General features: G+C 48.4%; 2 protein-coding genes across 6 annotated transcripts; both read right to left on the bottom strand.

The window, feature by feature from the left end:
* Window positions 1–16,304: 16,304 nt before the first annotated feature.
* Window positions 16,305–37,714, bottom strand: RFX5 (regulatory factor X5). 5 transcript variants are annotated; one of them, XM_077919971.1, is made up of 12 exons: window positions 37,384–37,714; window positions 36,646–36,861; window positions 35,872–35,934; window positions 31,000–31,137; window positions 29,806–29,839; window positions 26,814–26,896; window positions 24,527–24,646; window positions 23,529–23,645; window positions 22,962–23,043; window positions 21,751–21,949; window positions 19,599–19,693; window positions 16,305–18,567 (listed from the first exon to the last, which is right to left on the bottom strand). In XM_077919971.1, the coding sequence occupies exons 4-12, from the start codon at window positions 31,122–31,124 to the stop codon at window positions 17,311–17,313; spliced, it is 2,112 nt and encodes a 703-aa protein (XP_077776097.1). In that variant the 5' UTR covers window positions 31,125–31,137; window positions 35,872–35,934; window positions 36,646–36,861; window positions 37,384–37,714; the 3' UTR covers window positions 16,305–17,310. The 5 variants fall into 5 exon arrangements, with proteins under 5 accessions (XP_077776097.1, XP_077776094.1, XP_077776096.1 ...); XM_077919968.1 differs by lacking the exon at window positions 35,872–35,934 and adding an exon at window positions 35,739–35,806 and having other exon boundaries at window positions 37,384–37,713; XM_077919970.1 differs by lacking the exon at window positions 35,872–35,934 and adding an exon at window positions 35,739–35,806 and having other exon boundaries at window positions 36,646–36,830; window positions 37,384–37,713.
* Window positions 37,715–43,857: 6,143 nt separating this feature from the next.
* On the bottom strand, window positions 43,858–69,051 carry LOC114587104 (methanethiol oxidase-like). The gene is made up of 12 exons (XM_028711030.2): window positions 68,908–69,051; window positions 67,408–67,461; window positions 64,588–64,700; window positions 60,943–61,128; window positions 57,622–57,742; window positions 54,063–54,245; window positions 52,473–52,651; window positions 50,177–50,255; window positions 48,610–48,731; window positions 47,455–47,547; window positions 47,248–47,366; window positions 43,858–44,366 (listed from the first exon to the last, which is right to left on the bottom strand). Exons 1-12 carry the CDS (start codon window positions 68,957–68,959, stop codon window positions 44,204–44,206), a joined length of 1,464 nt encoding a protein of 487 aa, XP_028566863.1. The 5' UTR covers window positions 68,960–69,051; the 3' UTR covers window positions 43,858–44,203.
* Window positions 69,052–70,389: the final 1,338 nt, after the last annotated feature.

The following is a 70,389-nucleotide window of genomic DNA, read 5'->3' as shown; positions in this document are numbered from 1 at the left end:
CTTGTGAGCACAGCAACTCGTGTCCGGCAGTTCTTGCCCCCATGAAGCAGTTGCAGAGACTGAAGGTGCCCGCCTCCCCACAGCTGCCCATATCCCCTCCTCTCCAGGGCTTTTCCCAAGCAATCTGAGACTGTGCCTCTGCGAAGCTACCGTGTTTTTCGCTCCGTAAGACGCACCAGACCATAAGGCGCACCCAGTTTTGGGAGGAGGAAAACAAGAAAAAATTATTCTGAATCCCAGAAGCCAGGACAGCAAGAGGGATCTGGCTTCTGGGATACCGTGTGGCTGTCCTGGCTTTTGGGATAGCTGCGCGAAGCCTCTTCAGGGCAGCAGGATGAAGGCTCCCCCTGCCCGAAGAGAGCATGGCTAAGGCAGAAGCCAGGACGGCGCCTCGCTGAAGGGGCGCTGCGCAGTTCTCCCTCTCTGAAAGGGAGAACTGCTCAGCGCCCCTTCAGCGAAGCTGGAGAAGGAACAGAGGGAGTCCCTTCTGCTCCTCCTCCGGCTTCCAGGACAGGCACATCGCTGAAGGGGCGCTGAGCAGAGAGGGAGAAGGCGCAGCGCCCCTTCAGCGAAGCTGGAGAAGGAACAGAAGGAGACCCTTCTGTTTCTCCTCCGGCTTCCAGGACAGGCGCTGTGCAGAGAGGCAGAGCTGCGCAGCGCCCCTTAAGCAAAGTGGGAGGAGGAACAGAAGGGGCTCCGTTCCTCTTCCAGCTTCGCTGAAGGGGCGGTGCGCAGCTCTCCCTCTCTGCGCAGCGCCATTCGCTCCATAAGACGCACTCACATTTCCCCTTACTTTTTAGGAGAAAAAAAGTGCATCTCATGGAGCGAAAAATATGGTAACTTCTCCTCTGCCCTTTTCATGCCTCTTCTGGTTCTGCGAGACAAGGCGGAAGGAGGACTTGTTGCAGAAAGAGAGGGAGACACCCGTGACTCTTCTCCCGCTGGACTTTGCCTCTTGGCACTGGCGGAGGAAGGTGGGTGTGGTGGGTGCGACCTGCCCTGGGTGTCATCCTGGGGGGGGGTCACATCGCTGTGCTGCCCCCTTGGGAAGCACCCCCGGGGATGCTTGCTGCTCGCCGCAGGCGACACCCCCCTGGGCTGATTGCCCCCCCCCATGGGTGACTAGCCCCGCCCCTGCAGGCGGCTAAGCCCGCCCCTGGGCGCACAACAGCATGTGACCGCTCCGGGTTCCAGAGCAGCTAGCTCTGCCTCTTGGCCTCTCCTCCTCTCCTGCCTCTGATTCTGGACTGCTCTCTGCCACAGAATCTCCCCGCTCACTAAGCCCTGTTGCCTCTTCAGCTTCCGATGCCTCCCCTTCCCCATCTTCTCCCTCTGACCACCCATCGCCGTCCCACCGCCAATCCCCGGGCTCTGAGCCGTCTTCCCTTGGGGGGTTTCCCACCTCGTTCCCCCCACCATTCCTCTTCACCCAACCAGTCCATGACCTTCCATCCAAGGCAGAACGCAACCACCTCGAGAGGCTATCCCTGAGCACGTACAGAGAGCAGCTCCCTGCGCACCCCACGCAGCATTTATCCGCAGCCAAGAGTCGCAGGACAAGCTGGGCGAGCTGGCCCTGATCCCGCATGCCTGCTCACCCAGCGGAACAGGGAGAAACCATCGCTCAGTTATGCGTGAGACTTCACGCTGGTTTCTCCAGCAACACGCTCAGGCTCACACCAGCCCTGTCTTCCTCTGCCCAGGCAACAGTTGTTTGCAAAGGGCAAAACTGCTCACACAAGGGAAAACGTGCTCTGCTGAGTTGGCAGAAACAGGCCCTCTTGCACTCACGCACCACCCAACCCATCTCTGCCTCGAGCGCTGCCTCTCCACCCCGGCTCTGACACGGCCTGATCAGCAGCAGGATACTTTAGAGAAAAGGCGAGGGAGAGGGGACACGTTAAGAAATTTATAGATATCCACATGTGATGCAGAAAGTGGATAGAAAATGTGTGTTTGTTTTTTTAAATCCTTCTATCATATCCATTAAGGGACACAGGTGGTGCGATGGGTTAAACCACAGAGCCTAGGACTTGCCGATCAGAAGGTCAGTGGTTCGAATCCCTGTGACGGGGTGAGCTCCCGTTGCTCGGTCCCTGCTCCTGCCAACCTAGCAGTTCAAAAGCACGTCAAAGTGCAAGCAGATAAATAGGTACCGCTCCGGCGGGAAGGTAAACGGCGTTTCCGTGCGCTGCTCTGGTTCGCCAGAAGCGGCTTAGTTATGCTGGCCACATGACCCAGAAGCTGTACGCCGGCTCCCTCGGCCAATAAAGCAAGATGAGCGCCGCAACCCCAGAGTCGGCCACGACTGGACCTAATGGTCAGGGGTCCCTTTACCTTTATCATATCTATTCTGAAGGAAATCAGCCCTGAGTGCTCACTGGAAGGACAGATCCTGAAGCTGAGGCTCCAAGACTTTGGCCACCTCATGAGAAGAGAAGACTCCCTGGAAAAGACCCTGATGTTGGGAAAGATGGAGGGTGCAAGGAGAAGGGGACGACAGAGGACGAGATGGTGGGACAGTGTTCTTGAAGAGACCAGCATGAGTCTGACCAAACTGCAGGAGACACTGGAAGACAGGAGGGCCTGGCGTGTTCTGGTCCAGGGGGTCACAAAGAGGCGGACACGACTAAACAACAGCAACATTATAAGGCTAGAACACAGGGACAGAGAATGAAGCTGGATGTTGGGACGTACAGGACAGAGAGAAGAAAGTATTTGGTCGTGTAGTGTGCCGTTAATCTGCGGAACTCGCTTCCACAGTCGTGCCTTTAAAAGGGGATTAGGCAAATTCTTGGACGACGTGTCTATCAATGGCCACTAGCCACCATGGTCAGCAGCACTAATTTTCCTGAATTGTTAGAAATCCGAGGGGAGGGCACGCTCTTGTGTTCAGGTCCCGGTAGGCCGTGGTGAGAACTTCGTGCTGGACTAGATGGCCCTCCTTTGGCCTGATCCAGCCACGTTCTTGTGCAGCACCAAGGTGGAGTGTTGAGCCTGTGCCTGCCCCGCAAAAAGAGATCAGAGGTTATGCACCGGCGCGGAGACCCCATAGCCTGGTTTGTGGCTCAGAAGACGCAGGGTTGCGAAGGGACGCGAAAGGATCAATGCTTCCTGGAACGCTCCGCAAACAGTGAGTTGTATAGGGAGCCATGCGGGAGGCAATGAGCCTTTGTCTCTGCGGTTGGCAGGTAGACGCTTGCGGCACTATTGTAGCGTCCCTAGAAGTCTTGCTACCACCATCACACACACCCCACGCAAACCTATTTATGAAGGAATGCAGGCGGTCTCTCTCAGATGTCGGACTTTGCCCCTCCTTAGCAACACAAACTGTTCTCTGCTGGGAGCTTCATATGGACTCAACTGTTCAGCTCCAGAGGGGCACTTTCCAATAATAATAATAATAATAATAATAATAATAATAATAATAATAATAATAATTTATTTATACCCCGCCCATCTGGCTGGGTTTCCCAGCCACTCTGGGCGGCTTCCAACTGAATATTAAAAACAATGCAGTGGTACCTCGGGTTAAGAACTTACTTCGTTCTGGAGGTCCGTTCTTAACCTGAAACTGTTCTTAACCTGAGGTACCACTTTAGCTAATGGGGCCTCCCGCTGCCGCCGTGCGATTTCCGTTCTCATCCTGAAGCAGAGTTCTTAACCCGAGGTACTATTTCTGGGTTAGCGGAGTCTGTAACCTGAAGCGTCTGTAACCTGAAGCATCTGTAACCTCAGGTATCACTGTACAGCATCAGACATTAAAAACTTCCCTAAACATATCTTCACAAATTTCTTCCCACCTGGCTCCGCCCTGCTTAAGGAAAATCCGTTTCTTAGGCAATGCCCAGGTTTGGAACTACTAATGTTGCTGATCCGATCCTGGCTGGGATAAAGGTTTTTGGCTTCTAAATGTTCCTGATATATATCACAGGGAAAGGGGAACACTTAACAACATAGCACTTTAAAAGAAAAAGCATCGCAAACATTTGATGAAAGAAGGGATGGAGGAAAATCCAATCCAGTTCAATTCAAGTGCAAAAATGGCTTCCGCTACGTTGAAGGGTGCACAGAAATGCATAGATGAATGAAAATAACATGCAAAGTTGTGCCATATTAGGGGCAATTGCCTTGCCAAATTGTGTCTGCTGGGCAGTGTGGTGTAGTGGTTAGAGCACTAGACTAGGACCTGGGAGAGACCAGGGTTCAAATCCCCACTCAGCCGCATGAAGCTCCCTGACCTACCTTGCATGTGGGGATAAAATGGGGACTAGGACTATCCATGCCACCTTGACAGGATAAAAATGCAATAAATGAAATAAACGAAGAATCAAAATTGCATGCGAAAAGCTGTTCTATTAGGAGAAACTCACACTTAAATGCTGATGGGTTTTCATGAGAACTTTATATCTACAAATTGCTAAAGGATATGGAAATGTAGATAACTGAACTTAAGCCTGGAAAGACTAAGCAACCGAAAGAAGCTGAAATTGATAGATTCGCTGATTCCTAGATAAAAGACAATCCGACGAGCCAATTGGTGCACTTGAAAACAGGAAGACGAGCTGTTTTGAACGAAGACGGGAAACTTTTTGTTTTTCTTATGTGGTTGGGTTTATGAACAGCTGGGTTATTTTTGTGATCCAGAGGAAAGCACCCCAGAATTCCAGAATGGGGCTTGTCGACCCAGCTCTTCATTGTCAACAAAGGAGATAAAAACACTTGCCAAGTTCTCTTAAAGTTCACCCCTCTCAGAGCTACATCATCACGCCATCTTAACAAACTACAGTTCCCAGAATTCTCTTTTTTCGGGAGGAGAGTCATGCACTTTAAACATATGAAGTTTTAAACTACTTTAAATCATCCCATTTACAGTGGTACCTCTGATTACGTACTTAATTCGTTCCGGAGGTCCTTTCTTAACCTGAAACTGTTCTTAACCTGAAGCACCACTTTAGCTAATGAGGCCTCCCTTTGCTGCCGCGCCGCCGCTCAATTTCTGTACTCATCCTGAAGCAAAGTTCTTAACCCGAGGTGCTATTTCTGGGTTAGCAGAATCTGTAAAATGAAGCGTATGTAACCTGAAGCGTATGTAACCCGAGGTACCACTGTAAACCATTTATTGGGCTCCATGATCACTGCAGATGGTGACAGCAGTCATGGAATTAAAAGGCGCCTGCTTCTTGGAAGAAAAGCAATGACAAACCTAGACAGCATCTTAAAAAGCAGAGACATCACCTTGCCGACAAAGGTCCGTATAGTTCAAGCTCTGGTTTTCCCAGTAGTGATGTATGGAAGTGAGAGCTGGACCATAAAGAAGGCTGATCGCCAGAGAATGGATGCTTTTGAATTCTGGTGCTGGAGGAGACTCTTGAGAGTCCCATGGACTGCAAGAAGATCAAACCTCTCCATTCTGAAGGAAATCAGCCCTGAGTACTCACTGGAAGGACAGATCCTGAAGCTGAGGCTCCAAGACTTTGGCCACCTCATGAGAAGAGAAGCATCCCTGGAAAAGACCCTGATGTTGGGAAAGATGGAGGGCACAAGGAGAAGGGGACGACGGAGGACGAGATGGTTGGACAGTGTTCTCGAAGTGACTAGCATGAGTTTGGCCAAACTGCGGGAGGCAGTGGAAGACAGGAGGGCCTGGCGTGCTCTGGTCCATGGGGTCACGAAGAGGCGGACACGACTAAACGACTAAACAACAATAAAACCATCCCAAGCGTCCTGGGGACTGGAGATTGGTCAGGGTCATGGGGGAAAACATCTCTGAGTGCATAAGGAGAATCTCCTAACTCTCTGCACCCTTTGCAAACTAATTTGTAGGTTTTTTTGCACGGGGGCGCAGTTGGGGGGGGGAAAGCCCTGACTTCTACAGTTTGCACAAAAGTGCTTTCAAAGTGCTGCATAACCGACCAGCCGTCTCTCACCTCCTGCTGAGCCCTGGAGGACGGCTGGTCCACATTCCTGGCATAGCGACCCATGAACTGCACCCCACGTGAATCAACAATGCTAGGATTGCAACAATATTTATACTTCTCTGTGGTACCTGGCAGAGCCGCAAGTCAAGTTCCGTAAACTTCCCCTGTTTATTTCCATTACAGTTTTTGGACCCAGGTTCGTCCAGTTCAGTGCCTGGCGGGAGAGGCTTCTGCGGCCGCTCAGCTCAATTTTTTTTGTTGGAAAAAATTGAAATCTGTTGCTGCAAAGTTGGGGATGGAAGCTCAACAGCCATTGCCACCCCTGCCCTCCATTCAAGGCAAGGCTGAAACTGGGGCATCTGAGAAACTGCAGGGTTTGCAATCTTGCAAAACTCAGGTTTGAAATGCCACTTAAGGTTCTAGTCCTTATGGATTGCAAAAATAAAAAAAGCTGGGTACTATAGTGGGACCGTATAGGTCCGTATAGTAAAAGCTATGGTTTTCCCAGTAGTGATGTATGGAAGTGAGAGCTGGACCATAAAGAAGGCTGATCGCTGAAGAATGGATGCTTTTGAATTCTGGTGCTGGAGGAGACTCTGGAGAGTCCCATGGACTGCAAGAAGATCAAACCTCTCCATTCTGAAGGAAATCAGCCCTGAGTGCTCACTGGAAGGACAGATCCTGAAGCTGAGGCTCCAAGACTTTGGCCACCTCATGAGAAGAGAAGACTCCCTGGAAAAGACCCTGATGTTGGGAAAGATGGAGGGCACAAGGAGAAGGGGACTACGGAGGACGAGATGGTGGGACAGTGTTCTCGAAGCTACCAGCATTAGTTTGACCAAACTGCAGGAGGCAGTGGAAGACAGGAGTGCCTGGCGTGCTCTGGTCCAGGGGGTCACAAAGAGGCAGACACAACTAAACGACTAAACGACTAAACAACAAATAGTGGGACGTGAGGGCAATGCCTCCCTATCTCTTTGAAGAAGCAGGTGCACCAGAACAGAGGAAGCTGCCTTATTCCAAGTGAGACTCTTGTTCCATCTAGCTCCATATTGTCCACACGGACTGGCAGCAGCCCTCTCCAGTCATCTCAGGAAGGGCACTCTTCTGTAACTGCTGGGCTGAGGAATTTTAGTCAGCCGAGGGCCGCCTTCCTTTCCACACAGGCTTCCAGGGGCCACATACCACTGTGGGCGGGGCCAGAGGCAAAAGTAGGGCGGGGCATCGAATGAAAATTTCTACCTTTGTGCAGGTAGGCTCGTTTTTACCTACACACAGTTGGTGCAAGCTTCTCTATCCTCCATCCAGGCGGAGCTCAAGGACAAAATTCAAGCTTGGGGAGAGGAGTGTGGTCTCAGGGAGAGTCCCAAGGGCCAGACAGAGAGTTATGGGGGCCGCATTTAGCTCCCCACCAAAGAAAGGGACACGGATATCATTTCCACGGGTTTATTTGCACCATGGACCAAGCCATGTGGTGGATGCAAAACCCTTGACTTGCTCTCTCTTTCTGCATTGTTCAAAAAGCTGGGAACGAGGGTGCGGGCTTCCCCCGCCCTCCCCATCAGGCCCCGATCAGCCGCAAAGAGCGTGTGGGCGGCAGAGAGAGGAAACCACCCTGCTGTGGATCCTCTTGCACCAGTCTTGCTCCTTCCTGCCGCTTCTTCTCCTGGCGCAAGCTGTGCCAGTTTTACGTATAAGCTAAACAAGCTACAGCTTAGGGCCCCACTCTCTTGGGGGCCCCCCCAAAAAAGTAAAGAGGAAAAAAAACTGGATGTGCATTTCCAAAATATAAGATAAAAAACAAATAAAATAAAACCTACATACATCAACAGTGTTTTGTGTTGTGTAGGCTCCTATGATGTAAGTCATGGGCCCTGCCTGCTCCCTAAATATCACTGGTTTGCTCCTTTCTATATATAGGGTGCCTACATTCTGCATGGACTGGTAGCAGGGCAACACACGCAAATGGCTTTAGATACCTATTAGGTCCATCAATTACCATATGGCATATATTCAACACAAAAAACAGCGACAATTTGATATTGACTAAGATTGCCGGAAGAAATATCAACAACCTCAGATATGCAGATGACACAACCTTGATGGCAGAAAGTGAGGAGGAATTAAAGAACCTTTTAATGAGGGTGAAAGAGGAGAGCGCAAAATATGGTCTGAAGCTCAACATAAAAAAAAAACTAAGATCGTGGCCACTGGTCCCATCACCTCATGGCAAATAGAAGGGGAAGAAATGGAGGCAGTGAGAGATTTTACTTTCTTGGGCTCCATGATCACTGCAGATGGTGACAGCAGCCACGAAATTAAAAGACGCCTGCTTCTTGGGAGAAAAGCAATGACAAACCTAGACAGCATCTTCAAAAGCAGAGACATCACCTTGCCAACAAAGGTCCGTGTAGTTCAAGCTCTGGTTTTCCCAGTAGCGATGTATGGAAGTGAGAGCTGGACCATAAAGAAGGTTGATCGCCAAAGAATGGATGCTTTTGAATTATGCAAGAAGAAGGACAGCTGGACATATAAAGGCCCCCATTACCTTCAGTAGCTTAGGGCCTTATCAAACCTAAATCTGGCCCTGGGTGCAAGGCATTCTTTGTCACGCCTCCTGTGGCATTCAGGGGCCCTTGAGTCAGAGAGCCGGTTAAAAGGAAGCACCCCTAAAGCGAGAAAGGGTTTGGGTCTCGCCTCGGCCCGCCAACTCACCGGGAAACCCAGAGCCGAACAGGTGAGAGCCCTCGGCCCCCTCCCCAAACAAATCTGCAATCGCAAGGGGGATCTTAGCCTACTGGCCTACCTTGCAAGGGGGTTGTCAGAAATACTGAGCTAATGTCTGCAAAGCACTGTTAAATCTGGTTATTTGAATTTTACAAAGGGAAAACATGTCTGCTTCATGCTTCAATTAAATTGGGATGCTTAGATCAGGCCCTTCGTTCACCATCCGTGTCCAGTGCCCTTCTAGATGCTTGCTTGCTTGCTTGCTTTATTTTATTTCTATTATTATTATTATTATTATTATTATTATTATTATTATTATTATTATTATTATTATTATTTCCTGATTGGAATATGCACCTTGATATGTAACGCTAGAGAAATCTGTTCATAGACTCTTGCCTGGCTACAACGTGGACTCCTGTACAAAGGTCAAAAGCCATTCTCTCTTGCTCCTCCCACTTCCCCCTCAGGCCCCGCCCACACGGCCCCTGGAAGGTCGTCTGCAAGGCAGTGTGGCCCTGGGCCTGGGAAAGGTTCTCCATATAGCAGCTCAGAGAGTTTGAGAACATTCTGCGCAGGTGAGGTCTATCCAGTGGTATTAAGCCATGGAAATAGATGGACTCTGCACATTTTAGTGAAATTAACATGCAATCGTTATTATATTAGGGGGAACTGCTTTGCAGAAATCGGAAAAATTGTACAGAAAAATATTAGGAGAATTTTGCACTAAAATACTGGTGAATTTTCATGAAGGCTTTGAAAAAGAAATAAATCACAAACTGTCATGGAAAACAATGTAAGGGTGGGGAAATCAGAGGCCAAAATTTGACATATCCACCCAGGAAAGCGGGACGCTGGACTGAATGGGCCTTTGGCCTTTCTTACGCTGACTTCTGAGCGCTATGAATCTGCCTAACCCTCTTTTAAAGCCCCTCCAAGTTGCTGGCAATCCCTGCATCTTGTGGCAGAGAGTTCCACAATTTAACTGTGTGCTGCGTGAAGTTTCTCCTTCCATCCAAATCTTCCGCTAACAGTTGCACATTGAACATTGCTTCGAAAAGCTTTCCCCACCACCACCAAAAAAATGGGGGAATTGCACTCTGCATTTGATCAGTAGGTCCGTCCCCTTCCCCCAAAAGGACGGTTATTCCCTCGCAGAGCACTCTGCATATGCTCAAAGCCACCCCGGCAGAAATATTTGTGCATAAACAGGGGGCAAAGTTCTTTAAAAACAGCAGTTCAGGGCTACTGGGTGCTACTTAGTAGCACCAAGTTAGAAACAAAAGAGGAATATAAATGGGTAAAATTGATGGTAATTGCAGCCAGACAGGTTATAGCGAGTAATTGGAAAAATGCAGAAGAGCTAGGGGTGAACCAATGGAGGGGAAAATTGAAAAATATTATAATCTTAGAATACCTGTGAAGATACATAAAATGAAAGAGTTTAAGGTCAGTGAGAAGGAGGAGGATTGGTTTGAGAAGATACTGAATTATTTGGGCAGGTTTGAACAATTTGGGGCAATTAAAATCTTAAAGGTTAAATAAACCTTGTGGAGGGAGGAGCGTTAAGGTATATAGAATTGTACATATGGTTGATTTGAATATGTTATTATTGATTATGTATACCCAATTAATCAGCCGCCTGGGGGGCGTTTCACTGTTTGTTTTCACTGTGTTTTGGTTGTTGGTTAAAAAAAAATAATATTATTATTATTTTTAAAAAACAGCAGTTCAGCATTTAACAGGGGGGAAATGCAGGGACACATACATATATCGGTGAAGCGGTCCCCCACACGTTGGAACATGCCTTTTCCCCTATCGCTGAACCGGGTGCATTCAGGTACAGAAACGCCAAGCTGGAATCCGATTTCCCTGCGGCTTGTTTACCTTGGAACCGGCTGTGCCAGGCCAGAGCTGAGTCAGACCTCTGGAATGTCTCTCTGCGGGGACAGAATGTTCAAAACAGACCCAGCGGCCAAACAAACACGAATCCAGCCATATTGGAGGGTTTAGTCTGTGAAGCAATGCATTCCTCTGTGCGCACTCACAAGGGCAAATCCCCACCGTGCTTTGGACGCACATTACTGCCTTCAAAGGGGACACGGGTGGCGCTGTGGGTTAAACCACAGAGCCCAGGGCTTGCCGATCAGAAGGTCGGCGGTTCGAATCCCCATGATGGGGTGAGCTCCCGTTGCTCTTTCCCAGCTCCTGCCCACCTAGCAGTTCGAAAGCACGTCAAAGTGCAAGTAGATAAATAGGTACCGCTCTGGCGGGAAGGTAAATGGCGTTTCCGTACGCTGCTCTGGTTCGCCAGAGGCGGCTTAGTCATGCTGGCCACATGACCCAGAAGCTGTACGCCGCCTCCCTCGGCCAATAAAACGAGATGAGCGCCGCAACCCCAGAGTTGTCCGCAACTCAACCTAATGGTCAGGGGTCCCTTTACCTTTACCCACTGAGCTAGGGATGTTGGTGGCGCTGTGGTCTAAACCACAGAGCCTAGGGCTTGCCGATCGAAGGTCGGCGGTTCGAATCCCCGCGACGGGGTGAGCTCCCGTTGCTCGGTCCCTGCTCCTGCCAACCTAGCAGTTCAAAAGCACGTCAAAGTGCAAGTAGATAAATAGGTACTGCTCCGGCGGGAAGGTAAACGGCATTTCCGTGCGCTGCTCTGGTTCGCCAGAAGTGGCTTAGTCATGCTGGCCACATGACCCAGAAACTGTACACCGGCTCCCTCGGCCAATAAAGCGAGATGAGCGCCGCAACCCCAGAGTTGGCCACGACTGGACCTAATGGTCCCTTAACCTTTACCTAAAGTGCTGTGATACCGCTTTAGGCAGTCATGGTTTCCCCTAAAGAATTTTGGGAACTGTACTTTGTTAAGAGTGCTGAGAGATGTTGAGAGGTATAATTCTCAGAGTGGTTTAACAATCAGAATTGCTCTCTGCAGGGAACTCTGTGAATTGTAGCTCTGGGAGGGGAACAGGGGCCTCTTAACATCTTTTCCAAGATCTCACACCTGCCCTGTGGAACATCCTCCCGTCAGATTTTTCAAAGAGATAAGTAATGACTGGACGACTGGACCTAATGGTCAGGGGTCCCTTTACTGCCTTCAAAGAATCCTGGGAGCCATAGTTTAAGAGGGCTGGGAATTGCAGCTCTGTGCGGCGGGAAACTACAGTTCCCGGGAATCTTTGGGCGAAGGCACAGAGATGTAGAATTCTAGCATTGGAAGGGGGTCATCTAGTCCAACTCCCAGCAATGCCGGGAACACAGCTAAAGAACCCCTGACAGATGTCCGTCCAAACTCTGCATAAAAATCTCCAGTGGAGTTGTGCGCCTTAAATGTGCTTGCCATGGATCTGCACCTGTAAGCCAAACTGGGTCTCAGAATCAGATCTAAAACCAGAGTTTGAAGCAGGCAGATAGGGAAACGTCACCTTGCTGGCGTTACGAAACTACAGTTCCCACCATTATTCCTGAGCATTGACCGCACTGGGTGCTGGGAGATTTTTGTGTTATTGGCTCATCTCCAAGGCGACGTTCCCACCCGACATTTAAAGCACTACGATACCGCTTTAAACGTCATGGCTTCCCTCCCGAAGTGTTCTGGGAACTGTAGCTTGCCAGGTGTGCTAGGCGTTGCTCCCACTCCCCTCACAGAGCTAAAATATCCAGCGGGCTAAGAAGCAACCCCTCTTCCCAGGGAACTCTGGGAATTGTAGGTCTGTGAGTGAACGGGGAGTCACCTAACAGATCTCAGAACCACCCTTAACAAACTACAGTTCCCAGAATTGTTTGAGGAGGGGAAGCCATGATGGTTTAAAGTGCTTTAAATGTATGAATGTGGCCATCGGATCCTTCTATGGCTAGACCCCAGTAAAAAGAGGGTGGTGTAAATGGTTATTATGGCATCGTTGGATCCTCGCGAGTGGGGAACATGCCGAGGCCTCGAAGGGAGGCTGTCATCCTCAAACGAAGAATTCTAGAATCGGTTCGAGATCAGAAGCAGAGTTCGAGACCCACACTGGACAAGAGATTCTTGCATTGCAGGGGGTTGGACTAAATGACCCTCGGGATCTCTCCCCACTCTACAGTTCTAGGAAACGCAGTAAGAAATAATTGCCGAGCAGAGATTTGGGGAGTTCTCCTTCCCCAAAACATCCAAACTGATTGCCAGTTTGAAACCTGGTCTGTGCGCGACGAACTCTTTCCAAAGGACTGGAGCAAATTTATATTTTATATATATATATATATATATATATATATATATATATATATATGAAAGAATATTGTAAACATCTGAAAATGTTTGTAGCTTTGAGTTGAAATGTTTTGTAATGACAATACAGTGGTACCTCGGGTTAAGTACTTAATTCGTTCCGGAGGTCCGTACTTAACCTGAAACTGTTCTTAACCTGAAGCACTTCAGCTAATGGGGCCTCCCGCTGCCGGAGCACGATTTCTGTTCTCATCCTGAAGCAAAGTTCTTAACCCGAGGTACTATTTCTGGGTTAGCGGAGTCTGTAACCTGAAGTCTGTAACCCGAGGTACCACTGTGTAAGGATCTGATTTACATTTAATATGGTGAAATATAAAAATAAGAGCGAAGAAATGTTTTCTAATCTTCCCTTGGTTACATGTATTTTCTTTATTTCTTTGTATATTTTTTCTATTTTGTACTTAATAAAAATTAATATAAAAAAAAGAGAGAAGGTAAAAAAGTGGTTATAGAAATGCTAAGAATAAAGTAAATATGTACGGAAGTCAGGAAGAGGGGCGGGAGGTCGATTCTCACTTAGAGCTATGTATGAGCTTAGTGACTTACGTATGGATATTGTGATTACAAAAAATTGAAAACGTAATAAAAATTACTTAAAAAAAAAAAAAGAAACCTGGTCTGTGTTGTGTCTCTCTGGCCGTTGTCAAGCTATCTGCCTGTGCACATCGCGCATTGTGTCGTAATCCCAGGGAGAGTTCTTTACCTCTGGCATTTCCGGCCAGAATGCTCAGATGGTTGGGTAGCGCCGCCTAGTGGTTTGAAGGGGGGAGCAAAGCATTTTTAGGACTGATCAAATGACGCACCTAAATTGAGGATCCCGGGAAGCTAGCTGGTTTATGCTCCGTCATCTAGCTCAGTATAGCTGGCGCCGAACGCCAGCACTAGGGTTCCCAGGCTGATTCCTGAGCCAGATGTGGAAGCGGCCAGTGCACCTACCAGACTTTTAGAAGACATCTGAAGGCAGCCCTGTTTAGGGAAGCTTTTAATGTTTAATACGACTATTGTATTTTAATATTCCGTTGGAAGCTGCCCAGAGTTGCTGGGGTATAAATAAATAAATTATTGTTGTTTTCGTTTAGTCATGTCCGCCTCTTCATGACCCCCTGGACCAGAGCACGCCAGGCACTCCTGTCTTCCACTGCCTCCCGCAGTTTGGTCAAGCTCATGCTGGTCGCTTCGAGAACACTGTCCCAACCATCTCATCCTCTGTCGCCCCCTTCTCCTTGTGCCCTCCCCATCTTTCCCAGCATCAGGGTCTTTTCCAGGGAGTCTTCTCTTCTCATGAGGTGGCCAAAGTACTGGAGCCTCAGCTTCAGGATCTGTCCTTCCAGCGAGCACTCAGGGCTGATTTCCTTCAGAATGGAGAGGTTGGATCTTCTTGCAGTCCATGGGACTCTCCAGAGTCTCCTCCAGCACCAGAATTCAAAAGCATCCATTCTTCGGCGATCAGCCTTCTTTAAGGTCCAGCTCTCACTTCCATACATCACTACTGGGAAAACCATAGCCTTAACTATACGGACTGCTTTGTCGGCAAGCATTTTTAGGACTGAGCAAATGACGCACCTAAATTGAGCTGGTTTATGCTCCGTCATCTAGCTCAGTATTGCTGACGCCGAATGCCAGCAGCTCTCTAGGGTTCCCAGGCTGATTCCTGAGCCAGATGTCGGGCCAGCCAGTCCATGGCAAGGAACCCATGACCCTCCAAAAGCTGATGGACTCCAATCCCCAATCTTTTTTTTGTGTGTTGGGGTGGAGACCTCAAAATTGTTGATTTTTCGACTTGCCTCAAATCCAGGACAAAGCACCGCCTTTCAGAAATCCTCCCAGACGTCAATTCCGCCTTAAAAATCCCAGTAATGTCCAGGATAATTAAGACGTACAGCAGCCCCTACAGTATTGCCAAAACTGGTTGGACTCTCGCGTTACAGAAGATCAGCCTGCAGTTTAACGGGGAGAGTCGCTGCCAGTCAGAACGGGCAATACCAGCCTGCATGCCAGCCAATGGGAGTTGAGTCAACAGCCAAATGGCCAGAGCTTCCCCAGGTTAAAGCTACATAGGCATCATTTAATAATAATAATAAATAATAATAAAATTATGTATATCCCGCCCTCCCCAGCTGAAGCCGGGCTCAGGGCGGCTAACAATAAGATAATACAACATTCTAAAATCAGTTCATAATAAAATTAATTCAAATCAAATTGATGGCAACCATTGGGCTAGAGTTCTGTGAAGATTGCCAAAGGAGAGAGTCAGGCTGTGACCTGGCCAAAGTCCTGGTGGAACAGCTCTGTCTTGCAGGCCCTGCGGAAAGATGTCAAGTCCCGCAGGGCACTAGTCTCTTGGGACAGAGCGTTCCACCAGATCGGGGCCACAGCCGAAAAGGCCCTGTCTCTGGTTGAGGCTAGCCTAACCTCTCTGTGGCCCGGGACCTCCAAGATGTTTTTATTTGAAGACCATAAGGTCCTCTGTGGGACATACCAGGAGAGGCGGTCCCGTAGGTCCGAGGGTCCTAGGCCATATAGGGCTTTAAAGGTTAAAACCAGCACCTTAAACCTGATCCTGTACTCCACCGGGAGCCAGTGCAGCTGGTATAGCACCGGGTGAATGTGATCTCACAGCGAAGACCTCGTAAGGAGTCTCACTGCAGCATTCTGCACCCGCTGGAGTTTCTGGGTCAGCTTCAAGGGCAGCCCCACGTAGAGCGAGTTACAGTAATCCAGTCTGGAGGTGACCGTTGCGTGGATCACAGTGGCGAGGTCAGGGCGAGAGAGGGTTATTACTAAATTATTATTTAGTAAACTTACTAGTCCTCTTTTTTATGAAACTAACTCCAAGCAACTTGCACCAAATAATAAGTAACACAGAACTAAGCACACGCCGCTCACCCCAGGAATTCTGGGAAGTGTAGTTTCTTAAGGGAGTTGGGAATCATAGCTCCGTGAGGGGTAAACTACAGCTCCCAGGAGTCTTTTTTTGGGGGGTAAGGGGGTGCTTTCAAAGCATTTTAAATAGGCTTCTTGTCAGCAGCAACTGAGGTCTTCTTCACCAAAAATTATTTATTTTTTTAAACCACCTTTCACCCGAAAATCAGAGGATGCTTTGCAATATAGAAACACAAAAATACTTAATATAGTCACAAGCAAAAACAGCAACCTCCTCCCTGGTTTAAAAAGCCGCAGCTTGTTTAATCCCAGTATGCAAGAGGCACAGGATTTTTGTACAATTGTGTTCTGTTCAGCATGGACCCACAAAAAAAAATAAGGGATTTAAGTTAGGCCTATCCAATAATTTCAACCGGTCTTACTCAAGAGTAGAACTAACCCACCATTTATAAGATCCGGAGCGGCAGAGGCAATGAAACAACTTTTAACAAAACATATACAACCATTTTTATTTTTATTTTAAAAAATTAATGTGCATATGGTTTCTTCGGTATTTATAATGGAAACAAGAGACGGGAAAGGAGTACTTAGAAGAGGCGAGTAACAACTCACACGAGTAACAAATAAAGGAGCAAATACGGGTATTAACTTTTTTTAAACTGCCCCCAGGTCAGTGGACTCTCCGGGAGAGAGACTAGGGGATATGAGGGCGCCACTGGCCTGTGGCCAGGCTACGACTCCTGCTCTCCCTGACCACTAGGCCTGCTGGCTGCTGGGAGTCCAGCAACACCTGGGGGGACACCCCCCTTGCCCCACCAATGTCCTCAAGCCCCTGAGCTGGAAACGGAGAGGGGAGAACAACAAAACTCTTTGGGATGTTGGCTGCAAGGTGATTGTCTCTAAAGTTCAGAGTAGAAGGGGTTTTTTTTGGGGGGGGGAGGGTGTTTCAGGGTCAGGATCCGCACTCAGAACGCAACACTATTTCACCCCCTTTTGGACTGAGAAAGATTTGTGCAGATTCCAAACGGGAGAGAATTCTCCTCTCCCTGCCCAGCCCTTTGAAATCCCAAGGAGAGCGATGGGGAAGGATCGGTGTCAGGGTGGTGGGGTCCCGTAAATACGCCCCCATTCCCATATGTGGCCTGCCTAAATGACCTCCGCAAGAACCTTTCCATTCTCGACATTTTCACTCCCCTTATCAGAGCACGGTAGGCCGCTTGGGCTTTCGAGAAAAGGATTTGGGTGTGCAGTTGCAGCTGGTGGGCCAGAAAGCAGGGAGCTGAACAGTAGGTGGCGCCAGAGCCCAGGTCAGGCAACTTCTCCGCCACATAGCCTTGCAAGGAAGAGGCATGACGGAAAGTCGCTTTTGCAAGCCCACATCGCAGTGTATTCCCCCCCCCCCCACGCGTGCATTAAATTAGTAAAAGCAAGTAGAACCAGGGTGCCTTTGCGCGGGAGAGCTTGGCACTGGGAGACGCACCCCAGAGCAGGGGTGGGGTGATGTTATCGGCTGGGGGCCTGCGCCGATGTCCCTGGCGGACTCGCCGTCTCTGCTGCCTTCCCCTGGTCCACACTGACCCTGTGCAAGTTTACAGACGAGGGCCGCAAGCCGCAGGCCTCCAAGCGACCCTTGGCGGGCGGCGGGGCAACTTTGCGCATGGAAAGATCGGTGGGTTGGAGTTCACCTTCTGAGGAGCTCTCGCTCTCCGGGTCCTCCCAGTCCCTTGCGACGGTGATTCTGGTACCAATCCTCGGCACTGCTGTGCCTTCAGCCAACTGCGGGAGCTCCCTCGAGCCACTTCCTGTCTCTTTGGAGCCACTTCCTGTCTCCTTCCAGTCACTTCCTGTCTCTTTGGAGCCACTTCCTGTCTCTTCCACAACAACGGGCATGGCGGACCTCCGGCCCCTGATGACGCTCACCTGGGTGGGCAGGACAGCAGCTTTGGGGGCAGGGCTGACAATGAGGCTGCCGGCCCGGGAAGGGCCCTCTTCACTCGCCTCCTGGGGGAACGGGCTCTTGGGCTTCCCGACGTGGACCACCTCCACGTCCGCGCTCTCTTCCCGAGACCCGGAGCGGGAGGACGGGCGGGCGGCCTGGTCGCCGTAACCCACAGTCACGACGATGATATCCGAGTCCTCCTCGGCGCCGGGCGCTCCCTCCTTGGCGGTTCTCTTCTCGGGCGAAGGGGGGTCCGCCTTCTTGCGCGGCCGACCCCGCTTCCTCTTTGCCGTCGCCTCCCCGGGTGCTTCCGCGGGCCGCTTGGCGGGGGACTTGACTCTCTGCGGGTCCTGGGGGCTCCGCTGAGCCTCGCAGCCGTTCACCCCTCCACCAGCAGGGGCGCTCTTGTGCTTCAGCGGGATCTCGGCCACTGGTGGCACCGGTGCCATGTTGATGACCGGCATCATGTTGATGACCGGCACGGCGCTCGGAGGGCTGACCACGCCGGCCGGCCCGTTCATGGCGGGGGCCAGCAGAGTGGACGGCCCCGGCCCCACGGAGAGAGCCATTTTGACCGTCCCCCCCGAGGCAGTCAGCTTGGGCGCCAGGACGGCGGGGGCCGGGTGCATGGCCGCCACCCCCGGAGACACCACCAGCCGGTCCCCAGGCTGGACCTGGACGCGGGGAAGCAGCAGCGGCAGCCGAGCCACCAAGGCGTTGATCTGCGGGCTGCTGGCGGGCTTCGCCGGGGCGTCCGGCGGCTTCTTGGCCTCGCTCCGCGGAGCTGCGGCCGAGGGCTTGGCGGCGTTTTCCGCTTTGGCCTGAGGAGAGGAAAGGGCGAGAGAAGCGTTGGGTTCAGTGCCCTTTGGCCCTCGGCCGAGCCGCAGGCCCAAACCCAGGGATGAGCCACAAGACCGGAGTGAAAATGGGTCAACTACAGATGGGGCTGCAGAAATCGAGAATGCTGCCGAAATTGGGGGTGTGGTTCCCCCTCACAAAGCTGAATTTCGACTTTTGAATCTCTGTGCCCCACCGACCACCACACCTGGGTCTTTAGACTTCTTCCAGTGTGGTGTTGTGTATTTCCCGGACCAGAGGCAGATTGCACCAGAAAACACCTTAGGGGCCATTCTGGGCACGGTGGGAACATGATGCTGAACTGGTCCAACTAAAAGGCCCTTCTGAGGTGCTCATATAAGCTCAATTCTGTGTCCAGGGCAGCTGTCTACCAGCTCCATCTGCTACGCAGGATGAGACCCTCCCTGCCCGCAGGCTGTCTTGCCAGAATGGTGCATGCTCTGGTTATCTCTCGCTTGGACTACTGCAACGCGCTCTACGTGGGGCTACCTTTGAAGGTGACCCGGAAACTACAACTAATCCAGAATGCGGCAGCTAGACTGGTGACTGGGAGCGGCCGCCGAGACCACATAACACCGGTCTTGAAAGACCTACATTGGCTCCCAGTACGTTTCCGAGCACAATTCAAAGTGTTGGTGCTGACCTTAAAGCCCTAAACGGCCTCAGCCCAGTATACCGGAAGGAGCGTCTCCACCCCCATCATTCTGCCCGGACGCTGAGGTTCAGCTCTGAGGGCCTTCTGGCGGTTCCCTCCCTGTGAGAAGCCAAGTTACAGGCAACCAGGCAGAGGGCCTTCTCGGTGGTGGCGCCCGCCCTGTGGAACTCCCTCCCACCAGATGTCAAGGGGATAAACCACCACAGACTTTCCAGAGACATCTAAAGGCAGCCCTGTTCAGCTTTTATGCGGGAAGCCACCCTAGAGCAGCTGGGGCAAAGCAGTCAGATGGGTGGGGTATAAGTAATAAATTGTTGTTGTTGTTGTTACTACTACCACCTGGGTCTGCTTATTGTCTGAACTCTCCAGGCCTTCTGGCTCAGTTTTCTTCATGGCTTGGGGTGGCCGTTTGTCACGGTGGTTCTCGGTAATTTCTGCAACCAGAAAAGATTTAGATCAAGAGACCTTTCTCTGAACAAAGCTCCCAGTTACAAAAAAAAAGTAAAAGAAAAAGTGGAGAAATCACTGGGGGATAGGAACACAGATGCCTTATACAGAACCAACCCATTGGTCTATCGAGCTTAAAGGTAAAGGTAAAGGGACCCCTGAACATTAGGTCCAGACGCGGATGACTCTGGGGTTGCGGCACTCATCTCGCTTTACTGGCCGAGGGAGCCGGCGTACAGCTTCCGGGTCATGTGGCCAGCATGACTAAGCCGCTTCTGGCGAACCAGAGCAGCACACGGAAACGCCGTTTACCTTCCTGCCAGAGCGGTACCTATTTATCTACTTGCACTTTGACGTGCTTTCAAACTGCTAGGTTGGCAGGAGCAAGGACCGAGCAACGGGAGCTCACCCGGTCACCGGGTTTGAACCGCCGACCTTCTGATCGGCAAGTCCTAGGCTCTGTGGTTTAGCCCACAGCGCCATCTGCATCCCATTACAGTGGTACCTCGGGTTAAGTACTTAATTCGTTCCGGAGGTCCGTTCTTAACCTGAAACTGTTCTTAACCTGAAGCCATCCCAGTTTCTGATCTGAACCTGGAATGTCTTGCTTTTCCTTAAAGGTAAAGGGACCCCTGACCATTAGGTCCAGTTGTGGCCGACTCTGGGGTTGCGGCGCTCATCTCGCTTTATTGGCCGAGGGAGCCGACGTTTGTCCACAGAAAGTTTCTCTGGGTCATGTGGCCAGCATGACTAAGCCGCTTCTGGCGAACCAGAGCAGCGCACGGAAACGCCATTTACCTTCCCGCCGGAGCGGTACCTATTTATCTACTTGCACTTTGACGTGTTTTCGAACTGCTAGGTTGGCAGGAGCAGGGACTGAGCAACGGGAGCTCACCCCGTCGCGGGGATTCAAACCGCCGACCTTCTGATTGCCAAGTCCCAGGCTCAGTGGTTTAACCCACAGCGCCACCCGCGTCCCACCTATTGAGCTTAGTATTATCTACACTGGCCGGCAGCAGCTGCTCCCCAGGGTTTCAGGCAGGGGCCACCCCCAGCCCTACCTGAAGACGCCAATAGAGGATTGAACCAGGGACCTTCTGCATGCAAAGCAAACACTCTACCCCTGAGCTGGCTGTAAACACAAAGCAAGATTCTAGTCCTCATGGTTTTGACCGATTTAACTCAGAAGCTGCTCTTGACTGCGTCACCGATCTAGCTCAGCGTCGTCTGCAGACTGACAGACGCTTTCTCAGGGGCCAAATTGGACCCCCAAGAGTAGCCCGCGATCCAGAAGTTCCCCACCTGTTTTATCTCATAAGTCAAGAGCTTTATATTTTGTATTCCAACGTGGGCATCACTCTCATCTACACTCGCAGGCCGCTTAGAAGCCCGCGGCAATTTACAAATTAAATTATATCAACAAGAAAGCCATCTTCAAATACCGTATGTTCCGGTGTACAAGACGACTTTTTATCCCTGGAAAATCACTCCAAAAGTCGGGGGGGGGGGCGTCTTATACCCCGAGTATACACGTTGGGAAGGAGCAGAGGGAGTTAGTGAGCAGAGGCGCCCCTTCTGGCATTGCTCCTCCTCCCTCCCCACAGAAGGGGACGTGGAAAGTCCTTCTGAGCGTGGCGCTCACCCGCCTGCCCCCCAAACACCTCGGGCTGCTGCTGCGACGGCAGAGGAGGGGTGCGCGCTCTGCCCCGGCGGTGCTCAAACTCTCTAACTCTAAAATGGAACAGCAAAAGTTGGGGGTCGTCTTATACGCCCAGTCGCCCAATACGCCGGAATCTACGGTATCTCAAGGACTGAAGAGGGAGGGAGCTCGTTTGTCCTCCTCCCGAGGGCAGGACTCGAACCCGTGGCTTCAAGTGGCAAGGAAGGAGCTTCCGACTAAACTTCAGGAAGAACTTTCTGACAGTAAGAGCTGTTTGACAGTGGGACAGAGTCCCAGGAGAGGTGGTGGACTCTATGAAGAGCCCGTCGGGCAGTGCGATGGAGGCGCAAGGAGCGGAGGCGGGCGTGAGGAGGGGTCTCCCACCTGAGACCACCATGGCCATGATGAGGTCGACGTGGGGGGAGCGGGAGCTGATGATGTGCTGCTGGATGAGGAACTGCGCCACTTCCACGATGTTGTTGAACGAGCGCTTGAGGATCTTCTCGGCCCAGTCGCAGGTCAAGGCGCAGGCCGCTTCCATCACCTCGTCGCTGTAGGACTGGAACACCTCTGGCCGCTCCGGCTGCAGGAGAGGAAGGAAGAACAGGAGGAGTGAGGAGTGCCAGGCGCCGTTTTACCACATACCGTCAAAAGCGGATCTGAAGCACCGCTTTGGGCCCAGAGATGCCACGCTTCTACCGTTCTGCTATTGCACAACACAGCCTCTATCTTGAGCTCAGAAGGCTTTATTTACAGTCATACCTCGGGTTACCAGATGCTTTGGGTTGTGTGATTTCGGGTTGCGCACCACGCCAAACCCAGAAGTACCGGAGCTGGTTACTTCCAGGTTTTGGCACTTGCGCATAAGCGCTAAATCACGCTTTGCGCATGCACAGAAACGCCGAATCGCAACCCGCGCATGCACATGCGGCGCTGCGGGTTGCGAACGCTGTGGGTTGCGCACGGATCACGTTCGCAACCCGAGCGTCCACTCTATTGGTGTTTCAGAAGACTCGCACACCACTCAAAAGACCTCAAACAGTTTACAGTGGTACCTCGCAAGATGAATGCCTCGTAAGACGGAAAACTCGCAAGACGAAAGGGTTTTTTGTTTTTTGAGCTGCTTCGCAAGACGATTTTCCCTAGGGGCTTGCTTCGCAAGACGGAAACGTCTTGCAGGTTTGTTTCCTTTTTCTTAACACCGTTAATACAGTTGCGACTTGACTTTGAGGAGCAACTCATAGCACGCGGTGTGGTAGCCTTTTTTGAGGTTTTTGAAGACTTTGGTGATTTTTGAAGCTTTTCCAAAACTTTCCCGACACCGTGCTTCGCAAGACGGAAAAAATTGCAAGGCGACAAAACTCGCGGAACGAATTAATTTCGTCTTGCGAGGCACCACTGTACCAAAAAAAGAAGACATAACAAGAACCAGCCAGAAAAAAGTAACAGCTGTGATTAGGGCTGCCAAAAAAGAAAAGAAAAGAAAAAGGAACAGGGCCCTGGACAAGGTGAGTCTTTTTGGCTCACTTTCTTAACGCTCTTCAAAACACGGAGACACACTTAAGAGATTAATGAGCCAACAACCAGGGCCTTACCGACTCCGTCTCTTTCAGATCCAGGCTGGGAAGAGGGGGCATGTTCACCACAGTCTTCCTCCGTATCCCGCTGTAGCAATACGTGGGGGAGCAGAGTTAAGGAGGAAACTCAAAAGGCTCCATTTCCATTGCCACATCCGTTTATTTCATAGCTGGGGAGGCTCAAAGGTGTTGTGGGGTACCCCTTCGCGGGAAGAATCTGCACTGCGCCTGTTTTTTGTTTGGAGGTACAGTCATACCTCCAGTTACAGACACTTCGGGTTGCGCGATTTCGGGTTGTGCACCGCACTGAACCCGGAAGTACCAGAACGGGTTACTTCTGAGTTTTGGCACTTGCGCATGACCGCTAAATCGTGCTTTGCACATGCGCAGAAGTGCCGAATCGCACGGATTACATTCGCTGTAATGGTTTTGTGAAGGTGGGACATACAGCTGGGCCGTCTCCTGAGCAGAGAAAGGTTGTGCTTGCATGAGTTTGGGGAGCGTGAGACAGACCGCCACAGCCTTTCACTGACCTCACTGCCGCCCACACCGCCTGGCGACTTTTTACACACACAAAAAGGATATTTCGACTGCCCGCGACCCCCCAGCCTCCTCGCTTTGATGTTTGGGAAGATTTCCCGGATGATCTTGCCGAAGTTGGCCGCGCTCAGAGAGCGGCTGCAAAGGTTATCGCAGTAACGCCTGCCAGGGGAAGGAGAAAAAAGAAAGGCAGTTTATTTGTCAGTTGCATTTAGATCCCATCTTCTTCCCCTCCTCTCAGGACGGCATTTACAGTTCCCTCCCCTCCTCGTTCGATTCCCACAACAACCCTGCGAGGCAGGTTAGGCTGAGAAGTCACCCGCAGGGAGCATCGTGCGGTCGAACAGGGATTTGAATCCAGGTCCACATCTGACACTCTAACCACTACACCACCGCTGCCTCGCTTATGGTTTACATGTTGTCTCCGGAAATTTTTACAGATCACTTGGGAAGACAGGCAAACTAATGCCAGTGTCCTGGAAGAAGCAAAGATCACCAGTGTTGAAGCAATGATTCTTCAACATCAACTTCGTTGGACTGGTCGTGTTGTGCGGATGCCTGATGATCGTCTGCCAAAGCAACTCCTCTATTCCAAACTTAAAAATGGAAAGCGCAATGCTGGTGGTCAACAAAAGAGGTTTAAAGACTCTCTCAAGGCAAATCTAAAAAAATGTAGTATAAACACCGACAACTGGGAAACACTGGCCTGCAAGCGCTCCAGTTGGAGAACAGCCTTTAGCAAAGGTGTCATGGGCTTTGAAGACACTCGAACTCAGGACGCAAGGGAGAAAGGTGCTAAGAGGGAGGCACGCTTGGCAAATCCACACCGTGATCAGCTCCCACCCAGAAACCAATGTCCCCACTGTGGAAGGACGTGGGGATCCAGAATTGGCCTCCACAGTCACTTGCGGACTCATTGTTAAAACTGTGTTTTTGGAAGACAATCTTACTCGGCTACGAGGGATCGCCAAAGAAGAAGAAGAGGCAACCTCCCCACCCCACAGAGATGCCTCTGGGTCCTGTTCTTCGGAGCCAGAACTCACTTGTAAGCATCGAAAACATCTTGTTTTGGCAAGCAGGTGTCTGGGTATTCCTCCAGGTGATTCCGGATCCACGTGCAAGCATGCATGTGCTCAGCTGAGCTCAGAGAAGTCAGGTCCAGGCTGGTGGCCCCAAGAAAGGAAAATTAATAATAATATTAGGCACAGGTTAATTCTGTGTCCAGGGCTGCTGTCTACCAGCTCCATCTGGTACGCAGGATGAGACCCTACCTGCCCACGGGCTATCTCGCCAGAGTGGTGCATGCTCTGGTTATCTCCCGCTTGGACTACTGCAATGCGCTCTACCTGGGGCTACCTTTGAAGGTGACCCAGAAACTGCAACTAATCCAGCATGCGGCAGCTAGACTGGTGACTGGGAGCAGCCGCCGAGACCACATAACACTGGTCTTGAAAAACCTACATTGGCTCCCAGTACGTTTCCGAGCACAATTCAAAGTGTTGGTGCTGACCTTGAAAGCCCTAAACGGCCTCGGTCCAGAATACCTGAAGAACCGTCTCCACCCCCATCGTTCAGCCCGGACACTGAGGTCCAGCTCCGAGGGCCTTCTGGCGGTTCCCTCATTGCAAGAAGCCAAGTTACAGGGAACAAGGCAGAGGGCCTTCTCGGTAGTGGCGCCCGCCCTGTGAAACACCCTCCCTTCAGATGTCAAGGAAATAAGCAGTTATCCTATCATTAAACGATATCTGAAGGCAGCCCTGTTTAGGGAAGTTTTTAATATTTAATGCTGTATTGTTTTTAACATGTGATTGGGAGCTGCCCAGAGTGGCTGGTGAGACTCAGCCAGATGGGCGGGGTATAAATAATATATTATTATTATTATTATTATTATTATTATTATTATTATTATTATTATTATTATTAACAACCGTCCTATACCTGCAGGAGGTCTCGGGGTGGTTACAGCATAAAAGTACAATATAAAAACAGAAAGCACATAATGAAAACAAAAACCCAATACAGTGGTATCTCGGTTGTCAAATGTAAGAAGACTGTTCGACTTCCGAAATGTTCGACAAGCGAGGCGCAAACGGTGGCAGGCAATTTCAACGGAGAAAATGGAAAAACACGCATTCGAAAATGGAAGCATTTCCTTCCGGATTTTCAGTGTTCGAAAACTGAAACGTTTGGCTTCTGAGATGCTCGAAAACCGAGGTTCCACTGTAATCCCCACTTCCCCTGGTTTTGGCAAGATGGGTGTAAATTCAGCACCCTCTTCCTTTTCGCAAAACACACAGCGTCCCTGGGGGGACACCTGACATCTTTCGAACCCTGCCCCTCTCGCATTCAAAGCCTGCCTCAGGAACCATGAGGTCCGCCAACTTGAATTTCAACAGAAGTTCCCAGGATGGATTCTCTGGCCTGCACCTCACAGATCCCTGCATCCTCCGGATCTATAAGGACTAGAAACCTGCCCTTTGGTTTTTAAATTCCACGGCAGCACTTTGCTGATTTTTAGGCCTAGCTGGAAGTCTCACTGGTTCGGCTAAGTCAGGGGTCAGAAAACGTTTTCAGCAGGCAGCTGGTCCACTGTCCCTCAGACCTTGTGGGGGGCCGGATTATATTCTGAGGTGGGGGGGAATGAACGAATTCCTATGCCCCACAAATAACCCAGTCTTTTTTATTTAAGTGTTTAATTAAGTATTAATTAGGAAGATTAAGAGGGTTTTATTATATGTAAATTTGCTTTTTCTTCTTTCTTTTTTCTGTATTTTCTTAATTGTTTTTTTTAAATTTACTTTTTGTAGTATGATATTGTAAATTCTTTGCATCAGTGTGTAATTTAAATTAATAAAGATTAAAAAACAAACAAATAACCCGGAGATGCATTTTAAATAAAAGGACACATTCTACTCATGTAAAAACACGCTGATTCCTGGACTGTCCACGGGCCAAATTTAGAAGGCGATTGGGCCGGATCTGGCCCCCAGGCCTTAGGTTCCCTACCCATGGGCTAAGTTGTAGGGTGCAGGCTGCCAACTGAGTGAGGCCCTAAGGTGCTGTGTAGGGTCCACATCTGCCTACAATACTTTGCTTCATCCCTACACTCGTTTAGGTGGGCAATGAGGGCAGGCCCAGAAAATATCTCCCATGGGGTTGGTTTCGCTCGGAGGCTGCTAGTTGCTGACTCCTGAATGATCTTTTTATTTTATTTTAAAGAAAGCAGCCTGCTAATTTCCTTGCCTTTCCACCACACTGTTTCCATCCCTCCCGTATATATATAAAGCAGTAAATGAACAAGATTTGGGAAACAAGGCAGCAATCACTCACTTTTTCTCCCCCGAACTTGGGCCGGAAGGGAGTTGGAGGTAGAGATACAGCTTGGCGTGGTCAGTGAACCTCTGGACATCTTGCTGTGTTCATAGAGTAGAGAAAGAGAGACATGTGAAGATCACCAGGAAATGAAAACTGAAAAACGGTCGCCCAAAAATGTAAAAATAATAAACACAAGCCATGTTTTGTGATCAGCTGTTGCGACAATGCGCAGCTTTGCACCGGATACCTCAAGGACTTCCTGTCCCCATAGGAACCAACCCGGGTTCCTTCTATTATTATTATTATTATTATTATTATTATTATTATTATTATTATTAATTGAATTCTTTATTAAACATATTTCACAAAATTATACAGCAATATATTACAATCTGTATCCCATCCCATACCACAGATTTTTTTTTTAAAAAAAGACCTAAAATAGATGTCCGATTGTTCTTAAAAAACCCCCCTAAATTACACTTGTTATATTTTACACAGTATCCTATTAATATATCATTTTCTTAAATCTTTTTGATAATAGAAAAAAAGAAAAATTAAATAAAAACATTAAATTTACATATATTGTCTGTACAATGCAAGGGTCGTTCAAGATCTGCCAGGAGGTTTTTGCTGTCACGGTAGTTTTTCAGGTACTCCTTGAATACAATCCATTCTTGGTTTACTTTTTGTGTCGAATACCCTCTTATCCTCCAGGTGCCCCTTCCATGGGGGGATCTGGAGGGCGGCGACACGAGAACGGGGCCTTTTCAGTGGTGGCTCCCTGCTTGTTGAACGTTCTCCCCAGGGAGGCTTAACTGGCGCCACCATCGTTACTTATCTTTAGGCACCAGGCAAAACAGCATTTCTTTTCCACCGGGCCTTTGGCTTTTAATTATCTGCGGCGCCTGCAGCACAATTGGTCAGCGCATCTGGCCCTTAACCAGAAAGTTGGTGGTTCGAGCCCACCCAGGGACAGTTGTGGGCAGGATTCCTGCAATTGCAGTGGGTTGAACTTCCAGCTCTATAGTTCTATTATTCTGTCCCTTCCAGTGGGTGGGATGTTTCATTCCTGTCTTTTAAAAGCATGAATAGGTTTTCACCCTTCCTCCCGCTTTCATTTTATGCTACGCAAATGATCCACCGCTAACATGCAATTATTCTGTCAATGACATGCTTTGGAATACACCTGGTGTTTGCCCTCCACCCACTGATGTTTGCCCTCCAATTTTTCGGAGCGTCCTTTCTTGTTAAATGCCCTCTTCCCCTGCCAATAGCCTCTTCCGCTGCCTGAGCTTCCTTTCCCAGAAAAAAAAAGACAGGTAAATAAGGTTATCCACCCACCAGTCTCCCTTCCTCTTCTTCATTTTATTCCTTTAACCTAGAGACACCAGAAATTCCTGCAATCATCTATTCTTTATTTAAAGGTCCGACCCGAGCATATTCCACTCCAGAACGTGCCAAGTCCCACTTTCTCCTTATTTTAGGGCTTCTAACTTGCTTCTGGAGGGACGCGGGTGGCGCTGTGGGTTAAACCACAGAGTCTAGGGCTTGCCGATCAGAAGGTCGGTGGTTCGAATCCCCGCGACGGGGTGAGCTCCCGTTGCTCGGTCCCTGCTCCTGCCAACCTAGCAGTTTGAAAGCACGTCAAAGTGCAAGTAGATAAATAGGTACCGCTCTGGCGGGAAGGTAAACGGCGTTTCCGTGTGCTGCTCTGGTTTGCCAGAAGCGGCTTAGTCATGCTGGGCACATGACCCGGAGTACACCGGCTCCCTCGGCCAGTAAAGCGAGATGAGCGCCGCAACCCCAGAGTTGGCCACAACTGGACCTAATGGTCAGGGGTCCCTTTACCTTTACTAACTTGCTTCTAGCTATCTTTTTGTAGTTAGCTTCTTATAGGTAAAGGTAAAGGGACCCCTGACCATTAGGTCCAGTCATGACTGACTCTGGGGTTGCGGTGCTCATCTCGCTTTATTGGCCGAGGGAGCCGGTGTATGACTAAGCCGTTTCTGGCGAACCAGCATGACTAAGCCGCTTCTGGTGAACCAGAGCAGCGCACGGAAACTCTGTTTACCTTCCCGCCGGAGTGGTACCTATTTATCTACTTGCACTTTGACGTGCTTTCGAACTGTTAGGTTGGCAGGAGCTGGGAAAGAGCAATGGGAGCTCACCCCTTCGCGGGGATTCAAATCGCCGACCTTCTGATCGGCAAGCCCAAGAGGCTCTGTGGTTTAGACCACAGCACCACCCGCGTCCCTAACTTCTTATAGTAACTCTCTAAAACATCGGTGGGAACCCACAGGTGAGTCGCAAGGCTACACCGGACAGGACACGGCAAATCTTATTGCTGCCACGTTCAACTCCAGCCAAGGCCCAACCAGACCAAAAGAGTACCCCATGCCATGCGCGCTAGGATACAATCTTCTGCCGAGACACCCGTTCTATCAATTCCCACGAATGCTGCAAAAATGGAATGAGAAAGGCACGAACCATTTTTCTTACAAGATACAGATTTCTGGCCAACCATTTTTCCAACAGCTCCTCAGCCTTTTGGCTAAGGCGTAAAAACTGCTGCTTGTCATTGAGGGGTAATGCTAATTTTAGTAAGCGCCGCTTTAGGATTAATGATGTGCACTGCTAGCACTGCTGAGAATAAATCGGAAAGGGGGGAAATGTGGACGTGGGTCCCAGGTTGCAGGCTGGCAGCCAGCCTTGGGTCCAGACCAGGTGATGATCGCTGCGCTAGAAGAATATCAGAAGCGCTGCCTCAGGCGGAAGCTGCCCAGCATCCTATTCTCATAGAGGCTTATAAGATGCCTCTTTGGAAACCGCGAAAGCGACTCTCCCAGTCTGTGTTCCCAGCAGCTGGTATTCTGCCTCTGACACTGGAGGGAGAACTCAGCCCATATTTACCCAAAGCGCAATTCATCGGCCACATATTGTACAAACAGGTGCGTGTTATTTTAGTTCCCCAGCTGTTTTTGAAGTGCCCCATCCAGCCACTCACCAGTATGTAGTCGATTTTGCACTGCACAGACTTCCTGTAAGAAGAAAACCACGTGTTACTCTCTTGATTTTTCCAGCTCCCTTCACCCTCTAGGACAGGTAACCCCAAACTCGGCCCACCAGATGTTTTGGGACTACAGTTCCCATCATCCCTGACCACTGGTCCTGTTAGCTAGGGATGATGGGAGTTGTAGTCCCAAGATGTCTGGAGGGCCGAGTTTGGGAGTGCCTGCTCTAGGACATGTGCAGGCAACCTCAGGATAATAATAATAATTTTTTATTTATACCCCACCCTTCCCGGTTCAAAAACCGGGCTCAGGGCGGCTAACAACAAATTTAAAACACTTAATTGTAAAAGCAGCATAAAAATATAGTATAAAAACATGAATAACAATAAAATTCAAAGTTCAGAAATCAATTTAGGGGAAATCCATCTAATAAGCATTAGATAAATCCCCAGGGCTAGCTGGCTGAATTAGTCCTACTTGGGCCAGCGAGGAGACCAGGGGAGAATTAGCTGTGGAACAGGAGTCAAACAGGTCTCTCTGTGTGTGTGTGTTGCTTGTTCAGGGTACTGAGAGTGGTTAAGAGACCCCGTTCCGCTCAGGGATGGATCACAAACCCCTCCAAGAATGGTAGGCCTGCGATGGGGAACAGAAGTCTCGTGGCCACCACTCTCAGCACCCTGATCAAACTACAGTTCCCAGGATTCCTTGGGGGAAGCTGCGACTGTTTGAAGTGGCATGGGGCTGCTTTAAACATATCGTTCTTATTCAGGAGGAAAAATATATTTATTCATTCACAAAATTCAGATACCACCCGATTGTAAAACAAACCTCGAAGCGGTTCACAAAAGAAAACGGTGACGTTACCAGTAAAAAAATGCAGTTTGAAACGACTCTTTCTAAACATCCGGAATTAATTAAAACCAGCAATAAGCTGGAAACCAGATTAAAACGCGTGCCAACTTTCTACATGTCTGGATGCAGGCTGCACCTAAGCAAAGATGCTGCCACATTAAAAGATACGATTCCTTGCAAATACGGAACTGGTACGTCTGGTGCAAAGGGGGCCTAAGAAGGAAGGAAGGGGAAGGAAGGAAGGAAGGAAGGAAGGAAGGAAGGAAGGAAGGAAGGAAGGAAAGAGGAGGGAGAGAAGGAAAGGAGGAGAGAGGAATAAGAAGTGTTGCCCTTACGAAATAGTTCCTCTCAGTTTCTGTAGCAAGGTACTTGACTCCACGGAGACGCCCTGCGGATCTGCCTCTAAGCTTTCGCTCACGTTTTCCGCAATCTTCGTATAAAGTCCGTTGTCGTCCGCCATGGCACCCGGTTCCCTGGTTCAAAGAGAGAAAGAGGAGCCCAACGCCTTAGTCCAGGGCAGCGTGCGTCTGCACATGGTGCGAGCCCATCACCCCGGAGAAAAACAACCCTGTCACAGTGGCGGATTTACGTAAAAGCTAAACAAGCTATAGCTAAGGGCCCCACTCTCTTGGGGGGCCCCAAAAAAAATTCAAAGGAAAAAACCAGCTGGATGCACATTTCCAAAATATAAGATAAAAAACAAATAAAATAAAACCTACACACAGCAACAGTGTTTTGTGTTGCGTAGGCTCCTATGATGTACGTCATGGGCCCCGTCTGCTCCCTAAAATATCACTGGTTTGCTCCTTTCTATATATAGGGTGCCTACATTCTGCATGGACCGGTTGCAGGGCAACACTTGCAAATGGCTTGAGATACCTATTAGGTCCATCAATTACCATATAGCATATATTCAACACAAAAAACAGCGACAATTTGCTGTTGACAAAGGACAGCTGGACATATAAAGGGCCCCATTACCTTCAGTAGCTCAGGGCCTCATCAAACCTAAATCCGGCCCTGACCCTGTGTTACACCCAGGGCTGGTCCTACTCAAGAGTAGACCCACTGAAATGAACAGTAACTTAAGTTCATTTATTTCGATGCCTCTGCTGTGAGCAGAACTGAATGGGATACAACGCTCTGGTCGGATCTCGCAGCCTCATTTGCTTGGATTGACTAATTGCTGTGTTTGAACGGCAACTGGTAAATCATTCTGGTCTCCATGTTAAGACTTCACTCCCTTTGCAGAACTGGAAATTGAACTGGTCTTCTGTGGAGTGGTGGGGACACGCCCTGGATTACTGTCCCTACTCAGAGGACAAGCGTTCGAAATTCGATAGACCTTTGTTAGTCGTGTCCATTTATCTTAATGGGTGTCTTTCTGAGCAAAGCCGATTTCTGCACGTTGTATGGATGCTAAAAGGCGCAGGAGCAAGTCTGGCTGGGGATTTCCAGGTCAGTTGGCAAGCCTAACTTTCTGAGGTTGCCCCAATGGAAGAAGTAAGGAGCCAAATTAGAGATCAGTTACAGTATCGTCTGATATATGACACGTTTAAATTAGATTTTTAAAAATGTGTTTCCAGATCAAAGCTCAGAATTTGAAAAAGAACTATTTTGGAATAAGGATAAAATATTGTCAGAAATGTATAGCTTATTATTAGAATGGGAAACAAAAGATGAGTGAGTCAAAGCTTCAATGACACACCGGGCAATGGATACAGGGCATAACATAGACCTAAACCTCTGGGAGAAACTCTGGAAGAACGTTTCGAAATTTACCGCATGTTATACCGTATTTTTCGCCCCATAGGACGCACCGGCCCATAGGACGCACAAGTTTTTTTGGGGGGAAATAAAGGGGAAAAAATTATTCCCCCCCCCCAGGCGCTTGTGGGGCCGGCAGCGGGGAGAAGCGCTCTTTTCCCCGCCACCCGCCTTCAGACCAGGTCCGGGGACAGCGGGAAGACGCGCTGCGCCTCCCTACTGTCCCCGGAGCTTGCGGGGCTGGCAGCGGGGAGAAGCACACGTCTCCCCGCCATCAGCCTCCAAACCACTTCGGGTGACAGCGGGATGGCGGCGTTCCGCCTCCCTCTGTCCCCCGACCTTGTGGGGCTGGCGCTGGGGCTCTCCTGAAGCCTGGAGAGCGAGAGGGGTTGGTGCGCACCGACCCCTCTCGCTCTCCAGGCTTCAGCGAAAGCCTGCATTCACTCCATAGAACGCACACACTTTCCCCCTTCATTTTTGGAGGGGGAAAAGTGCGTCCTATAGGGCGAAAAATATGGTACTTTGAAAGAGAATTATATGAAACGATACACAGATGTTATTTAACCACAAGTAGGTTGGTTAAGATGTACAAAGTAGGATCAGATCTGCGTTGGAAATGCAGAGAAACTGAGGGAACATTTTTTCACATGTGGTAGACATGGAAAAAGATTAAAGGCTATTGGGAAATGACATACAATGAGTTAAAAAAACATGTTTAAAACAACATTCCCCCCAAAAACCTGAGGCCTTTTTGTTAGGAATAGTTCAGTCTGAAGATCCCAGTTGTCAGAAAAAGTTATTTATGTATGCAACCACAGCGGCTCGACTTTTGCTAGCCCAAAGATCGAAAGGGAGTGAGATCCCTCGTTAGGAAGATTGGCAAATTAATATGGTAGAATTTGCGGAGGAAGCCGGTTTAATTTACAGAATAAGAGAGCAAGAAGAATCTTTATTCAAAGAGAAGTGCTGAGTATTTAGAAAATAACTTTGTACAACTGAAAAGGCCAGTAGCGTTTAGATAAATTCAACAGTATGATAAATATTTGAAGGATATAAAATGGAAAAACGAATAGATTGGTTATAGTAAAATATGCAGGAAAGTTAAATAAGTAAAATAAACCACGAAAGGGGGAGGAGGGAAGTCAATTGTTACATGTAAAATGTTTATTTTGAGATGTATAAACTGAAAAAATAATAAAAATCAGTATATATATATAAATAACCTTTAGAGGTTGCAAGAAGAGAAAAGGAAATTCGGCTGAAAAAGCAAGCACCCAGCAACATGATCACTCCTGAATTTGTCCAATCCTCTTTTCAAGCCACCCAAACTGCCGGTCCTCACTTCCCCCTGTGGCAGTGAGTTCCGCAGCTTCTTCCACGCTTTCAAAAGCTGCCTGTCTTCCATTCATCCTGTGGACCTCAGATAAGATTCCTCTTCTTCTTCCCATCCCCAACGCCTCTGAAACAAATTCAGACTCGTCTCCCGGGAGATATTATTTCTTCTCCGCAGCTCCTTTCCCACCTCCTTCTAACCTTCACCTGAACTGCAAACTCTTCCAAGGTCCGTGGCCTTGTGAGAGAATCCTGCCTAGCAACAGAGAGCTCCTCCACTTCTGGAGGCTGAGATTGGTCCGAAACCATGGCAACAGCAAGACAAGCAAGTCCGCTGACTGAACACTGGCCGGGGGGAGAAAAAAGAAGCTTTTTAAGTAAAAAAATAATAATAAACAGGAGTTGAAGAACACCCTCGACCTAAAACAACAACGGCAACCCGTTTTTCCAAAGCACAGAGTACAGCCCTGCAAAGTCCATGGATGAAAAACACACAACAGCACCTGCCGGTGCGCCACAGCCTCTTGTGAACTTGCTCAAACTCAGCCATTTCTCATCCTTTCCACCCCAAAGTCAGCAGGGACCGTCCTCAATCCTTCCTCCCCTACGCTGCCACGTCCCAAGCCGTTGCGCTGAAACGTTTCGGAACTATAAGCCGTCAAACCTGCACTCCCTCACACACTATTTCTCAGTACAGTGGACGCACGGGTTGCGAACGTGATCCGTGCGGGAGGCACGTTCGCAACCCTCAGCGCCGTGTCTGCGCATGCACGGGTTGCGATTCGGTGCTTCTGCACATGCACAAATTTAGCGCTTCTGCGCAACCGCCGAAACCCAGAAGTAACCCGTTGCAGTATTTCCGGGTTTCGGTGGGTCCGTAACTCGAAAAAACCCAACCTGAAGCGTCTGTAACCCAAGGTATGACTGTACAGTCATACCTCATGTTACGTTTGCTTCAGGTTGAGCGTTTTCAGGTTGCCTCCGGAAGTACCGGAAAGGGTTACTTCTGGGTTTTGCCACTCGCGCACGCGCAGACGCGCAAAATGACGTCACGTGCATGCGCAGAAGCGGCAAATCGCGACCCGCAGGTTGCGTTCTGCTCATGTTGCGAACGGGCCCCCGGAATGGATCCTGTTCACAACCAGAGGTACCACTGTATTATGGTGGGATGCGATCCTGTCCGTGCTCCCTTAAGCGTGACCCTATACAGTGGTATCTCGGGTTACAGACGCTTCAGGTTACAGACTCCGCTAACCCAGAAATAGTGCTTCAGGTTAAGAACTTTGCTTCAGGATATTAACAGAAATTGTGCTCCAGCGGCACGGCAGCAGCAGGAGGCCCCATTAGCTAAAGTGGTGCTTCAGGTTAAGAACAGTTTCGGGTTAAGAACAGACCTCTGGAACGAATTAAGTACTTAACCCAAGGTACCACTGTAATTCTCTTTAAAAAATAATAATAATTAGATCCCACATCAACCCGAAAGCCAGCTCTTTTGCAACTTGATATGAATATCTGGGCACTCTGTGCATGATCAATGGCACTCATCTCTTGACAGCAGCATCACAGTATTCAGAGTAGAGCCCGGGTGATTTAAACCTGTAGTCTCTTTGGGGCAGGGAACTTTCTCCTGACCATAAACAGCCCTGTACATTGCTAATATGTAAACAAATTAACAGTAATTTCAGTTGAAAGTTATGCCTGACTCTTTGTCAAACCGCCCATCATCGTTAAGTCGCCAACTCTTTTTTGCCGCCAAGGCTCCTGAGCCTTTAACAACAAAACAGAGACTCACCAGCTGCTTTGGCAGAGAGATCTGGACTCATAAATCTAAACCACATTGCCCCAAAAGAATCATGGGAACTGTAGTTTACTCCCCAGAGAGTTACAATTCCAAACACCCTTAGCAAACTACAGTTCCCGGGATTCCCAGGTGTGACCCTGAAGCCGGCAGTCGCACACATCAAGCCTTACCTACCTCACAGGGTTGTTGTGACGATAAAATGGAGAGGGGAAGACAGCAACATGTATGCCACGTTCGGTTCCCTGAGGAGAAAAGACATACGCACATAAGTTAATACATTCAATTAAAAAAAAGTTTTACTTTTTACCTTACAAATTTATTTTAAACATTTTTTCATTCTTCATTTCAGCCGGTCAGCCGACAAAGACACCTGCGGCAATGAACAATGCGTTAAACTCGGTTTTCCAACAAATGTAAGCTCCTTGGGGGCAGAGACCTGTGCCCACAATGAAAGGCATGTGTGGGGAGAGGAAGCTGGGGACTGTTTTGAGCACTGAACATGTTGAAATCAACCTTCCACGCTCTGGATTGATCGCAGAAGGCCAGCCACCCCCTCAGCGTACATTTTAGACGTTAAAGATCAGGCTTTTAATTTTAAATTCCTGCATCCCACGCCAAGCTGACTCAGAAGTTTGGCTAAGCATCCTCCTGTCAGGTTTTCAGCAGCTGTGCAAATCTAGACATGACGATGAAATCGCTGCTGTTCGCCACAGTACCCTACCTATTATTTTGGCTTTTTAGCAACTCCCAAAATGGTTCCAGGCAAAGCTCATGTGAAGGGCTGCTGGGTGCTTTTTATAAATATACAAAATATATCACTGATAAATATATCTCCTCCTGCAATGAGGCTACATTTTAATATTTGAATGTTCCATTATTTTAATGTTGTATTTTATTTTTGTTTTTAAGTGGTAATCATTCTTCTTGTTTTTATTATTGCTTGTAAGCCGCTCTGAGCCCGGCCTTGGCTGGGGAGGGCGGGGTATAAATAAAAAATTATTATTATTATTATTATTATTATTAGACAATCTGTCTCGGCTGACGGTACATTTCTGCCTTGGTGGGGTGGGGGTTAACTCACCAAGATTGCTACTCCAATTGGATCCCCTCTGTTGGATCCAGATTAAAATCTAAACACCCCATAATAAACACACACATTCCTTGGGCGGGAAACTGAAGTTGATCTCCTGTGTGCCCCAGAGGCGGGTGATCATCCTAGCAGCTGCACCATGTATTTAAATTCCAGGAGGAGGGAAATTCGAATTCCTGCAGTGAGAATGTGGAAAACCTGAAACCTCTTTTGCAGAGAGAGAGAGAGAGAGATTGAGTCAACCTTTTTTGTTGCTGGAGATCACACAAACCACCTCTTCTTCCCCATCATCCTGCCCTTAGAAGGAAACCCTTATTTTTCAGGAATCTCCCCTGCATAGCTGTCAACTTTTCCATATTTTTTAAAAGGGAAATTCCCTTATTTCGAATAGGATTCCTCGCAAGAAAAGGGAAAAGTTGCCAGCTATGCTCCCCTGCTTCTAACATGCATGCATCTCAGTCCAAAAACACGCCATGAAAAACAGCAACAACACAGGCGCCTTTTTGCAAAGTTCCTCCATCAGGCCAGATGCATTTAAAGGGATCTGTCTTGATCCATTCCCTCTTTTTGGAAACGGATCTCCCTTGAACGCACCCAATTCGATCCGTTTCCTTAATCCAGAAAACTCCCAGAATTGTAAACTCTTCCCCCCCCCCCAATCAACCTTTCTCTCTCTCTCTCTATATATATATATTTATATTTGGGGAAAGAGGGTGAAATGGAACTTACCTTTTATTTCAGGCTGAGATTCCTCTTTCTGCAGCTTTTTAAGATCCGGGCCGCCTTTTGCAAAAAGGGAAAGCTCAGGAAAAAGTAAGGAGCTGCAAACATCGCTGCTCCAAAAACCAAACTTCTCCCTGCCCCAAAGAGTTAATGGATTCCTCTCTCTCTTCCCCCAATTTTTTTAAAAAAATAATATTTCCTGGATCTTTTAGGATCCCCTTTTTCCCAATGCGGATTTCCTACTCCGCTTGCCAAAGGATCCACCCCTCTTGCAGTTTGCGCGGCGCATCTGAGCCCTTGCAAAAATAAAAGGGAAAAAGAAACTAGCAGCCGAGGGGGGCGGGGGGAAGAGGAGCGGGTGGGCGGGGCCGGCGGGGTTTTCTTTTTCTCTGATTGGCCCGCGCGCCTCTGGTCTGCCCGGATACGGAGCTCTTCTTTAATGCAAATGGCTGCCGCGTGGTTTTCTCGCTTTCCACCCGGATACAGCTGGGGCTCGGCTCCGGATTGGCCAGCGGGGTCGGGAAGTCTGCCTAGCAACGCGCTTCTGGTTGGTCCGAGCTCTGCCAGTTCGGCAGAGGACGAGGAAAAGAGGCGCGCGGGGCTGCCTTTATATTTATATTTAATTTATTTTTTTCTCCTTTTTTTGAAAGGACTGGACTGGCTGCACTAGGATCACGTTAACCCCCGAGGCTCGCTGGGATGCAAAAGTCTCAGGCTCCAAAACCTACAAAAAGTCATATATTTTTTCCTTTCTTTTTTTTTTGATTTTCCAAAAATTTCAAATAAACAAACACAAATCTCAACCGTAATTAAACCAATCTTAGTAACACTGTTAAGTGACTTCCTCAAATCCCCCTAGTTGAATTGCAGTGTGGATCATTTTAACATTTTTCCAAAACCAATTTCCTCATAAAATTAACTTAATCACTTAACATCTTTCATTCTTTCTATTTTAGCTTTAGACATCTTAATGCCTATCATTGCATATTAGAATCCTAAGCCTATCCAAACTGTCCTCTATTTATTGCCATTTCCCCTCGCTCCTCTTTCTGGAAAATCATACTTTTTTTTGGCAGGGCGATGGCAGGCACCTTGGCTGTGGTCTCCATACATTTAATGCAGGGGACAATTCCCAGCACCCTTGAACTACAATTCCCCGTGTTATTTGGTGACGGAGATCACGAAATACTGGGAATTGTAGTTCGAGGGTGCTGGGAATTGTAGCGCCCTGAGAGGGCACTTCACTGGCATCCACATTTGCTGGTCCTTTTGCTCCCGCATCCTTATAGGCATAGCCACATAATACATCTAAACCAGGGATCACCAACTTTTTCCAGATTCAGGACCCTGCATTTAAGCCAAACGTGCATTTAGAGGCCTATTTCTTAACTTTTTGGCATCTGTCTGCCTGGCCGTAGTGCTCCTGCTGTGACCCACCTTGGATAGGCTGAAACCCACTAAGGGGTCCTGACCTACCCAGTGAAGACCAGTGATCTAAAGTAGATGACTGTCTACATTATTTCAGTTACAGATAGGTAGCCATGTTGGTCTGCCATAGTCAAAACAAAAAAAAATCCTTCCAGTAGCACCTTAAAGACCAACTAAGTTAGTTCTTGGTATGAGCTTTCGTGTGCATGCACACTTCTTCAGATACACTGAAACAGAAGTTGCCAGACCCTTCTATATAGTGACAATATCTCAAAGTAGCTGTTTTACTACAAAGGAATTTCAGAAATAGACTGGAAAGAGAAGCTGCTGAATTGCAACTCATTACCAAACTTAAAACCATGGAGAGACCTGGTCTGAACAAAGACATTGGATTCTTATCTCATTATACATGACAAAGCCATTTTTCACCTTCTCACCCCTTGCTTTTCCCTGTAAGACCTACTGCAGTCGTTAAGAGTCGTCAACTGGCTCATCACAGCTAGCTGCCAATCACCCATTCCCACCACCCCTCTGAGTAATACCCCTCCCCACCTTCTCACTATATAGAAGGATCTGGCAACTTCTGTTTCAGTGTATCTGAAGAAGTGTGCATGCACACGAAAGCTCATACCAAGAACTAACTTAGTTGGTCTTTAAGGTGCTACTGGAAGGGATTTTTTTTTTTTGTTTTTACATTATTTCAAACTGCTTTTTAATTGTGTTTTTTTCTTTTTAAAAATTGCTTTTTAACTGTTTTTATGTGGGAGGTTTTTTGGAGGGGGGTTATTCGGATGTTTCTGCTTATATTTCGATTAGGGAAGTTTTTAATGTCTGATGCTGTATTGTTTTTAATATTCAGTTGGAAGCCGCCCAGAGTGGCTGGAGAAACCCAGCCAGATGGGCGGGGTATAAATAAATTATTATTATTATTATTATTATTATTATTATTATTATTATTATGTATTTTGTGGTTTTATATTGTAGTTTTATCTTGTGAACCACCCTGAGAGCTGCAGGTATAGGGTGGCATATAAATTTAATTACGGTAAAGCACTCTTAGGCCGTGTAAACACCTTAGCTCAGTTGGTAGCGCATGAGATTCTTAATCTCAGTGTTGTGAGTCTGTGCGCCAAGTTGAGCAAAACTCCTGCACTGCAGAAGGTTGGACTAGATCACGGGTAGGCAAACTAAGGCCCGGGGTCCGGATCCGGCCCAATCACCTTCTCACTACGGCCCGCAGACGGTCTGGGAATCATTGTGTTTTTACATGAGTAGAATGTGTCCTTTTAATTAAAATGCATCTCTGGGTTATTTGTGGGGCATAGGAATTCGTTCATTTTTTCCCCCTTTCCAAAATAGAGTCTGCCCCCCCCCCACAAGGTCTGAGGGACAGTGGACCGGCCCCCTGCTAAAAAAAGTTTGCTGACCCCTGGACTAGATGACCCTCGGGGTCCCTTGCAACTCTCCTGTGATACACTTGAAGCACATCTAAAAAGGTAAAGGGACCCCTAACCATTAGGTCCAGTCGTGGCCGACTCTGGGGTTGCGGTGCTCATCTCGCTTTATTGGCCAAGGGAGCCGGCGTACAGCTTCTGGGTCATGTGGCCAGCATAACTAAGCCGCTTCTGGCGAACCAGAGCAGCACACGGAAACGCCGTCTACCTTCCCGCCGGAGCGGTACCTATTTATCTACTTGCACTTTGACGCGCTTTCGAACTGCTAGGTTGGCAGGAGCAGGGACCGAGCAACGGGAGTTCACCCCGTCGCAGGGGTTCGAACCGCCGACCTTCTGATCGGCAAGCCCAAGAGGCTCAGTGGTTTAGACTACAGCGTCCCTCTTAAAGCACATCTAGAGCACCAAATAATCCCTAGAACTTCCGTTTACCCCTCATCTAAATATTTTTCTATGCGGTTTTTGACAAAGAGAGGTGTGGTGTGGTGGTTAGAGGGTTGGACCTGGGTTCAGATCGCCACTAAGCCATGAATGTGCCCATGGGCCGGATCCTGCCTCTCTACCTAACCTACCTCACAGAGTGGTTGTAGGGATTAAATTAGGAGTGGGGGAAGCATGCATGCCACCTTGAGCTCCGGGAAGGTAGCAAGAAATGGAATATGGAGGCAATAAATAAATAAAATAACCCTTGCAAAGCGGCTTAATGGTTATTGCTTGTTCATTTCACTGAAACACACATCCTTTACCTCATTCGACCTTTGCATTTCCATTTTTGCAGTGCTTTTCCCCCCCTAGAGGGACGCAGGAGTAAACATACCCCTAAACATTTTGTGAATCCTGGTACTTTGGTCCATTTACTGCATTTATTTTTCCCAATCTGAACAATAACATGGTGGTTTTTCTCGAGTCCAAAGGAGAGTACCCCCTAAACACTTTTTTTAAGAGAAAAAAACCACTGCATCTTTGCACCCATGACTTGGCTGCATTGCAAAATTAAGAAAAGGGCATTTTCTGCAGTGTGGCAGTTCGCAGATTGCTTCAGAAAGTACAAAATACATGGGCTTTGCCTTTAAATGCAGGATGGATCAAAATTTATCACGCACAGCTATTTGCTTCTGTCAGGAACTAGAAGTGGTTTAAGGACAGTAGACCCTGGATCTCAACAATAATGGAAGTAGACAATCTAGGGTGCCAGAGGGCCAGGCCCTATACTATACTGGATCCCTATACTGGATCCCTATACCTGCAAGGGATCTGGGTGGACTTTTTGTTCCAGGAAGGATGCGGTTTAAATTGCTTTGTGGCTGTTTGGGCACCAGGTGACGCTGCAGCCCCAGGAATGAATGAGCTTGCAGAAACTGTGGGTCTCACCCATTCCTCTGGGTCTGGAGGGTGTGTTTGGAGACATGGGGAGGGCAAATCTCCCGGGTTTCAGGCAGGGAGCATCGCAGCCCTATATTGGGAGATGCTGAACCTGGGAACCTCTGCATGGGAAACGGGCACTGAAATGAGGCTGCATTTTAATGTTGTATTTTAATCTTGTTTTTAAGTTGTATTTTAATCAATTGTTTTTATAACTGGTGTTAGCCACCCTGAGCCTGGTCTTGGTTGGGGAGGGCGGGGTATATATAAAAATTATTATTATTGTTGTTGTGGTGGTGTTGTTTAGTCGTGTCCGACTCTTCGTGACCCCCTGGACCAGAGCACGCCAGGCCCTCCAGTCTTCCACTGCCTCCCGCAGTTTGGTCAAACTCATGCTGGTAGCTTTGAGAACACTGTCCAACCATCTCTTCCTCAGTCGTCCCCTTCTCCTTGTGCCCTCCATCTTTCCCAACATCAGGGTCTTTTCCAGGGAGTCTTCTCTTCTCCTGAGGTGGCCAAAGTCTTGGAGCCTCAGCTTCAGGATCTGTCCTTCCAGTGAGCACTCAGGGCTGATTTCCTTCAGAATGGAGAGGTTTGATCTTCTTGCAGTCCATGGGAGAGTCTCCTCCAGCACCAGAATTCAACAGCACTGTCCAACTGGGACGGGGTTCGTGTCTCCGCTCCTCCACCTGCAGCTGCTGGGTGACCTTGGGCCAGTCACACTTCTCTGAAGTCTCTCAGCCCCACTCACCTCACAGAGTGTTCGTTGTGGGGGAGGAAGGGAAAGGAGATTGTTAGCCGCTTTGAGACTCCTTAAAAAGGGAGTGAAAGGCGGGATATCAAATCCAAACTCCTCTTCTTCTTCTTCTCCCGTTGCTCGGTCCCTGCTCCTGCCAACCTAGCAGTTCAAAAGCACGTCAAAGTGCATGTAGATAAATAGGTACCACTCTAGCAGGAAGGTAAACGGCATTTCCGTGTGCTGCTCTGGTTCGCCAGAAGCGGCTTAGTCCTGCTGGCCACATGACTGGGAAGCTGTACGCCGGCTCCCTCGGCCAATAAAGGGAGATGAGCGCCACAACCCCAGAGTCGGTCATGACTGGACCTAATGGTCAGGGGTCCCTTTACCTTTACCTAAATTCCACCTCAGTCTCCTGTTTCCCAGGCTAAACATACCCAACACACTTAGGCAGGAAGAAGCAGATGCACAAATATAAGGTAGGAGACACCTGGCTTGCCAGTAGTACCTGTGAAAAGGATCTAGGGGTCTTGCTGGACCCACAAGCTCAACATGAGTCCACAGTGTGATGCAGCAGCAAAAAAAGTTAATGCTATTCTAGGCTGCATCAACAGAAGTCTAGAGTCCAGATCAAGGGAAGTAATAGTGCCACTCTCTTCTGCCTTGGTCAGAGCACACCTGGAATCCTGTGTCCAGTTCTGGGCGCCACAATTTAAGAAGGATGTTGACAAGGTGAACATGTGCAGAGGAGGGTGACCAAGATGATCAAGGGTCTGGAAACTAGGCCTTATGAGGAATGTTATATTGTTTTAATTCTATTACAGTTTAATTACCTTTTCACTATTACCTTTTATATATTTTTAGCTTTCTGTATTTTAACTGTATTGCTTTGATTTCTGTTAAGCTGCCTTGAGTCCTCCTGGCCTGGGGAAAAAGTGGAATATAAATAAATATTCTAATAATAAATGCTCTCTGAGCATTTAGCACAGTATAGATGTGAGGTGCAAGGGAAGATTAAATGATACCTCCTAGTTTCCCTTTTTTCAGTTACCGTATTTTTCTGTCTATAAGACGCCCCCTATTTTGGGGGACTCAGATTTAAGAAAATGGGGAGAGATGTATCTGTGTACAGTGGTACCTCGGGTTAAGAACTTAATTCGTTCTGGAGGTCCGTTCTTAACCTGAAACTGTTCTTAACCTGAAGCACCACTTTAGCTAATGGGGCCTCCTGCTGCCGCTGCACGATTTCTGTTCTCATCCTGAAGCAAAGTTCTTAACCCGAGGTAATATTTTTGGGTTAGTGGAGTCTGTAACCTGAAGCGTCTGTAACCTGAAGCGTCTGTAAACCGAGATACCACTGTATAAGACGCCACCTAATTTTTGACATTATTTTTTAAAGGAAAAAAACCTAGTCTTATACACGGAAAAATACGGTATGTAAATAAATCAGACGATCAGACCACCTGCTACCCATTAATGAAGGGGCGATGTATCAAGCATATGAGATTAAAAAAAATGTTTATTCATTTTCTGAAGCTCTGTTTTCAACAGTCTTGTCATGCAATGAGTTGAGTGCCAAAACCACCCTATGGAGTTCTCTCCCCCGCCCTTTAGATTGGTTTATTGTTGTACGAAATACATATTTAAAAAAAATACTTTGGAGGCAAGCAGGGAAGAAAACCGCTGACTCGGGAGAGAGAGGGACTCCCATGACTCAGCAGGTGCATACAGACATTTTTAAAGGGTTGAAACCTGTGACAAAGAGATGCTCAAACACGCTCCCGTAAAGTTATCTTAGCAGGAGGAAGGAGGGGAGAGAGATGGCTGCCCAGATCACCCAGATCCGCCTAGATCCAGATGTCCGAGGTGCAATCTCCCCCAGGGTAGCGCATCTCGTGAGCGCGAGCGGGACCGAAGGGCTCCTTCCCGAAATCCACCAGGAAGTCCGGGTTCACACAGAGGCCGCCGTTCTCAGTGTCCACGTCGATTTGCAGCATGACTGACCCTTCCCTGCAAAAGGGAAAAGGGAGCTCAGAGGCAGATCCTTCGCTTGGCATGCAGATCCATTCCCCAAAATACAAATCTGTAGGCGCAGACCATCGCCCAACTCAAAATAGCCCGGCATGAAAATCCCCAAACTCGGTTCCATGGGTGACTCTGAGTCAACTCCCTGGGATAGTTTATTGTTGCGCATTGTTTCTAAATTTATTGTTGTACATTGTTTTAATTGTCTGTTTTAACCATATTTGCACATCAGTTTCTAATGTTGTGAGTGTCCTCTATTCCAGAGGCTTCTACTCTGCAGCCTCTTATAGTTGTTTTAACTGCGAGTCTTTTAGTTCTTACGCTCTTACAGTTGTTTTAACTGGGTGTTTTTCTTTGTTTTTTAGTTCTTACCTGTTTTAATTATCAGTTTTTATCCATCCATTATCTTTGTTTAATCTTGTATTTTATTCAGATGTTTTATCCTATGCTTGTTTCTTTGTCCTTATTTGCTCTAACAATTATCGGTTAAAAAACAACAACCCCTAACTGCTATTTTATTTATATGTGTTTTGTTTTTTTATCCTGGTCTGTGACCGTAATAAAGTTCATTCATTCCCCAGCATCTCGAGGTACAGCTGGGAAAGACTCTGTGCCGGGAAGCAGGAGGGATGCTGCCGGTCAGTGCCATAGCTGTCAACTTACAGATTTGGAAATAAGGGACCAGCAGCCTCGAAAATAAGGGAGCAGCAGCCAAAATAAGGGATTTTCCGGGCACAGGTATGTTTGACTTCTGAGCCCCTCCGAGCCAAAGGCAGAAAGCCCAGCCAGCAGCCAAACGAAGCCTCAAGCGGTGGTTCCCACAGCGCAGCAACCCGGCAAAGGGGATGCAGCAAGGGAAACCACCGTCACCTCTCCGCTGGGAAGCGCTGAGCAAAGGCGAGTCCCCAGGCAACGCGGCCGATTTGATTGGCACAAGGCATGCAAGCTCCACCCCCCAGTCGTTCTCAGACTCCTTATTGGGTGAGCAACGCAGCCAAGCAGCACAGTTGGAGCCTCCCTCCTCCCTGGCCGGCAGGGAGGGAGGGAGGGAGAGGAGCTGCTTCCTTTGAAACCTGGTAAATTTAAGGGACATCATCAATAAGGGACAGCAGCGGGACACGGCGCTGGGATGAGGGAGTTTCCCGCCAAATAAGGGACGGTTGACAGCTATGGTTAGTGCAGACAGACAGGACCAGAAGCACCTGGGGAGGGACTCAGTGCAAGGCATATCCCTGTGTTCCTGCTTAAATCAGACCATTCATCAGAGGACCGTATACACAATAAGCAAAGAAGTATGGGACACTATTTTAATATATGATCTCAGTGGAGAGGCTCTTGTGTGGACCAAGATGGAAAGACTTATTGTTGTCTAATATGGAGGAAGGGCCGTTGAAGTTATGGGAGATAAAGCTGATGGGTTTGATTAGAGCAGGGGTCAGCAAACTTTTTCAGGAGGGGGCCGGTCCACTGTCCCTCAGACATGGTGGGGGGCCAGTACCACCCTCTCCCGAAAGGACCCCCCCCCCTGCGTGGTCAGTACCTGTGTGGTGAGGCCTCCGTGCCGCACCAATTTAGCGCAGGGACTGACCGAGTAGGCGGCAGGGTCCGCGGACCAGATTAACAAGCCCAGTGGGCCGCATCTGGCCCACGAGCCTTAGTTTGCCAACCCCTGGATTAGAGGGAAACCATTGCTGGCATTTATTAAAGATAATGATCAGAGATCCCCTTTTGGACTCTTTGCGTGAAAGGGGAAATGAACTAAACCTTCTGGGAAAACAGAACAGAAAGTAGATCAGTTGGGTGTCATTAGTGAATATTTTGAATCATTTCTTTTATGTAACTGACAGAGGGAAAATCAGAATCCCTTTTCTTTTTCTTTTCTCGTTTTCCTCTTTTTTTGGTTTTCCTTTGGTGTTTTCTCTTTCTCTCTTTGTTCTTAATTAGATTCTTTTATTGTATTGCATTATGAAAAAGCTTTAATAAAATCTTTAAAAAAGAAAATAACCATGAGGACTGGAATCTTGCTATTATATTTATGGAAGCTTTGCTTTGCCTGCAGAAGGTGCCAGGTTCAATCCTTGCATCTCCCTGGCAGGGAGGCTGTGACACTTACAGAATCACAGAATTGCAGCGTTGGATGGGACCCTGAGGGTCATCTAGTCCAACCCCCTGAACTGACCCAGAAACTCCAATGGGTGCAGAATGCCGCGGCAAGACTCCTTACGGGGTCCTCACTGCGAGATCACATTCACCCGGTGCTAAACCAGCTGCACTGGCTCCCGGTGGAGTACAGGATCAGGTTCAAGGTGCTGGTTTTAACCTTTAAAGCCCTATACTGCTTAGGACCCTCGTACCTACGGGACCGCCTCTCCTGGTGTGTCCCACAGAGGACCTTACGGTCTTCAAACAAAAACATCTTGGAGATCCTGGGCCACAGGGAGGTTAGGCTGGCCTCAACCAGAGCCAGGGCCTTTTCGGCCGTGGCCCCGATCTGGTGGAACGCTCTGTCCCAAGAGACTAGGGCCGTGCGGGGCTTGACATCTTTCCGCAGGGCCTGGAAGGCACAGTCTGACCCCCTCCTTTGGTAATCCTCACAGAACTCTAGCCCAGTGATTGCCATTAATTTGATTTTGAATTGATTTTAGAATGAATTGATTTTAGAATGCTGTGTTACTTTTATTGTTGTTAGCCGCCCTGAGCCTGGCTTCGGCTGGGGAGGGCGGGATATAAATAAAATTATTATTATTTTATTATTATTATTATTATTATTATTATTATTATTATTATTATTAACACATCCCAGATTTCAGTACAGAGCTGTGGAAGAAGGGGCGGAATCAGCCAGTTGGCCTCTTGATTTTCTTACCTGACCATCTGAGGGTAAAACTGCTTGTCCCAAGGTGTGTACAAAGAGGTCGTTGTGTACAGCCTCTTGCCGTCCAAGCTGAGTTGAATCATCTGAGGTCCGCCATAGACCCTCTTTCCCTAAAGGCAGAGAAAACGCGGGGTGAGGAAGGTTCAGTTTGGATTCCTGCCGCTCCCTCGCCACCCTTGCAGCTCCAGGTTCACTCACCTGGATCATAAACGGGTCGGGCTGGCAGTCCAGCTCATCGTCTTCCAAGACGGTCACCACGCCGCCTTTGTAAATGTTCCCGCCAACAAACACCTGGGGGCGCAAAACAAGTCCCCCAAAACCCCAGAGAAAGAGAGAGATAATCAGCTGAGCTCACTTGTAACAGCATCTTCCAAGGAGCTGTTTGGCTTGACAAGGTCATATCCATGCCGTACACTTTTAAAACATGTGGCTTTCCCCGCAAAGAATTATGGGAACTGTAGTTTGAGGAGGGTCTGGGAGTTCTAGCACCGCGGGGGGGGGGACTACAGTACCCAGGATTCCTTGGGGGAAGCAGGGAAGTTTGGCTGGCACCTTCATTATAAACCTTTATGCGCCAGGCAAAAACATTCCTTTTTAACCAGGCCTTTGGTTGACCTGATCAACAGCCCATACCCTTTTAAAAATATGACTCTTTACAAGGGGTATTATTGGTTTTTGCTTTTATTTTAATTTTATATACTGTGATGTTTTTATGTGAACTGCCCTGAGACCTCTGGGTATAGGGCGGTATATTATTATTATTATTATTATTATTATTATTATTATTATTATTAATAAGTGTTAGAGCAGCAGTGGGGAGTTCCAGGAACATTGAACCCCCTGCTAAAACAGAGCCTTCTTCCTCCATTTTAACCGTGTTTTGTTGCCTGTCAGGTACTTTTAAATCCCCAGTCGTCGTCGTGATGTCCAGGGATTGACAGATGGCCCTTCTCAGTAGTGGCGCCCAGACTGTGGAACGCCCTCCCATCAGATGTTAAAGAAATAAACAACCACCTGACGTTTAAAAGACATCTGAAGGCAGCCCTGTTTAAGGAAGTTTTTCATGGCTGATGTTTTATCGTGTTTTTAATTTTCTGTTGGAAGCCACCCAGAGTGGGTGTGGAGACCGGCCAGATGGGCAGGGTATGAGTAATAAATTATTATTACTATTATGGGTATGAGTAATAAATTATTATTACTATTATTATCATCATCATCATCATCCCTGAGGTGTAACTGAACCAAGGGTGTGGATGTGATAAGAATTCTGCGGTCATTTAGCCCAGTATCCTGTTTCCAACCGTGGTCAGCCGGAAGCCACAAAGTCTGGCAAGGGGTCAGGTGCTCTTTTACCTGGCCAACCAGTTTAGGGCAGAACGGGTTGGTGATGTCATACTGGCGGAGATCGCCATGCAGCCAGTTGCTCAAGTAGAGGAACCGGTCGTCCATCGAAATGAGGATGTCGGTGACGAAACCTGAAGGAGAAGAGGGCAGGTCAGCATTCGCTTTCTTTTATTCCGTAATAATAATAATAATAATAATAATAATAATAATAATAATAACAACAACATTTTTTTATTTATATTCCGCCCTCCCCAGCCGAAGCCGGGCTCAGAGCGGCTAACAAGAGTAAAAATAACATATACATAAAATCACAATCAATTCATTGAAATACGTTCTAAAATCAATTCATTCTCAAATCAATTCAGAATCAGATTAATGGCAACCGTTGGGCTAGAGTTCTATGAGGATTACCGAAGGAGGGGGTCAGGCTGTGCCCTGGCCAAAGGCCTGGTGGAACATCTCTGTCTTGCAGGAAAGATGTCAAGTCCCACAGGGCCCTAGTCTCTTGTGACAGAGCGTTCCACCAGATCGGGGCCACAGCTGAAAAGGCCCTGGCTCTGGTCAAGGCCAGTCTAGTTTCCTTGTGGCCTGGGACCTCAAAAATGTTTTTATTTGAAGACCGCAAGGTCCTCCATGGGACATACCAGGAGAGGCGGTCCCGTAGGTACGAGGGTCCTAGGGCTTTAAATGTTAAAACCACTCCCTAGGTTATTTTCTGCCACACAGATTCAAAGACCACACCATTCGTTGAAAGCACTTTTGATGCCACTTTAAGCAGTAATGGCTTCCTCTAGCCCCCAAAGGATTCTGGGAACTATAGCTTGTTGAGGGTGCTGAGAGTCGCCCGGAAGCTCCCAACTCAGAACTACAATTCCAGGCCGCCTTCAAGGGCCGCCCTGCATGGAGCACATTGCAGTAGTCTAATCTAAGGGGTTCACAAAGCACAGAACGACAGCGACCGGTTCTCTGTCTTCCAGGAAGTGGCGCTAGCTAGCTGCCCTATCGCCCAAATCCGACACTAGGTTTTACTCTGGGAACAGTGGCTGCTGGATTCAGTTGAAAGGAACGTGGAAAGTGAAATATACTCGGGAGTCGAGAGTGGATTTCATGCTCTTTATTCAGCTCATAGCGGTGAGGAGGAATGGAAGTCCCCCCAAAATGTCTGCTTTATACACATTATTTACACAATGGGCTGCACGTGATTGGCTAATTCCGGGATTCTCCTGTAGGCCAATCAGGTTGCGGATTCACTTCCAGCTGGAGCTGGATTGGGTAGCTCCTGTGGACCAATCAGACTGCTGCATTCTGGATCCTATTGTTCTACGACCAATCAGACTGCTGCATTCTGGATCCTATTGTTCTAGGACCAATCAGACTGCTGCATTCTGGATCCTATTTTTCTAGGACCAATCAGACTGCTGCATTCTGGATCCTATTGTTCTAGGACCAATCAGACTGCTGCATTTTGGATCCTATTGTTCTAGGACCAATCAGACTGCTGCATTTTGGATCCTATTCAACTCAGTACATAACAGAAAGCGAGCCACTGGCCGCCCATTTCTTGTTCTTTACTCACCTGGCATTTCAGGAAAGTACCACCCGGACACCTTCTTGTTTGGAATCTGGATCACCTTTTCGGCCGCCCAGTCCCCGTCCTGCACCAGAAAAGCATGTTGAGAAGGGGGATCCGCTGCGCCAAGACGCTGCAGCGTGGAGGGATCTCTGCTGAAGGGCCCAGACAGACCACTGTGTTCCTCCCCAACCCCTGGCTTTCGATTTCCTCCACTCAACCATCAGTCAGCATTCCTTGAACAATCTGCACACACAGCTCTGTTTTGGGGTTCCCTTCCTGGGATTCACCACGAAGGAAGGTCTGTGCTCCTACAAACCTTGGGTCTTCCTCTGAAACTGTTCCATCACAGGCAGTTCCATTTTTATCCCTCTTGTGCAAGGGATAGAATCCAAGAATCTTAAGAGCTGGAAGGGATCCACGGGTCATCTAGTCCAACCCCCTGACAGATGGCCACCCAACCTCTGCTTAAAAATCTCCAAGGAAGGTATATCTGAAGGTATATCCAGTATACCTGAAGGAGCATCTCCACCCCCATCCTTCTGCCCAGAACTGAGGTCCAGCGCCCAGGGCCTTCTGGCGGTTCCTTCCCTGCGAGAAGCCAAGTTACAGGGAACCAGGCAGAGGGCCTTCTCGGTGGTGGCGCCCTCCCTGTGGAACGCCCTCCAATCAGATGTCGAAGAGAAAAACAACTACCAGACTTTTAGAAGACATCTGAAGGCAGCCCTGTTTAGGGAAGCTTTTAATGTTTGATGCATTACTGTATTTTAATATTTTGTTGGAAGCCGCCCAGAGTGGCTGGGGAAGCCCAGCCAGATGGACAATAAATTATTATTATTATTATTATTATTATTATTATTATGAAAGAGAGCCCACAACATCCCGAGGGAGACTGTTCCACTGTCGAACAGCTCTCACGGCCTGAAAGTTTTTCCATATTTTTAGTTGGAATCTCCTTTCTCGTAACTTTAGTCCAGAGGTCGTCAAACTGAAGCCCGCAGGCCGGATACAGCCCACCAGATTCGTTAATCCGACCCACAAACCTTGCGGACTCTGCCGCCCTCTCGGTCAGTCCCCGCGCCACACATGCGCGGGACAGAAGCCTCGCCGCATGGATACTGACTTCCGCGATGCGTCACGGCTTCTGATTGGCTGCAGGAAGCTCCGGCAGCCAATCAGAAGCAGTGGACACCTCTGGGCGCCATCCCTTCCTTCCAGCTGAGGCAGCTGAGCGGGAGGGAAGCACCAACGGCACAGAGGCTACCTCCGCCGCCCAGGCCAGGCTCTGTGCCCTGCTGAGAAAGAGGACGCCGACGCTGCCGCTGTGGCATGAGTGGCATAGGCGGGGGGGCCTTTTGGGAAGGAGGTGCTTTAGGGAGGCAGTGGGTCCAGAGCAGTGCACAGAAACGCCGTTTACCTTCCCGCCGGAGCGGTACCTATTTATCTACTTGCACTTTGATGTGCTTTTGAACTGCTAGGTTGGCAGAAGCAGGGACTGAGCAACGGGAGCTTACCCCATCACGGGGATTCGAACCGCCAACCTTCTGATCGGCAAGCCCAAGAGGCTCAGTGGTTTAGACCACAGCACCACCCCAGGTGATAAGTAAACAGTGATATTTTATTGCTCCTGTCTCATTTTCTGGCCCTGGGAATCTCTGTAGTTTGTCCTTCCTTTTTTCCTAGCAACCAGGAAGCATCCTTCCCATGGTGGGTTCGTCTGAGATCAGGTGCTCCCTAGAAGTTAATTTCTCCAAGTACTGCTACAAGAGAAGTGTGGGTAGAGGATGCAGAATCCCTTCCCCAAATGGTATGCCCAGATTTTATGCAAATCTGCGTCCTTATTCCCAAGTGAGTCGGAGGGCCCAATCCACCAACTGCTTAAAAAGGTAAAGGTAAAGGGACCTCTGACCGTTAGGTCCAGTCGTGGCCGACTCTGGGGTTGCGGCGCTCAGCTCGCTTTACTGGCCAAGGGAGCCGCCGTACAGCTTCCGGGTCATGTGGCCAGAATGACTAAGCCACTTCTGGTGAACCAGAGCAGCGCACGGAAACGCCGTTTACCTTCCCGCCAGAGCGGTACCTATTTATCTACTTGTACTTTGACATGCTTTCAAACTGCTAGGTTGGCAGGAGCAGGGACCAAGCAACAGGAGCTCACCCCGTGGCGGGGATTCGAACTGCCGACCTTCTGATCAGCAAGCCCTAGGCTCTGTGGTTTAACCCACAGCACCACCCGCGTCCCTGTACCAGCTGCTTACTGGGCCCCCAAACTCCTGTGGGCTCCCCTGCCCCCATTCATTCTAACCTCTGTCTTGAAGAAATGATGGATGGAACTCTGCAATGTGCAGCCCACCATTCCGTGTGCGGCATCCGGGTTATGTAGGAACCGGATTTCCAGCGGGGCGGAATCCTCTCCAACATCAATCTGCTGGATGAGGCAGTGAGTCGTCCAGTCCCAGACGTTCAGCCGACGCCCGTAGCGCTCTGCAGAGGAGGAAAACAAGGACAACATCAACCACAGAGGGACCCTGGTTGCGATCCTGCAACACCCAAGGAAACAGGCTGCTCGGGGGTTTTTAGCCCTGAGTGTCAGGAGCGAGCCAGCAGTAAATCACACTGTGCAAGTTGGAGTTAACTCTCTAGTAGCAAAAACACAATCTGCGGAGGAATCTCAGGTCTAACTCATCTCCGGTAGGTCTTGCCCCCGGGAAGCAGTTGCCAAGGCTGAAGGTCCCTGCTGCCCCACAGCTGTCTAATTCCCCTTCCCTCCAGGGCTTTTTCCAAGCAATCAGAGACGATGCCCCTGCGAAGCTAAGTTCACCTCTGCTCTTTTCATGCCTCTTCTGGTACTGGGAGACCAGGGAGGAGGGGGACTTGTTGCAACAAGAAAGGGGGACACCCATGGCACGTCACTGTTCTGATTCGTCTCTGCCTCTTGGCCTCCCTCCTCTCCTGATTCTGGACTTCCCTCTGCCACAGACTCTCCCCGATCACTAAATCCTGTTACCTCTTCAGCTTCTGACACTCGCTCTTTCCTGTCTTCTCCCTCTTCTCCTCCTGACCACCCAACGTTGTTCCACCCCCCTGGGCTCTGAGCCTTCTTCCCTTGGGGGTTCCCCAGCTGGTTCCCCCCACCATTCTTCTGTGTTCAACAAGTCCACACAAGTGTCATGGGTTGGTGGTTCCCATCACCAGTCCAGGTGCTACTATGTCAGGTGTGCGTGCAGGAGCCAGGCCCTGTGACCAGTAGGGCTTCGCAGGACTGGGGCCTTCCTAAGTTTGCCCTGGAGAGGCAAGGCGCGGCCGCACAGGTGAGGCCGATTGGTAACTCACAGCACCTGGTGGCAAGAGCCGGGAAGGGATATAAGGTCAGCATTTTCCCTTTGGCTCTTGGCCACAGCAACACATTCCTTGCCTTGCTGTGTTTGATTCCTTGCTCCTCGGACCCCTGACTTCGTGACTCCTTGCTTCCTGACCCTCGGACCCCTGACTTCGTGACTCCTTGCTTCCTGACCCTCGGACCCCTGACTTCGTGACTCCTTGCTTCTTGATCCTCGGACCCCTGACTTCGTGACTCCTTGCTTCTTGATCCTCGGACCCCTGACTTCGTGACTCCTTGCTTCTTGACCCTTGGACCCCTGACTTTGTGACTCCTGGCTTCTGGACTCCCATTCCTGCTCCCACCCCGTCATCTTGCCCCCAGTCCCGACGTCCCCAGCCGGGACTTCGATCGCACGTGAACCGGACCGTGATACACTAGGGCTGGAATAAAGCCCCCTTCTCTGCTTTCTGAATCCACAAACCACTGGGATCTGAAGGCGGCCCTGAAATTGACCGCCTCAACGGCAGGTATCCCCCCCACACACACACACACCGTCTCAAACGAAGGATGTACCTTTCTTCAGATCCTCTGGGTTGAAACCGTTCGCAAAGTACTTGGGCACTCCCCACTCAGTGCTGATCATGACATTGTGCCTGGGCTGGTACCAAAAGTCGTAGCCTTGCGGGGGCTCGTCCCCCGGCCGCTCCCAGGTCCCTTTCACTTCCCAGGTCTCCGCGTCAATAAGGATGAATCCGCCTGGAGTCACAACAACAACAACTGTTCTCAGAAAGCGACATATTTACGGAGAGAAGCGATTTGGGTTGAGGTCATTGCAGTTAGCGGGGGTGCAAATTAATTCAAGCAGGCACAGGGAGGCACACATTTGTGTGTGTGTGAAGACTGGGGTAGGGTGCAAGGATGTGAATAGATGCTAGGAGACAATATATTTATTTGATATTAATAAATATGATAATGATATATTTATACCACGTCCATCTGGCTGGGTTTCCGCAGCCACTCTGGGCAGCTCCCAACAGAATATTAAAAACACGATAAAACATCAAACATTGAAAACTTCCCTAAACAGGGCTGTCTTCAGATGTTTTCTAAAAGTCAGGTAGTTGTTTATTTCCTTGACATCTGATGGGAGGGCGTTCCACAGGGTGGGCGCCACCACCGAGAAGGCCCTCTGTCTAGTTCCCTGTAACCTCACTTCTCGCAGTGAGAGAACTGCCAGAAGGCCCTCGGAGCTGGACCTCAGTGTCCGGGCTGGATGATGGGGGTGGAGATGCTCCTTCAGGTATACTGGACTGAGGCTGTTTAGGACTTTAAAGGTCAGCACCAACTCTTTGAATTGTGCTCGGAAACGTACTGGGAGCCAATGAAGATCTTTCAGGACGGGGGTTATATGGTCTCGGCAGCCGCTCCCAGTCCCCAGTCTAGCTATTATTATCCTTCCTCCCTCATGTCTGTTGTTCAGCAGAGTGCATCCCTTTGCAGCTTAAAAGGGGAGCTTATATAGGCTGGTTTTAGGCTTTTAGTTTAAATACAGTGGTACCTCGGGTTACAGGCGCTTCAGGTTACAGACTCCGCTAATGCAGAAATATTACCTCGGGCTAAGAACTTTGCTTCAAGATGAGAACAGAAATCGTGCGGCGGCAGCAGGAGGCCCCATTAGCTAAAGTGGTGCTTCAGGTTAAGAACAGTTTCAGGTTAAGAACGGACCTCCGGAACGAATTAAGTTCTTAACCGGAGGTACCACTCTAATCCAGGATGTACTGTGGGTATCCCACACTGGGGAGTCTGTGGCCCTCCAGATATGGCTAGATTTCAACTCCCATCATCCTTCCTGATCATTGGCAATGGTGGCTGGGGGGCGATGGGAGTTAACCTCAGGAAAGACCTGCTGGGTCAAGCCAAAGGGATCCCACTGGTCCAGTGCTGGGAATCACAGGTGGAGAGAGGGTTCTCGTGCTCAGCTCCTGCTTTCGGGTTTTCCACTGGGGTATCTCTGGGAGGGGGGTGCGGATGGCGCTGTGAGTAAAAGCCTCAGCGCCTAGGACTTGCCGATCGGAAGGTCGGCGGTTCGAATCCCCGCGGCGGGGTGCGCTCCCATTGTTCAGTCCCAGCGCCTGCCAACCTAGCAGTTCGAAAGCACCCCCGGGTGCAAGTAGATAAATAGGGACCGCTTACTAGCGGGAAGGTAAACGGCGTTTCCGTGTGCGGCTCTGGCTCGCCAGATGCAGCTTGTCACGCTGGCCACGTGACCCGGAAGTGTCTCCGGACAGCGCTGCCCCCCCCCCCCGGCCTCTTGAGTGAGATGGGCGCACAACCCCAGAGTCTGGCAAGACTGGCCCGTACGGGCAGGGGTACAGTGGTGCCTCGCAAGACGAAATTAATTCGTTCCGCAAGTTTTTTCTTCTTGCGGGTTTTTCGTCTTGCGAAGCACGGTTTCCCATAGGAATGCATTGAAAATCAATTAATGCGTTCCTAGGGAAACCGCTTGCCAGGCTGGCGGTGCGGAGAAGGGCTTTTCTCCCCACCGCAAGCCTTCAGGACAGGTACGGGAACAGAGGGGAAGGCGCGCAGCGCTTTCCCTCTATTCCCGGGGCTTGCGTGGGAGGAGGGTTTTTCCTCCCCACCGCCAACATTCAGAACAGCATTCTGAATGTTGGCGGTGGGAAGGAAAACCCTTCTCCCACCCCAAGTCTTCAGGACAGCCATCCGAAGGCTGGCGCGGGGAGAAGGTCTCTCCGCGCCCCCCCCCCACGCCAGGCTTCGGTGCATCCTTCAGAGGCTGCTGCCATAGTCACGCGTCACTTCTCCAGCTGGGAGAGGGTCGCGGGGCTATGGCTTCTTTAGCCCCGCGCGCGCTCTCCCGGCTGGAGAGGTGACGGGCGCCTATGGAGGCTCCTGCCATAGGCGCGCGTCACCTGGGAGAGGGTCGCGGGGGGCTTCTTTAGCCCCGCGCGCGCTCTCCCGGTTGGAGAGGTGACGCGCACCTATGGAGGCTCCTGCCATAGGCGCGCGTCACTTCTCCAGCCGGGAGAGGGTTGCGGCAGGCTGCTTTAGCTTCTTTAGCTTCGGAGCATCCTTCCGAAGCCTGGCGGCAGGAAGAGGTGTCCCCGCCCCGCTGCCAGGCTTCGGAGGAGGTCCGAGGACAGCGGGGAAGACGCGCTGCGCTTCCCCGCTGTCCCGGAGATTTCCCTATGGGCTTTCGTCTTGCGAAGCAAGCCCATAGGGAAATTCGTTTTGCGAAGCGCCTCCAAAACGGAAAACCCTTTCGTCTAGCGGGTTTTCCGTCTTGCGAGGCGTTCGTCTTGCGGGGTACCACTGTACCTTTACCTTTACCTTATCTCTGGGAGGGCTGCATTAAGACCGTTAGAGGCCCCAAACACTTAAAGACTTTGGTGCCTCCATATATATCTCTAATTCAAAATATAAACCATAAAATAAAAAATTAATATTATATGTGTGTGTGTATGTAAATTTTTCTCTGATTGTGGGAGGTTTTTTTGTGGAACCTGATTCACAATACGGTCCATAGTAAATCCGGTAATGGAAAATTTCTGTGGTTCTCCTCTCCCCTCGATGCCCTTATTTCGTTGAATGGTTAATCCAGCCCTGGCCACTGTGAGAAGAGAATGCTAGACTGGATGAGCCCCGCTTTGGCCTGATCCAGCGGCAGGGCTATCCTCATGTTTCTATACTATTCTTACAGGGTCTCTGGGTGCAGAATGCAGTGCTGGCGAGGCCCCAGCCACTCGCGATCTAAATATTTGCCCGGAGGCATCTATAAACATATACAGGCGTACCTTGGTTCTCAAACCTGGACGTTTTGGCTCCTGAACGCCGCAAACCTGGAAGTGAGTGTTTCGGTTTGCGAACATTTTGTGGTAACTGAATGTCCGAAGCGGCTTTGAGTGCAAGAAGCTTCTGCAGCCAATCGGAAAGCTGTGCCTTGGTTTTCGAACAGTTTTGGGAGTCGAAGGGACTTCCAGAACGGATTAAGTTTGACAGCCAAGGTACGACTGTAGTAGCATATGCCAACTGCATATACATTTTGCACCACGGGGCTCTGCCTCCCACACCCTTTAAGACATAAGTGACACACAAACACAGCTGGCCATACCTTTCCCGTTGCCAAGCGTGTCGGCCAAAGCGCTGATCATCACCTCTCCGCTGCCCAGGCAGTGGGAGGTGTGTGGGAAAGTCAAGTTGCACTTCTCAAAGACTTCCCTGGGCTCAATAACCTGCGAGGAGAGTCAGGGAGAGAAATAAGTTTCTGGTGTGATTATTCTTCCTGTTCTTTACACAAAAGCACTTTTTTTCTTAAAATCCAGGATTCAGCACACCCACAGATCAAACTCCAAAGGTTGTCACCGGTGAGGGCTGTGATGTGATTAAAATGATCTTTCTCAGTGGATCATGTGAGTTTTGCTGAACTCACCAGTTCTTAATTGATCCATGTTCTATAAAGATTTGTTTTTTCTCAGAGGAACTTATTCTTTTGTTGGCTCTTTTCTCCTTATAAAACCCGTCTCGTTTCTCTTCTAGATCTTTCATCTTTCATCTTTCGCTACTTTAGCTGCGTGGACACCACACATTTATATCACATGACTTCCCCCCAAAGAACCCTGGGGACCGTAGTTTGTTATGGATGCTGGGAATTATAGCATCATGAGCGGTAATCAACAGTTCCCAGGATTCTTAAAGGAAGTCACTTGCTTTAGATATATGCTGAGTTTCTCTGTTATTTCAATTCTTGAGGTTGCATGCTTGACCTATTCAGAGTAGACCTATTGAAATTACAAGACAACTAATTTAAGTACATGAATTTCTGATTAGAATTTAGATACAGACTTTGTACTCAATTTACTTCCCATTTGCATACATATATATATATATATATATATATGTATATGTATATGTATATGTATATGTATATGTATAAAAACTGCAATATAAAGTCTTGTTTCTAATACATTCATTTGAATTTTAAGGCATCGTTAAGAGGTGTGGTAACTCAAATCTGTTCTTTTTTGACACGTTCGTCCGCTTTCTGTCTGTCCTCTGTTTTCCTGGTCTATATCACTAGGAAAACCGTATCAATTTACCCCTTCCTGGGCATGTTTACTTTTAATGCCCAATCCATTTCTGCTCTCACGATCTCGACTGCATCCTCTGAAAACATTTTAAACATCCCCCGCCAAAGCCAACACTTTTAATGAGAGGGGACCTGCCTCTGCTGATCGTGGCTCAATATCATCTACTCTAATTATAGTTTCCGGGCATAATTGCTTTTGTATGAATTATGAATCATTCTCCTCCTCCTCCTACTCGGATGAAGCCTATTCTTGGCTTCTGCAACGCAACAAACTTTTTTTACTCCAGCCAGTAATGGAGCGAGCCAAAGGTGTTTTTCTGGGTCAGCAAAATATTACCTATACACCTTCCCTAATTTGTACTCTTCTCTTCATCAGAAACCAAATCACACGGGTGGCTTCTTCCCCTCATTTCGTCTCATTAAAAGCGATCCTGTCTTCAGTGCTCATTTCCATTTTATTCATTGGTTAGCCTCTTTGACGTGGGGCGTAATAACTGGATCGTTCAGGGGTGGGAACCTCAGGAGAATAATGCGGCCCTCTATTTGTGTGGGATGTGATATATAAGTAGCAGTCAAGTACAACATTCCTTGTTTTCCTAGAGTGGACATGCAAAGGCGATGTTTGTTCCAGCCGGTTGAAAAGTTCCTGTTTCCTCCTGGGCTGGAGCATCCTTCCTTTTGCATGTGACCAGAGGTGGGTGTGACCTTACCTGTGCAGGTAACAAAAGCACATGGGCACACAGCCCCCCTCCCTTCTTCTCCATCTTCCTTTTGTCCTGTGAACTGCAGTGACTGCCAGTTTGCAGTCACTGGGATTAACCCCGTATATGGGGTAGATCCATATAATACTACTACAGTGGTGCCTCGCAAGACAAAATTAATCCATTCCGCGAGTCTCTTCGTCTTGCGGTTTTTTCGTCTTGCTAAGCACGGCTATTAGCGGCTTAGCGGCTATTAACGGCTTAGCGGCTTTAAGAAAAAGGAAACAAACCCGCAAGAACTCGCAAGACGTTTCGTCTTGCGAAGCAAGCCCATAGGGAAATTCGTCTTGCGAAGCACCTCAAAAAACAAAAAAAACCTTTCATCTAGCGGGTTTTTCATCTTGCGAGGCATTCGTCTTGCAGGGCACCACTGCACTACTACTAATAATAATTTATTATTTATACCCCTCCCATCTGGCTGAGTCTCCCCAGCCACTCTGGGCAGCTCCTAATCAAATGTTAAAAACAATACAGCATTAAATATTAAAAACTTCCCTGAACAGGGCTGCCTTCAAATGTCTTTTAAAGATAGGATAACTGCTTATTTCCTTCACATCTGAAGGGAGGGTGTTCCACAGGGTGGGCGCCACCACCGAGAAGGCCCTCTGTCTGGTTCCCTGTAACCTACTTCTCACAATGAGGGAACCGCCAGAAGGCCCCTGGCACTGGACCTCAGTGTCTGGGCTGAACGATGGGGGTGGAGACGCTCCTTCAGGTATACTGGACCGAGGCCGTTTAGGGCTTTCAAGGTCAGCACCAACACTTTGAATTGTGCTCGGAAACGTACTGGGAACCAATGCAGATCTCTCAGGACCGGTGTTATGTGGTCCCGGCTTATGTGAATGTCAGAGAGGGGCTTTCGCTGCCCTCTTCGGCGTCTGCTAAGAACATTTCCCCTCCCCCCAGACACGCAGGATGTTGACCTGTGTCTTCATCTGGTTTTTAGCTTAGCATTGAATGTAATTTTTAAAAAGAAAATGTTTTAAATCAGTGGTTCTCGAAGAGTGTGCCACGCTGGTGCGGCAGGAGAGGATGGTAGGTGTGGCAGGAATATTCAAGGGCAATCAGTGTTACATTTTGGGAATGATTCAAATGTTCCTAGGTGACTGCTGTGCTGTTTTATACTTTCTGGAAGTTCGATGAACACACACAGTAGTTTTGTTCTTCTACGTTATAAATCAAGCACGGCCAAGTTGTTTCTTTTCATTTTCCAATGTATTCCTTATCAATAAAAAATTTGTTGTGCTGCCAGCGAATTTCTGAAAGGGTGGCCTAGAGAGAAAGGTTTGAGAACCACTGTTTTAAATATTTGTTTTTAACTGTTTTTCATTGGTGTTTTTTTCTGAAGGGTCCTAAAGACATCATTCATTTATTTCATAATATTTAGGTAAAAAGAATAAAAAAGAATAAAACTGCGGTAAAACCACAAGAGGTGGGGGTTTTTTGTTCTTTTTACAATCAAGATGCACCTAAATATTATGAAATAAATGAATGATGTCTTCAGGACACTTCCGCTACATCCACCCTCCCCAGACTCTACCCAAGCCTAGCTCAGTCCTGCTCCTTTGAGAGAAGGAAGACGTACTTTGAACATCCTGGGGGCTCGCAGGTCCGTCCCCGTATCCACTATGTAAATGCGGGAAGACCCCAGGCTGGGCAGAACCAGGCGGTTACGCTTCTTGCTGGTGTCTCCGAAGCAGCTGCTGCAGGCGTTCCACCCCGTGTGATGAAGCTCATCGTCGATATACAGCATGGGAAGGCGATGGATCACCTATTGGGAAGACGGGAGAGTAAGGTAAGACTTCTGGGCGAGGTGGGGGGGGGGCAGATGTCCACCCCTCTGCCCAAAGCGCTTCCATGTGCGTCTCATTTCCAAAAGTGCAAGCTTCCCTTGAAATGTGAACTGAATTCATTTTTGTCTTCCATCCTTTGCTCATTGCATAGCCGTGCCCTCGCTGCCGCCTGAGGCAGCTTGCTCACTTTGCCTAACAATCGGGCCGGCCCCTGCCTCTTCTGACAAAGGGCGTATTTTGACATGGGCAACTCTATTCTTTTTATTTTAAAAAACAGAAGTGTTATGTACTGAGTTGAATAGGATCCAAAATGCAGCAGTCTGATTGGTCCTAGAACAATAGGATCCAGAATGCAGCAGTCTGGTTGGTCCTAGAACAGTAGGATCCAGAATGCAGCAGTCTGGTTGGTCCTAGAACAATAGGATCCAGAATGCAGCAGTCTGATTGGTCCTAGAACAATAGGATCCAGAATGCAGCAGTCTGATTGGTCCTAGAACAATAGGATCCAGAATGCAGCAGTCTGGTTGGTCCTAGAACAATAGGATCCAGAATGCAGCAGTCTGATTGGTCCTAGAACAATAGGATCCAGAATGCAGCAGTCTGATTGGTCCTAGAACAATAGGATCCAGAATGCAGCAGTCTGATTGGTCCTAGAACAATAGGATCCAGAATGCAGCAGTCTGATTGGTCCTAGAATAATAGGATCCAGAATGCAGCAGTCTGATTGGTCCTAGAACAATAGGATCCAGAATGCAGCAGTCTGATTGGTCCGCAGGAGCCACCCAATCCAACACCAGGTGGAAGTGAATCTGCAACCTGATTGGCCTACAGGAGAATCCCAGAATCAGCCAATCACGTGGGGCCCATTGTGTAAATAATGTATATAAAGCAGACATTCTGGGGGAACTTCCATTACTCCTCACTACTATGAGCTGAATAAACAGCATGAAATCCACACTCGACTCCGAGTATATTTCAGGAAACGTTTTCCTTTTTCTTTTACGAGAGCCTCAACTAGGCTATGAATACTGAAAGAGAAAATATACACGAGGTGCTTACACAATGAATAATGCGAAGATGCACATTAGCAAATATGGGCTTGTATACGATGGAATTAATGGGCCCAAATTAGTTGCTGCGGGGCTAGTGACATTTCCCAGACAAGTTGATGCCAGCGTCATGTGCTTTCATTTAAGGGAGTGTTTATTTGAGGAACCTGAAGAAGTTATCACTTAGCACTTCAAGTGGTGCTTCCAGCGATATGGAAAAAAGGTCGATTTTGCCCCTGGGGTGCAGTTCATGCAAATGAACTGCAGGTGCACAGCTCTGCCCGATCTGGAAGAAACTGTTCTATTAATTTGACGCATGTTAATTGTTCTCAGGTCTTATTAAGTTGCTTCGTCTTCGCCTTTCCAGCAAAAAGTATCTTGGAGATTGTCAGCAAAGGCCTTCCCGATATTTCTTAACTGGGAGAGTGGGGGGGAAATAACACAGGGCACGTACAAAGGGACCCTGTAATACAGGAATATGCAGCCGTCCCATACGGGGATTGGACCTGCAAATTTGGCATTATCAGAACTATGCTTTAACAGACTGAGCTAGCCAGGTTTCAGTATGGCTGTTCAAAAAGCGAATGAACCAAGGAGGTAAGGAGAGCCCTGCTAGATTAGGTTGGGATCAGGAGAGGCAATATAAAGCTCCTTTTCAGACAGTGCATAGTTAAACTCCGGAACTCCTTCCCACAAGACAGAAGGGACATGATAAAGGTAAAGGTAAAGGGACCCCTGACCATTAGGCCCAATCGTGGCCGACTCTGGGGTTGCAGCGCTCATCACGCTTTATTGGCCAAGGGAGCCGGTGTACAGCTTCCGGGTCATGTGGCCAGCAGGACTAAGCCGCTTCTGGCAAACCAGAGCAGCGCACGGAAACACCGTTTACCTTCCCACCAGAGCGGTACCTATTTACAGTGGTGCCTCGCAAGACGAAATTACAGTAATCTGTTCCGCGAGTCTCTTCGTCTTGCGGTTTTTTCGTCTTGCGAAGCACGGCTATTAGCGGCTTAGTGGCTATTAGCGGCTTAGCAGCTATTAACGGCTTAGCGGCTATTAGCAGCTTAGCGGCTATTAACGGCTTAGCGGCTATTAACGGCTTAGCGGCTTTAAGAAAAAGGAAACAAACTCGCAAGAACTCGCAAGACGTTTCGTCTTGCGAAGCAAGCCCATAGGGAAATTCGTCTTGTGGAACGACTCAAAAAATGGAAAACCCTTTCGTCTAGCGAGTTTTTCGTCTTGCGAGGCATTCGTCTTGTGGGGCACCACTGTATCTACTTGCACTTTGATGTGCTTTCGAACTGCTAGGTGGGCAGGAGCAGGGACTGAGCAACGGGAGCTCACCCCATCGCGGGGATTTGAACCGCCGACCTCCTGATCGGCAAGCCCTAGGCTCTGTGGTTTAACCCACAGCGCCACCCGTGTCCCAAGGGACATGATAGATGTATATAAAATTAAGCATGGAATGGTGAAAGTGGGTGGAGAATTTTTTCCCTCCTTCTTTCATAGCCCTAGAATTTCATGGGCATTGAACTCATCCAACAAAGCTGAATGCTAGAAGATTCAAGACAGAATCTCCGCCGTGCAAAGAAGATCTGCCTTTTGCTTATTCCGCCTCTCAGCTTTTTGGCAGCCAGTTTCTGCAGAGTCCTTTGGTTTCGGGGAATGAGGAGTGTCGAATAATGAACCCGTAAGAGGACTTCTAAGGCAGAGATGCTTCCCTAGAAACTCTGACCATCTTTGAGGTTCCCATCGGTGCTCGAAGGCATTCCACGACGCCTTCTGAAGTCTCCTTCCACCCCTTAGGTTTGAGCTTTCTTCCATCTCCCCCCCCCCCCCCCGGGGGTTGTCTTTCCAGACTACTGTATTCTAATCGAGATTACCTGTCACCTCGCTAAGATTCCCAGGCTATAAATCAGCCGGTGGCAGAAAACGTAATTAACTGCTGCCGGCAATACATAAAAGGAGTCAGAGTCCACGTTTACACGGAACGGAATTGAGTCGCAATGCCTTTCCCGACCCACTTTGGGCCGTGGGTTCTGAATTCGAATTCTGCCTCGCTGAAGTAAGGCTCTCTTCCCTGGCCAGAGATAGTTTGGCTGATAAACAATTTCTTTCCTTCATGCTACTTTCCAACCTGAGAAGTGTGGATCTTTCTCAACCACTCTTGGAGATGAATCTTTTGTGAGGCTACAGTCGCCAAAGACAGGCTTTCGGCTGTGTGGTAAAGATTCCTAAAGCCAGCTTTCCCAAGTCGGACGCCTTCTCCAGCTGCTTCGGACTACAGCTCCCATCAGCCCCACCAACACTAGCTAGGGCTGATGGGAGTTGTAGTCTGAAGCAGCCAGAAGGGGCACCAGGCGAGAGAAGGCGGATCTAATGTGATACCTGGCAATAGCAGGGAGATTCCGGATCCACATCCACCGTAGCAAGGTAATCAGGCTGCTGTGTTCCAGTCCCAGTTAAGATGCAGGGCACGTAGATCAGCTTCTCTCGTGGACCTTGAGGGGGGGAAGTCCATATTTAGGGATCTGTCTTGGGTGAGGAAAGGGACGAGCTCTGAGCCACTCAGCCCCAGCTTAGAGAAATCTTTTGGCAAAGCTTACCTGTATCTAATGCCATCCTAACAGTCTTTCAATAACAGTCTTGTCGCAACGATCCCTGTAGGATAAGCAACAATCTGTCCCAATATTACATACCGAATGTGATTTCTCTAAGGTTACAGTGGATGTTCGGGTTGCGAATGTAATCGCAATCCGCGTCTGTGCAAGCACGGGTCGCAATTCAGCGCTTCTGCGCATGCACAAAGCGCGATTTAGCACTTCTGCGCATGCGCAACTGCCGAAACCCAGAAGTAACCCATTCCGGTACTTCCGGGTTTCGGCGGTCTGTAACCTGAAAAATCGCAACCTGAAGCGGCTTTTCCCGGGACAAGATTGTGGCACCCAAATGGCCGCCGCAATCTCATGTGAGAAAATGGGGTGTCCCATTTTCCCCAGGACACTTGGCGAGTATGACATCACCATCCTGGCTAACAGCCATGGATAGCCTTATCCTCCACAAATTTGTCCAATTCTCTGTTAGTGTGTCATGATCCAATACACGGAAGCTGGAATGCTTACACCAAGGCCTAAAACTGAAAATCCTGCTTGAGGGATCTGGTCGGCCGCTGTGAGAACAGGATACGGAACTGGCCAGATTCCGCAGACTCTCCATATGTTCTCAATATCTCAGTAGAAGATGAAAAGAGCTGCTTAGTTGTTTTAGGGACAGGAGGTGCAACTTGTGGACCTCCAGATGGCCCTGGGCTCCAACTCAAATGCAGGCGGCACAATTAAAAGATTTTGGCAAGGTCTTGCGTCAAAACCGCTCCACAAAATATTAGACTTTATGTGACAAAGAGGTGCCAGGAAACTGTGGAAGTGAAATCAGAGTGAGGCCTCTTTAAATAGCCGTCGTCGTCGTCTAAGGTCTCCCTGCAAGGAGGAAACCAAAGCTTTACCTCTGTTGCACATTCAAAACACATTCTTTCTCTCAAAGGATTCTGGGCACTGCAGTTTTACCTCACACAAGAGTTATAATTCCCAGCAACGAACTACAGTGTCCAGAATTCCTTGAGGGGGGAGAAGGGGCTTTGGAGGAGCTTTAAAAATATTGTGCGCACCACAGCCTAAGACAAATGCTCAGTCAACAGGCCGCCTAGAAGATTCCTCTGATTCACAATTCCCAGTGACTCTGCATTTTCTGAATTCAGGCGCCCAGGGAAATTTTAATAAGCTTTGATGAACTGAAAGTAATTTGTTACCTGCCAGCTTGGACAACTTTCCTTTATTGTGCTGAGTGTACACACACTTAAGAGGTGTGGAAGGTTAATATAGAAGACTCGAAAGACTTTGATTGTGGTTATTAATTCTTATTTCACCCTTCATCCGAGGACCTCGGGGCAGCGTAAATGTTCCTGCTACTGCGTTATCAAGGCAGGTGATGCTTGGCTTAATGTGTGTTTAGCGGGGAATTTAATTCAGGCCTCTTTGATGTCAATCCAGCGCTCTAACCGCTACACCGCTTTGGGTGCAGTTTCTTATACATTTCATAAAGGGTATTTGAATGCAGACAACGAAGCAGCATTCATATAACCTGGCCATAATGATGCGGGCGTAGGTAACTACTAGGTTGGACTACCATGATGCGCTCCATGTGGGGCCACCCTTGACGTTGATTTGGAAACTGCAGTTAATGCAGAATGTATTGACTTTTGGCTGGAACAGTTCTTCACCGGTGCATTCAGTACTTTTTGTGTGTGAGAAAAACGAGGTGCCGCCACTCATATCTTGATAAAAGTGCTGGGTGCTCCAGCACACAGTGAGTGTATTATTCCAAAACTGAAAGCTTTGCAGTGGCTACTGGTATATTACCGAGCTAAGTTTTGTTAGTGTAAAAAGGTAAAGGGACCCCTGACCATTAGGTCCAGTCGTGGCCGAGTCTGGGGTTGCAGCGCTCATCTCGCTTTACTGGCTGAGGGAGCCGACGTTTGTCCGCAGGCAGTATTTCCGGGTCATGTGGCCAGCATGACTAAGCCGCCTCTGGCGAACCAGAGCAGCACACGGAAATGCCGTTTACCTTCCCGCCAGAGCAGTACCTATTTATCTACTTGCACTTTGACGTGCTTTCGAACTGCTAGGTTGGCAGGAGCAGGGACCGAGCAACGGGAGCTCACCCTGTCGCAGGGATTTGAACCGCCAACCTTCTGATCGGCAAGTCCTAGGCTCAGTGGTTTAACCCACAGTGCCACCCGCTTTTATTGTACACCACTATTATACAGCTATAGCTAGAGATGGTTTGTAAATTTTCTTATAATAAAATTAAAAAACCGAGCCCTGCTGGAACAGAGCAGTCCCCACACCTTTCCTCTCACAGCAGCTAACTGGATATCCCTGGCAAGACCACAAGAAGGGCAGAAATGGAACAGCACATCCTCTTTTACACCCTCAACAACTGGTCTTTCAATGTATCCTGCTCCTTTACCTGGAAGTTTTGCCATAATTATTAGCCACTGATAAACCACACCTCCTCTGTGCTTGTGCCTAATCCCTTAATCTTCCTCCTGAGCAATCTTGATTTGGAAGCACTGCTAAACCTAATTGTCGTGTGGCTTGAAATAAGGTCTCAATTTTTTCTGGCCGGTGGTGGAATCAATTTGAGACTTACCTCTCATAGCATCCAGAGGGGTTGCATAACCTGGGCCATGACATCCACACTGCTCTGTAGGTTTTGGAAGAGGGAGAAGGAAAGAGTCAGTATAGCCACATCAAAAACATTATAATTATTATTAAAATTAACTTACAGCAATAAAAAGCACATACATTAAAACCAGCATTAAAAAACAGAGAAAGATGTCAAACTTACTCACATTTTTTAAAAAGGCAGGACTGAAACAGACATCCCACCCATTGAAGTTACTTTAAATTATTTACTTCTAATGAGAGACTGACAACTAAGGGATGCAATCATAGGGGCAGTGCTTTTTTTCTGGGGAGACACAGGGGTATGCATACCCCTAAAGATTTTGTGAATCCAAGTTTGGCCTTATTGAGGGGCAGTATTTCAATGTGAGTAGGAAAATGAGAGTACCCCTAAACATATTCCAGGAGGGGAATAGGGTGTGTGTCCCCAGTGCCGGATTTCCGTATAAGCTAAACAAGCTATAGCTTAGGACCCCACTCTCTTGGGGGCCCCAAAAAAAGTAAAGGGAAAAAAACCTGGATGTTTCCAAAATACAGTGGTACCTCGGTTTACATACGCTTCAGGTTACAGCCTCCGCTAACCCAGAAATAGTGCTTCAGGTTAAGAACTTTGCTTCAGGATGAGAACAGAAATTGTGCTCCGGCGGCGCGGCAGCAGCAGGAGGCCCCATTAGCTAAAGTGGTGCTTCAGGTTAAGAACAGTTTCGGGTTAAGTACGGATCTCCGGAACGAATTACCGTATTTTTCGCTCTATAAGACGCACCAGACCACAAGACGCACCTAGTTTTTGGAGGAGGAAAACAAGGAAAAAAATATTCTGAATCTCAGAAGCCAGAACAGCAAGAGGGATCTCTGTGCAGTGAAAGCAGCAATCCCTCTTGCCGTTCTGGCTTCTGGGATAGCCGCGCAGCCTGCATTTGCTCCATAAGACGCACACACATTTCCCCTTACTTTTTAGGAGGGGGAAAATGAGTCTTATAGAGCAAAAAATATGGTAAGTACTTAACCCGAGGTACCACTGTATAAGATGAAAAGCAAATAAAATAAAATAAAACCAACCTACAGCAACAGTGTTTTGTGTTGTGTAGGCTCCCATGATGTAAGTTATGGGCCCCGCACATAGCATATATTCACCCAAAAAAACAGCGACAATTTGTTGTTGACAAAGGACAGCTGGACGTATAAAGGGCCCTGTTACATTCAGTAGCTTAGGGCCGCATCAGACCTCAATCCGGCCCTCCTAACAACTGTCCACAGCACCCTTAAGAAACTACAACTCCCAGGATACTTGGGGGCCGGACGGGAAGATGGCATCATAACATTTTAAATGTACGCCGCCCCCAAGAAAACACCCTCCGCCCCTCGATATTCAACCGAAATCTTCCATCCTGAGCCTGCTAGACCTAATCTTGAGAGCAAGAAGCCTTATGGCTTCTTCTTCTTCCTCATTATCCGGTTTTTGCACCTGCTTGCAGTTTGAGTTGAGCAAGAGTCGAGCTGTACACTCGTATAGCCATTCCCACAACCTCTGTGCGACAGCCTGGCGCTCTTTTGAAGGGAGGCAGGTGGCAAAGGCAGAGGGGGGAGCGCAATAAAGGACGGACCAGTCAAGGCTGGGGGGCATGAATAGGGGACGGACCATGAGAGGAAGACTTGGTTCCAGAGGCCCATGCAGATCAAATGGATGGATTTTATGCCTATATGGCTTAAATGAAGTGTCAGAAATCAGGGGGACCAAAAATTTCAATAAGGAATGGGGGAAATTGATAACCTGTCTTAAAAAGCATTGCAAACAGTTAAAACCGTTAGCAGGACATTGGAATATCCCTTGTAGCTTAGCGGTGAATTTTGGACACAGCGGAGATGTAAAAGATTTGGATGGTCATAAAAGATGCAAGAGGAAATGATCAACAGTTGGGGAGGAGGAAAGTCCAAGAGATTCCTTGTTTTTTACTTTATATGTTCTATATAGGTGACTAAAATTTCAATCTGAAAAGCCAAACAAATAAATTTATTTTTAAAAAGAAAACAAGAAAGAGCTCTGGTTTTCCAAGTTCACTTTGATAATACCCAGATAACAGAGAGGTGTTTTGTTTTGTTTTTTAATGTAATTTTTAGGAGAGATTAAAAGGTAAAATAAAGGTGTATGGTTTTTTTAAAAAATGTAATTAGGGTTGTGTTCAATACTCCCCACCCACCAACCGGGCCAACTTTACAAGTTATATTGTTTGTTTCAGTGCTTTAACAGTGTAAACCACTGTTGCAGAAAGGCAGCATATAAATGCAATTCATAAATCATAATTATTAATGATAAAATAATAATCATAATAAGCTACTCAGACTAAAGCCATTGAAATCCCATTTTTGAGCTATTTTAAAGGATTACTATACATCTGAATTTTCCCGGACATTTTTGCCGATTTCTGCCTGGACACTGCTTCCAACTACAGCACTCCGAGAATGTCAGGGAATATTATGGGTTGGATCCAAGTACGTTATACTCTGCGTATACCCATTCAAATGAATAGCCCTAAGTTTGTCGGGCCCATTTATTCTTAATGGGTGCACTTGGATCAATGTTAGACACAACCCTCAGAATTTGTAAGGAATGTGGAGATAGTATGAAGTTGCATGATGTTGTGAAATTATGGGATGCGTCCAGCTAAGTTATGCAATCTATCCAGAATAGACGCATTGAAATTGAGGGATCCAAGTCAGTCAGGTCCATTCACTTCAACAGATTTACGCTGAAAAGATCTAACACTGGCTACAACCCTATAATAAAGCTTTTTTTAAAGAAGAATTCTAGAGAATGTTTAGTTTGTCACTGTAATGCAAACATAAGGTGTTTGATTCACGATACCACAAATCATGATCAATATCTCCATGTGCTGCCCATTAATTAATGCACTCCAAACTAGTTTTGAGGGTGTGTGGCCTGCTTTAC

The sequence above is a fragment of the Podarcis muralis genome, chromosome 16 (assembly GCF_964188315.1).
Source record: "Podarcis muralis chromosome 16, rPodMur119.hap1.1, whole genome shotgun sequence".
NCBI lineage: Eukaryota > Metazoa > Chordata > Lepidosauria > Squamata > Lacertidae > Podarcis > Podarcis muralis.
The sequence above is the reverse complement of the archived record's forward strand: the minus strand, read 5'-3'. Positions and strand labels throughout refer to the sequence as shown.

Excerpts from the sequence above, each read along its gene's own strand:
- LOC114587104 (XM_028711030.2), bottom strand. The coding sequence starts at position 68,959 with ATGGCTATACGAGTGTACAGCTCGACTCTTGCTCAACTCAAACTGCAA. Across the intron at positions 61,129-64,587 it reads AATCTCCCTGCTATTGCCAG|GTGATCCATCGCCTTCCCAT; the intron begins GTATCACATTAG and ends TCTTCCCAATAG. Across the intron at positions 50,256-52,472 it reads ATCATTTCTTCAAGACAGAG|GACGGGGACTGGGCGGCCGA; the intron begins GTTAGAATGAAT and ends TTTCTGGTGCAG.
- RFX5 (XM_077919971.1), bottom strand. The coding sequence starts at position 31,124 with ATGGCGGACGACAACGGACTTTATACGAAGATTGCGGAAAACGTGAGC. Across the intron at positions 29,840-30,999 it reads AAACTGAGAGGAACTATTTC|GAAGTCTGTGCAGTGCAAAA; the intron begins GTAAGGGCAACA and ends TTCTTCTTACAG. Across the intron at positions 19,694-21,750 it reads CATGGCCATGGTGGTCTCAG|AAATTACCGAGAACCACCGT; the intron begins GTGGGAGACCCC and ends TTCTGGTTGCAG.